The 61,315-nt window shown below is 40.5% G+C and overlaps 4 protein-coding genes across 5 annotated transcripts; 3 read left to right on the plus strand and 1 right to left on the minus strand.

Moving 5' to 3' along the window:
• Positions 1–22,314: 22,314 nt before the first annotated feature.
• LOC146361832 (granzyme K-like) lies at positions 22,315–24,724 on the minus strand. Its single transcript, XM_084921724.1, has 5 exons — positions 24,639–24,724; positions 24,355–24,496; positions 23,601–23,739; positions 23,054–23,323; positions 22,315–22,940 (listed from the first exon to the last, which is right to left on the minus strand). Exons 1-5 carry the CDS (start codon positions 24,700–24,702, stop codon positions 22,791–22,793), a joined length of 765 nt encoding a protein of 254 aa, XP_084777850.1. The 5' UTR covers positions 24,703–24,724; the 3' UTR covers positions 22,315–22,790.
• Positions 24,725–27,174: 2,450 nt separating this feature from the next.
• LOC146361833 (granzyme B(G,H)-like) lies at positions 27,175–28,574 on the plus strand. The gene is made up of 4 exons (XM_084921919.1): positions 27,175–27,315; positions 27,415–27,547; positions 27,834–28,088; positions 28,195–28,574. Exons 1-4 carry the CDS (start codon positions 27,212–27,214, stop codon positions 28,351–28,353), a joined length of 651 nt encoding a protein of 216 aa, XP_084778045.1. The 5' UTR covers positions 27,175–27,211; the 3' UTR covers positions 28,354–28,574.
• Positions 28,575–37,160: 8,586 nt separating this feature from the next.
• On the plus strand, positions 37,161–38,827 carry LOC146361834 (granzyme B(G,H)-like). Of its 2 annotated transcripts, none has more exons than XM_084922318.1 (5): positions 37,161–37,255; positions 37,344–37,494; positions 37,592–37,724; positions 37,819–38,073; positions 38,570–38,827. In XM_084922318.1, exons 1-5 carry the CDS (start codon positions 37,198–37,200, stop codon positions 38,735–38,737), a joined length of 765 nt encoding a protein of 254 aa, XP_084778444.1. In that variant the 5' UTR covers positions 37,161–37,197; the 3' UTR covers positions 38,738–38,827. The 2 variants fall into 2 exon arrangements, with proteins under 2 accessions (XP_084778444.1, XP_084778443.1); XM_084922317.1 differs by having other exon boundaries at positions 38,180–38,667.
• Positions 38,828–47,585: 8,758 nt separating this feature from the next.
• On the plus strand, positions 47,586–59,906 carry LOC146361835 (uncharacterized). Its single transcript, XM_084922319.1, has 6 exons — positions 47,586–47,672; positions 51,911–52,071; positions 55,145–55,261; positions 55,815–55,839; positions 56,002–56,040; positions 56,932–59,906. The coding sequence occupies exons 1-6, from the start codon at positions 47,654–47,656 to the stop codon at positions 57,096–57,098; spliced, it is 528 nt and encodes a 175-aa protein (XP_084778445.1). The 5' UTR covers positions 47,586–47,653; the 3' UTR covers positions 57,099–59,906.
• The last annotated feature ends 1,409 nt before the right edge of the window (positions 59,907–61,315 follow it).

Below are 61,315 nucleotides of genomic sequence, written 5' to 3' on the forward strand. Positions count from 1 at the left end.
AAATGTGTTTTTATTTATATATTTTTATTATATAAATATTCTTTTATTTATTCACTCCACATAAAATGTAAAAAAAAAATTATAAAATACAAAAAACAACTATTTACAATTCAACTTTTAACTATTTAAATTTTCAGATTTTTCCTTTTAAACAAATTTAAAAGGAAACAACACAAGATACTGCAAACCACAACACAAAAAAATTTTGATTAAAATATGCAAAAGAAAAAGAAAAAAAATGAATGCCCAGATCTTTAATTAAGGCATTTAGAAATATTAATATCACACTCAACTGACTGTGTTTTATCTTCCCATTCCACTGATGGGTGGACAGTTCTCAGGTGCCTGTGCAGCTTGTGTGTGGAGCAGGCTCTATATGATAGTCTTTTCTTGCAGACTCTACACTCTGCCTTTGCATTGTTAATAAAATTGAAATGGTTCCAGATTTTGCTTCTTTTCTTGGTGTTACTCATTTTCTTTACCATACCTTTCTAATGTGACGATGTTGTCTCTTGTTGTTGCTCCAGGCTCTCTTTCTCTCTCTCTCCCTCTTGCTCTTTTCGTGTGCTACTGCTGTTGCGAGTGTAACAAGAGGGCAAGAGAAAGAAAAAAAAAAACCCATGGCTCCCAATAAGGAGCCGGCTCGCATCGTTCACTTCAAAGGGCCGGCTCTAAGAGCCATTTCGTTCGCGAACGACCCATCGCTAGAGAGTAGCAGTGGCCACAGTCCCTGTCAGAATAAGTCACTATAAAATATTATTATTGAATAATAATAATTCACCAATTAATGAACAATATAAAATTCTATTATATTTGAAATCGTTTTTTCTCTTATACAAAGACTACCTGATTCATGCAGACAAATACCACACCAAAATATATACTAACAGAAAATATCACTTAAGCAAGAATAGTCTCATCACAGAGATAACATACATCATATTCAACAACATCTGGAACCTGTTTCTGACTTTTCTGAAAACATTTAAAAAGGGTTTTTTTTAGTTTATTTTTTCTTTTATGTATTTTTTTTTTTTTTAACAAATTATTTATGCATAATAGGTACTGAGCTTTAAATTACTGGACCTCAATAACTTCAGATAATTATTTAATACTGATGTGAAAAGCAAAACCTCTCCGTGAATCTCTACCTTATCGTGGTGGAGGGGTTTGTGTGTCCCAGGGATCCCAGGGGCTATGTTGTCTGGGGGCTTTTGCCCCCTGGTAGGGTCTCCCATGGCAAATTGGTCCTGGGTGAAGGACCACACAAAGAGCGATTCAGAAGACCCTTATGAGAAAAACATCGGGGGAACAGTTTACCCTGCCCGGGATAGGGTTACCGGGGCCCCGCCCTGGAGCCAGGCCCGAGCATCTGGTGGCCGGGCCTTAGTCCATGGGGCCCGACCGGGCACGGCCCGAAAAGGGGACATGGGCCCATCCTCCCGCAGGCCCACCACCCGCAGGAGGCGCCATAGGGGTCGGGTGCATTGTGTGCCAAGCGGCGGCGAGGAGCGGAGGCCCTGGCGGACTGATCCCCGGCTACCAAGACTGGCAATTGGGACATGGAATGTCACCTCTCTGGTGCTGAAGGAGCCTGAGTTAGTGTGTGAGGTTGAGAGGTACCGGCTAGATATAGTCGAGCTCACCTCTACGCATGACTTGGGCTCTGGAACCAGTCTCCTGGAGAGGGGCTGGACTCTGTCTCAGTCTGGAGTTGCCCCTGGTGAGAGGTGGCGGGCTGGGGTGGGTATTATAATATCCCCTCGGCTTGCTGCCGGTAAGTTGGGGTTCTTCTCGGTGGATGAGAGGGTTTGTTCCCTGCACCTTAGGGTCGGGGAACGGGTCCTGACTATCATCTGCGCTTATGCGCCAAGTGACAGTTCAGAGTACCCAGCCTTCTTAGAGTCCCTGGGTGGGATGCTGGAAGGTGCTCCACCTGGAGACTCTGTTGTCCTACTGGGAGACTTCAATGCTCACGTGGGTAATGACAGCGAGACCTGGAGGGGCGTGATTGGGAGGAACGGCCTCCCTGATCTGAACTCGAGCGGTGTGTTGTTATTGGACTTCTTTGCAAATCACAGTTTGGCCATAACAAACACCTTGTTCGAACATAAGAGTGTCCATAAGTGCACGTGGCACCAGGATGATCTAGGCCGCAGGTCGATGATCGATTTTATAATCGTATCACCAGACCTGCGACCATATGTTCTGGACACTCGGGTAAAGAGAGGGGCTGAACTGTCAACTGATCACCACCTGGTGGTGAGTTGGATCAGGTGGTGGGGGAGGACGCTGGACAGACCCGGTGCACCTAAACGAGTAGTGAGGGTGTGCTGGGAATGCCTAGCAGAGGCCCCGGTCCGCGAGATCTTCAACGCACACCTCTGGCAGAGCTTCAATAGCATTCCGAGTGAGACTGGGAAGCCTTGGATGAACCGGGATGTTCGTCTCCTCCTGAAGGCCCGCAACACCGCCTTTAGGTCAGGAGATGCACACGCCTACAGCACAGCCAGGGCTAATCTAAAGAAGGGCATCAAAAAAGCCAAACACCATTACAAAAAGAAGGTAGAAGAACACTTCTCCAACTCCAACCCCCGACGCATGTGGCAAGGACTCCAGACCATCACAGACTACAGGACCACCAAACCCTCCCCCGCATCCTCTGATGTCTCCTTCCTCAATGAGCTCAACAACTTTTATGCTCGTTTTGAGCGAGGGAACCCCACAACCAAAACCAAAGCAGACGTGACGCCAGACCACCAACCTCTGACTCTCTCCCCCACCGATGTAGGAGCGGTGCTGAGCAGGATCAATGTCCACAAGGCTGCAGGCCCTGATGGCATACCCGGGCGTGTTCTCAGAGCGTGTTCTGGGGAGCTTGCAGGAGTGCTGACAGACATATTCAACCTGTCCTTGGCCCACGCTGTGGTACCGGCCTGCTTCAAATCCACCTCCATCGTCCCGATACCCAAAAACTCCAACCCATCTTGCCTCAATGACTACCGCCCAGTAGCACTCACCCCCATCATCACTAAGTGCTTAGAGCAGCTGGTCCTAGCACACTTCAAATCCTGTCTCCCCCCCACCCTGGACCCCCACCAATTCGCATACTGCCAGAACAGGAGCACAGAGGATGCAGTCTCCATCGCACTGCACTCTGTCCTCTCACACCTGGACAACAACAACACCTACGCCAGAATGCTGTTTATAGACTTCAGTTCAGCGTTCAATACAATCCACCCCTCACAACTCATCAGGAAACTGACAGACCTGGGCATCAGTTCCCTCATCTGCAAATGGTTACTGGACTTCCTGACCAACCGCCCCCAACATGTCCGGCTGGATAACCACTGCTCATCTACCATCACAATGAACACCGGTGTACCACAAGGCTGTGTGATGAGCCCCTTCCTCTACTCCCTCTTCACCCACGACTGCAGACCTGCTGATGGTTCCAACACCATCATTAAGTTTGCAGATGACACCACGGTGATTGGCCTCATCAGTGACAACGATGAGGCCGCCTACAGGGAGGAGGTGGATCGTCTGGCTGAGTGGTGCGACACAAACAACCTGCTGCTTAACACCGAGAAGACCAAGGAGCTCATCGTGGACTACAGGAGGAATGCTGACCCACATCCACCCATCCACATTAAGGGGACGGCTGTGGAGCGTGTGAGCAGCTTCAAGTTCCTGGGAGTCCACATCTCCGAGGATCTCACCTGGACGACCAACTGCTCCAAGCTGGTCAAGAAGGCTCACCAGCGCCTCTTCTTCTTGAGGACTCTGAGGAAGAACCACCTGTCCTCAGACATCCTGGTGAACTTCTATTGTTGCACCATCGAGAGCATCCTGACCACCTGTATAACAGTCTGGCACGGGAACTGCTCTGCCTCGGACCGGAAGGCGTTGCAGAGGGTCGTGAAAACTGCCCAGCGCATCGCCGGAGCACCACTTCCTGCCATAAAAGACATCTACAGGAAGCGGTGTCTGAAAAGGGCTGGGAAAATCATCAGAGACCCCAGTCACCCATCACATGGACTCTTCACCCTCCTGCCCTCTGGGAGGCGCTACAGGAGCCTCCGGACTAAGACCACCAGGTACCGGAACAGCTTCTTCCCCACAGCTGTCAGACTCCTGAACTCTGCCTCCTGACGTCTGACCCATGTTAACACATGGACTGAACATACACACACCCACAATGGACAACTGTACCCTCAAACACACAATAATAACATGGACTGAACCACCACTCACAACCACTAGCACTTTATATAGATACTGTAGAAATTATCCACATATCTAATTTATCTTAACTGCACTACTGTATAGCTCTGTAAATAATCATTCTGTACATACGATAATTTTTAACCCTACAACTGTTTACAACTTGCATAGTTCCCATTTCTGTATAACTGTATATCTCAGATTTCTGTAAAGTTATTTATTTCATATTCTGTATAGTTTTTCATATTTATATCCTGTTCATAGCCTGTACATAGCTTGTACTCACTACAGCCTGTACATACCTATAGTTATAGAATATTCACAACATACTTCATACCGTGTACATTATAACATACCATAATAGACCCATTTCTGTAATATACTTACATATCTATATTATTGCTAATATATATTGTAATATATCTATATCACTAAAGCACTTCTGGATGGATGCAAACTGCATTTCGTTGCCCTGTACCTGTGCATGTGCAATGACAATAAAGTTGAATTCTATTCTATTCTATTCTATTGAGTCCGAATGGACCATGTTCAGCATCTCCATTGCCGAAGCTGCTGCATTGAGCTGTGGCCGCAAGGTGGTTGGTGCCTGTCATGGTGGTAATCCCCGAACCAAATGGTGGACACCAGAGGTGAAGGGAGCCACCAGGCTGAAGAAGGAGTCCTATCGGGCTTGGTTAGCCTGTGGGAGGCAGCTGACAGGTACCGACAGGCCAAGCGGAATGCGGCTCGGGCAGTGGCTGAAGCAAAAACTCGGGTGTGTGAGGAGTTCGGAGAAGCCATGGAAAAAGACTTCTGGCAAACTGTCAGGCGTCTCAGGAGGGGAAAGCGGTGCTCTACCTGCACTGTGTATAGTGCTGGCGGAGCGCTGCTGACTTCAACTGAGAAAATTGTCGGGCAGTGGAAGGAATACTTCGAGGACCTCCTTAATCCCACTGACGCGTCTTCTGAGGAGGAAGCAGAGTCTGGGGATGAGGGTGATGACCCGCCAATTTCCGGGGGCGAGGTCACTGAGGCAGTTAAACAACTCCTTTGTGGCAGAGCCCCTGGTGTTGATGAGGTCCGTCCCGAGTTCCTGAAGGCTCTGGACATTGTAGGGCTGTCCTGGTTGACACACCTCTACAATGTTGCGCTGAGATCAGGGGCAGTACCCTTGGACTGGCAGACCAGGGTGGTGGTCCCCATCTTTAAGAAGGGGGACCGGAGGCTGTGTTCCAACTACAGGGGGATCACACTCCTCAGCCTCCCTGGGAAAGTCTATGCCAGGGTGCTGGAAAGGAGAGTTCGTCCGCTAGTCGAACCTCAGATACAGGAGGAACAATGCGGTTTTCGTCCTGGTCGCGGAACACTGGACCAGCTCTTTATCCTCTCAAGGATACTTGAGGGCGCATGGGAGTTTGCCCAAGCAGTCTACATGTGTTTTGTGGACTTGGAGAAGGCATTCGACTACGCTACGGGCCATTCGATCCGTATACAACCGTTGCAAGAGCTTGGTTCGCATTGCCGGCAATAAGTCGGACTTGTTCCCGGTGGGTGATGGGCTCCGCCAGGGCTGCCCTTTCTCACCGATTCTGTTCAGAATTTTTATGGACAGGATTTCTAGGCGCAGCCAAGTGGCGGAGGGCTTTCACTTCGGTGGCCTCAGAATCTCATCTCTGCTTTTCGCAGATGATGTGGTCCTGTTGGCTTCATTGGGTGATGGCCTCCAGCTCGCACTGGAACGGTTCGCAGCCGAGTGTGAAGCAGCGGGAATGAGGATCAGCACCTCCAAATCTGAGGCCATGGTTCTCAGCCGGAAAAGGGTGGAATGCCCACTCCGGGTCAGGGATGAGTTCCTGCCCCAAGTGGAGGAGTTCAAGTATCTTGGGGTCTTGTTCGCAAGTGATGGGAGAAGGAAGCCAGAGATCAACAGACAGATTGGGGCTGCGGCTGCAGTGATGCGGACGCTGCACCGGTCCGTCGTGGTGAAGAGGGAGCTGAGTGTAAAAGCGAAGCTCTCAATTTACCGGTCGATCTACGTCCCTACCCTCACCTATGGCCACAAGCTGTGGGTAGTGAACGAAAGAACGAGATCGCGTTTACAAGCGGCGGAAATGAGCTTCCCCCGAAGGGTGGCTAGCCTCTCCCTTAAAGATAGGGTGAAAAGTTCAGCCATCCGGGAGGGGCTCAGAGTAGAGCCGCTGCTCCTCCACATCGAAAGGAGCCAGCTGAGGTGGTTCGGGCATCTGAAAAGGATTCCTCCTGGGCGCCTCCTGGGTGAGGTGTTCCGGGCATGTCCCACCGGGAGGAGGCCCCGGGGCAGACCCAGGACACGCTGGAGAGATTATATCTCTCGTCTGGCCTGGGAACGCCTTTGTGTTCCCCCGGATAAGCTGGAGGAGGTGGCTGGGGAGAGGGAGGTCTGGGCTTCTCTGCTTAGGCTGCTGCCCCCGTGACCCGGCCCCGGATAAAGCAGAAGAAGATGCATTGGATGGTGAAAAGCAAAAGTGAGGTTAGAGGTCAAATGTAATAGCCCATACACCAGTATCTTCTCCTAAACGTTTCCAGTACAAACAAAGGGAGCAGAATTATAAGCAGAGTTTTAAAGATAAAAGTCATTTTATAAAAGTTTGACCTTTTTTGACCTTAAAGAAGAGGCCAGCATTCCCAGGAATTTCTATATATCATTCCGTATATGCCTATATGTTCTCAATACAAACAGTGACAGTAATGATCATATATAACATTATTGTTACTTCAACCTTCAGAGAGTTTCTATTAACCTTGAAGGAGAGGTTAGAAGTCACCAAGATGACGGCTCAGATGCAGGTTTCATTACTGAGATGATTCACGAGTGTATGTGAAAGCTGCTTCATCTTCTTTGTTAAGAAACTCATTTTAGTTCATTACACATTATCCAAAAGTGTCAGTACAAGTTAGCATTTTTCTGTTTTGGGGGTTTTTCTTTTTCTTTGCCTGTCCTGTTCGACACTGTGGCAATCAGAATTATTGTGTGAAGGCCAAGAGAAATGCCCAACGGATTTATTTTTCCAAGTGGATCATTATGGCTTATCCATACCGGTTCACTTGATTGATCTTTATTATTATTATTATTTATGTATTTATTTATATTTATTTATTTGTTTATTTTAAATTTTAAGTTATTACAAATGGAAAAGACATGACTGGGGGACTGGAAAGGGAAAAACGCAGAGAAAAGAATTTCAAGAAAAGGAGAGGGAAAGAAAAATAGAGGCCAGGAGGGACAGTGAGAAAGGAGACTAAAAATCCGCTGGATCACCTGCAGGAAGAAAAAGAAGAAACCAAGAAAAAAGAGAACAACACAGTAGGGAGACCACCGCATCAACCTGGATAAGTGAATGTGCTTGTATTCAAAAGGTTCCTGTGAGAGTGATAACTTAAGATTATCATTTGTACTTAGAAAAATATGATCATTTATGCTTAGAGATATATAATCGTTTGTATGTTGATAAAATATGTCATCCTTATTTAGGTCTGCTAAGGTTCTGTGTGCACTGTGTGCATCATGAGAGGGGAGGACGTTCCCCTCCCTTCTGCTGTTTCGGCATACCTCATACACATGTTAAGTTCATGGGAAGGTCGCATCTTGTTTGGTGATATATGGTATGGCAGAACACATACTCTATATCTTTTGAGTTACAACAGTCTTTTGTCTTAGTTGGGCTGCTGCAAGGAGGACTCCCACTATTCTCCCGGGAGGCTCCTGGCACCGGTCATCTTGGGAGTTTCATCTCTTTGCAGATAGCATAGTAAAACATTGTTAGGCCTGGCTGAGCAGTTTTCACAGGCTCATATTTTGACACACACACACACAAACTATGCATATTCATGTAATCACTGTTGTCAGTAAAAGTAGCTGTACGGGGAGTCCGTCCGAGGTTGACGTGGAAGGAACAGCGCTTGACCTTGGTCGGCTTTCCTCGCGAGTGAACTCACAAAGAGCTCTGTCTTGTGTCTTGTTTTGCTGCTGCGGTTGGTTGTCTTACGTTCTAGCAGGGTTTGTGCTTAGATAAACCCAACAGTTCCTCCATCTAATTATCTAATAGTGGGTGTGGGGAGCCATAGCCCTGCCCCCAAAGACATGAAGCAGGCATGGATGACATCCAGCCCCCAAACATCTAGAGGCCCCCAGAGCACGAGAGCCCTGGGAGGACCAGGAGGGGCAGCTGTGCCACCCACCTAGAAAAGAGCTGAGGAGAGCCCCCACCGTTCTCGCAGGCTCTGCCGGCAGCCAGCTGTGCTAGAGTGGACTGAGCTGCGAGCCTAATTTTCAAATATTAATATTCATGTAAACTCTGAAGTGATATTAAGGTGTTTTACAATCACAGTTTAAGGTATATTTGGTGTTTGAACTATTTAAATAGGCAGCTATAAGCGTTTGTAGAGGGAGTATTGTGGTTCCTAACCACCGTGAACAAGTTTAACAGATGGTTTCTCCTAAAAGCTTGGGTATTAATTAATGAATTAACTAATAGGCACAGACGTTTATTCTGCTGTGTGAAAATAATAACATTTTTAAGTTATCTAAGTGGCTTATACATCACGTTTAACCTGAGTAGCGAAAGACCACGGGGGGTTTGAAAACGATGTGCCAGGAGTTCGCTGTTCTCGCCGGCTCTAGTGAGCCTTGACCTCCCGGTCGCCGAGCTGGTGAGTAACAGACATCTCCAAAAACGTCGCAGCACTTTTGCAAATATGTAATGTTTTGATAAATCGAGCAGATATTTGAAGTTTACACAGCTACATCCTACATCCTCGCCTGAGAAAATCTTAAAAGTTTATTTTGTGACACAGAAAGAGTTACAGGAGTCATATATAACTCCAGTTTCCATTGTTGGAAACTGGAATTGGCTGCGTCGCGCTATGAATTCTGGGATAGGTTGGGCCATGAAGAATACACCCGACCCATCCTTCAAATCTGGGGAAACGGAGGACGCATTTGTCGGCCGCATTTGTCGGCCGCATTTGTCAGAGTCTTCAAATTTGAACGGTCTTTGTTGCGTCACTGTAACGTAATCGGCCTACAAATGCGGCCTCCGAAGGATGCATCCCCTGAATTTGGACACAGCTACGATACCGGAGACTGCTTCTTCTTCTTCTGCGTTTAACGGCAGCTGGCATCCTTGTAGATGCATTGCTGCCATCTTCTGTTTCAATCCATTGTTACTCTTTTAAATTCTACTACTTATCCCTGCGTCTTTCAGGATTTTACAAAGCTTCAAACGACACGTCGACTATTAAAAAAGTCGTCGACTATCCCAGCTGTCTTAGGGTGAGAAGCAGGGTACACCCTGGACAAGTCACCAGTCTGTCGCAGGTCTCTCTCTATTCTCTATTTCTGCTATCCATTGATGACAATCAGCGAGGCTATACTGAAGACCAGTGTTGTCATCTATTCTCCTCCAGTTGATCATCTACCTGATGGTGGTAACCAGGCCTCACTGTTTCATGTTTCCATGTCTATGCTTCGTACTTACCTTTTCCTCTTTGTTTCTTTGTGCCTCCAGTAACCTTGTCAAGTCACTGTTCAACTCACCTGCAGCTCAGTAATCTGGACGCCGGCCTCCACGGCAAGATTCACTTTATTCACTTTATGTCTCAATTGTGGAAACCTAAACAACCCACTGTTCTCACTTGCCTGTCCTCTTGCCCGCCATCTTCTCAGGATCATTCACTCATTCATTCACTCACCAAAAGTTGATCATATAAAACCCAGATTTAATTTCATTTTTTATAAAATGTAAAATGATGAAATGAAGGACGAAACGTAGATTAATGTGACAGACTGTGTTGCAATGCAGTCAGTGAAAAGGTTCCAGAGCAACCAAAGATAGCGTGATTCACTAAGCTGCATCTTTGCTCCAATTAAGGATGTGGTAAAAGAAGTCAAGATAAGTGTTGACATGTTTAGCATGTAGTGATAAGACTGCCCACTGCTGTTATTATCTTCCTTTAACATTAACTAGTAATGACTTTCTGAACCTCTTCACAAATAAAATTTTAACCATTGGAGAAAAAATTACTCATAATCATCTCACAGACAAAACATTATGCACAGCTACTTTCAGTACAATTGATATTCATTTAGAGTATTTTTCTACAATTGATCTTTCTGAGTTAACTTTAGTAATTACTTTCTCCAAACCATCATCATGCCTTTTAGACCCCATTCCTACAAGGCTGCTCAAAGAAGTCCTACCATTAATTAATGCTTCAGTCTTTTTTAATTTAAAAAAAATGTTACGGATAAGTCTAAAAATTAAAAAAAAACACAAAAAAAAAACAAACAAAAAACCCCACAATGGTGGTCTAGTACTACCAAGTATTCTTACTCTTGATGGCATTACCTTGGCCTCCAGTAACACTGTGAGGAACCTTGGAGTCATTTTTGACCAGGATATTACATATATTAAACACATACATTGGACTGCTTTCTTCCATTTGTGCAATATCTCTAAAATTAGAAATATCCTGTCTCAGTGGGATGCTGAAAAACTAGTTCATGCATTTATTACCTCTAGGCTAGAATACTGTAATTCATTATTATCAGGAAGTCCTAAAAACTCCCTGAATAGCCTTTAGCTAATCCAGAAGTTTTGAAAGTTTTTCCTTCCCACTGTTGCCAAAGCGCTTGCTCATAGGGAGTTATATTTTTATACATATATTATCTTTACCTTACATTATAAAGCACCTTGATACAACTGCTGTTCTGATTTGGTGCAATATAAATAAAACTGAAGCTAACTGAGTTACATAAAGCTGGTGGTCACCAAACACTGACTTTATTTAACTGTTAAAAAATCTTAATGCTCTCACCCATTCATGTTATCTGAGTGTATCGGGTTGCATTGCAGCTGATTTAAACAAAAGTTTAAATAACAAACTATTTTTAATTTTCTATTAAACCCCAGTTTCATTTTGTTGCTTCAAGGTACGAGCTAAACAAGCTGTCATTTTTGTCCACCCAGAGAAAACAGAAATAAGGACTCTCAGTAAGCAGAAGAGTAGAAGTAGCTCACTTATCTTCTAAATTCAAGTCTTTTGGTAAGAAAGGGGCATATATAATATTCCGTGTTTATTCTAAAACTTGAAGTCTGTGTTTTGGAAAGTTGCAAAACCACATTCATCAAAGGATGTTACTGCAAGCTGTGATAAAAATCATGTTCTTGTGAGGCGCATACTCTGCCTTAGTTTGTACTTATTTGTGTTCTGATATGCCTCAGATGATAATAAGTAGCAGCACATCAGCACTTTTTTTCTGGCCCACCAATGTGTAAATATGAATGTTTTAACTTGAGCTTTTCTCTAATTACATTTGCACTTGGAACACCGCTCTATATGACCCAAGTGCAGAACTGAAGCTACATTTGTGTTAAGTTGTCAGATATAAAAATCACTTTTCACTGTTCCACACTGAAAATAATTAGAGTTATATATTTCTCCTTTTTTCACTTTTTAAAACTTTCAAATTACATGCATATTTATTATTTTGGTTTTATTGTTGATACCACGTCATATAATCTACTGATGATCTTGGATTTTAACGTATTCAGCTATCTTACACGAGCAGGTCTTGGTACCCATAACATAAAGAAGTTTGAGCTGTGAAGAAGAAATGCAGAGAGAGAGAGCAAGAGCAAGAGATGCAGCATGGCTGATGCAAAGTGCTGTACATGTTCCAGTGTACAGCACTTTGCGTCAGCTGTGGTTGTTTTAAAGTGCTTTATAAAGAAAATGACGATGATGATGATGGCCCGTCGTGGTAGATTTGAACCCAAGCTTCTGCAGCTATCAGGGTTCCTGGCCCAGCATTTTCAGTTTACACTCTCTCACAGTTTAGTTTTCCACGTGTTTCCGGTTTGTTTAGTTCTACTTCCTGTGTTATTAGTCAGTTTTAGTTCAGCTGTGTACTTACCTGTTTCTAATCATCATCATCCTATACAGGGAGTGCAGAATTATTAGGCAAATGAGTATTTTGTCCACATCATCCTCTTCATGCATGTTGTCTTACTCCAAGCTGTATAGGCTCGAAAGCCTACTACCAATTAAGCATATTAGGTGATGTGCATCTCTGTAATGAGAAGGGGTGTGGTCTAATGACATCAACACCCTATATCAAGTGTGCATAATTATTAGGCAACGTCCTTTCCTTTGGCAAAATGGGTCAAAAGAAGGACTTGACAGGCTCAGAAAAGTCAAAAATAGTGAGATATCTTGCAGAGGGATGCAGCAGTCTCAAAATTGCAAAGCTTCTGAAGCGTGATCATCGAACAATCAAGCGTTTCATTCAAAATAGTCAACAGGGTCGCAAGAAGTGTGTGGAAAAACCAAGGCGCAAAATAACTGCCCATGAACTGAGAAAAGTCAAGCGTGCAGCTGCCAACATGCCACTTGCCACCAGTTTGGCCATATTTCAGAGCTGCAACATCACTGGAGTGCCCAAGAGCACAAGGTGTGCAATACTCAGAGACATGGCCAAGGTAAGAAAGGCTGAAAGACGACCACCACTGAACAAGACACACAAGCTGAAACATCAAGACTGGGCCAAGAAATATCTCAAGACTGATTTTTCTAAGGTTTTATGGACGGATGAAATGAGAGTGAGTCTTGATGGGCCAGATGGATGGGCCCGTGGCTGGATTGGTAAAGGGCAGAGAGCTCCAGTCCGACTCAGACGCCAGCAAGGTGGAGGTGGAGTACTGGTTTGGGCTGGTATCATCAAAGATGAGCTTGTGGGGCCTTTTCGGGTTGAGGATGGAGTCAAGCTCAACTCCCAGTCCTACTGCCAGTTTCTGGAAGACACCTTCTTCAAGCAGTGGTACAGGAAGAAGTCTGCATCCTTCAAGAAAAACATGATTTTCATGCAGGACAATGCTCCATCACACGCGTCCAAGTACTCCACAGCGTGGCTGGCAAGAAAGGGTATAAAAGAAGAAAAACTAATGACATGGCCACCTTGTTCACCTGATCTGAACCCCATTGAGAACCTGTGGTCCATCATCAAATGTGAGATTTACAAGGAGGGAAAACAGTACACCTCTCTGAACAGTGTCTGGGAGGCTGTGGTTGCTGCTGCACGCAATGTTGATGGTGAACAGATCAAAACACTGACAGAATCCATGGATGGCAGGCTTTTGAGTGTCCTTGCAAAGAAAGGTGGCTATATTGGTCGCTGATTTGTTTTTGTTTTGTTTTTGAATGTCAGAAATGTATATTTGTGAATGTGGAGATGTTATATTGGTTTCACTGGTAAAAATAAATCATTGAAATGGGTATATATTTGTTTTTTGTTAAGTTGCCTAATAATTATGCACAGTAATAGTCACCTGCACACACAGATATCCCCCTAAAATAGCTAAAACGAAAAACAAACTAAAAACTACTTCCAAAAACATTCAGCTTTGATATTAATGAGTTTTTTGGGTTCATTGAGAACATGGTTGTTGTTCAATAATAAAATTATTCCTCAAAAATACAACTTGCCTAATAATTCTGCACTCCCTGTATATTTAAGTCCTTAGTTTCCTCCAGTTTGTTGTCTTGTCATCCTCAATCCCACATGTGATTCCAGTTCAGCCATTCATTAGTCTCATGTTCTGTTCATCCTGTCATCACAATAAACACCATCCAAGTGCTTCACCAGCCTGCGGGTCCTGCGTTTGGGTCCTCTCTTCTCCACATCCACACACCAACGTGACACCTGCTGAACTCAGTGAGCTACGCTACCTCATGTCTTCTACTTTGTGTGCTATTTGCATTTACACTTAGCTAAATAACAGTAGTTTAGGCCATTTAAAACAACAAAGTGTTATTTCTGGTGCTGGTACACAGTACTTACTATTTACTTAAAACACCTAGTCAACAAACTCTATATACATGAATTTAAATGATTCATGTGTCTGGAGAGATTTAATTGTTTTGTTTTTGTTTGTTTGTTTTTTGTTCATTTGAGCTCTGTCTGTCTACAAATCTCTAAGGAAGTCCAGGCAAACAAAATCATACAAATGCTTCGCATTTTCTGAAAAAAAATATTAAAATTAAGTGTCATGTGGCTTATTGGCTGAAGACTAGAATTGATGACAGAAGTGTTGACCAACTGAGGGCGGCTGAAATGTCTGTAAGATGAAATTGCCTGGTCTCCTATTATAAGTATTACTTGTACTTTTGGATAAACAAATAAAGGAAACCTTTAAATATACATATTTTTAGTTATCAGTTAACTTGTTTGTACTTGAAAGATTGTAGTAACACCTTATATAAATTATTGGCCTACAGCCTTCGAGTGTTCCTAATTTTTTGCTGCCTGGTTCCATACAAGACTTACAATTTGATTTTTGTCTGATGACCTTTGAAAGCACCTTGAGGCAACTGTTGTTGTGATTTGGTGCTGTATAAATAAAATTGAATTAAATTGAATTGAAATAACAATAATAAATAATAATAATAATGACCTATGTTCATATCCATAATGGGATGATTCTTTTCCTGGATTAAAACAAGAGACCTGTACAGTAAGAAGACTCAATAAGCAGCTCTCCTCAGACCGATGCACACCTGGCTCCCTCTGATGGTCAAAGAACAAAACAAATACTTCTGTGACAAGGCATAAAAGAAGAAAAATGCATGATAGTCTAAATGACTGAAAGCAGCAAAAACTCAAAAATCTAACAGAAACAAAAATATGAATACTGGAAAAAATGGAAACATATGAAGCTCATGTGTAAGTATTTGTACTTTGTTACTTCCCACCTCTGTTGTCAGCACATAGAAAGTAGCGTAGGGAGCGGCAGAGAGAGGGCGACACAGTCTTTAATCCTTAAATAAAGATTTAAAATATCATCTCATATTTGACCTCTGACCTCTCTTTCAAGGTAAATAGACATTTAAATGTTGAAGTGATAATAATGCTGTACAGAGCCATTTAAAACTATGGGAATTCTAAATGTCACATTATAGTTTACATCCAAATGTCACATTTGACCTCTGACCTCACTTTTACTTTTCATATTTGCCTTTCTTTCAAGTCGACCCTAAAATGTGTTAGATAGTTAAAGGAAATAGTTTTCTAAAGATCAGTACCTGTTATCCATTATCCGTTCCTACATAATGTCTGTGTAATCACATTGAACATCTGTCATGCTACATGACACATCAATAAATAACAATAATAATACAATAATCAGTAATAATACCAACATCACCTCTACTGTTGTACTACTATGAATAGTAACAATAATACTGATAACATATGTTTCAAGAAGGCTGCTAAAAGATTTGTGAAAAAGAATGACCCTGGGAAATGGACTGGTTCTTATATGGTGCTTTACACAGTTAGCCTCACCCATTCACAAATTTTTAATATGCTTTTTCTATGTAAATGTCTATCCAACATTTACAACAATCATACTCTATGCTCTTCGTCGGAGAGCAACTTGGAGTTAGTATCTTGCCCAACGATATTTGGCATGTGGACTGGAGCACCCAGGGATTGAACCACCAACCTTCGCAGATGACTTGCTCTAACCCCTGAGCTTCAGCCACCAAGGAGGCGTCATTATTGGGCAGGTCAACAGTGCTTTTGTTCTTTATTACACCTCAGCTGTAAAAGACTGGTCATACACAGACAGAGAGCTGGAAGAAATGTGTATGGAGGTGTGGACCCGCTCCTGAAATTCTGATATATAAGCTCCAGTTTCATCTTTTATATGATTTTTTATATGGTGTGAAATTATCTAGACTATTCAGAACCCCTTTAGACCCCCACTGTATATTCATAGAAATATATAATATGTGCATAGAAAAATGTGCCCTGGATTAAGTCACAGTGATGGGAAACATCAGTGATAATTGTAACAGCACCAGCTGTTTTATAATTGCTTTGTTTGAGAACCAATTTGGACTGAATTGCAGATGTTCACTTACTGTAACTGAACTGCTATTTGCCTATCGAGGTTTTGCATCTGATGTCATGCACACAACACTTGGCTGCCCGCTATTGGACGTGATAACCATTAGCATTCACGTCCAATAACTAGTTATCACTTCCTTCTTGTTAGTTATCTTCTGCTGTGTTGGCTGCAGCAATCATCAAGGACACAAAGTGAATCCTTTTTTTTTTAAATTGCTTTTCTGCTGATGTAGATAAACAAAGATGAACAAAAAAAAAAAATTGATATACCAGCATTAGATAAGTAATTATCAGTTATTTGAATTTTGAAAATCATCAAAATCAATTTCAAACAATTTTTGAACATTTACATTTTTTACATTTTAATTTTCTCTCTCTAATTTTTTCTTTCTCATCTTCTTCATCCGCCTCCTCAACCACTACTCTCCTCCTCATCACCATCTCACTCCTAAACCAAAGTTAGGGTTCTGACATGAGAAAACCAAGAGGAAGAGGTTTATTTAATTTTGATTAGTTATCAGACATATGCCCCCCCCGCCTTCCAAAAGGCTAACAAGAAATAGGTAAAAGTAAACTTTATTTATTAAGCGCTTTTCACAGACAGACAATCACAAAGCGCTGTACACAAATATTAAAATATTAAAATAAACAATAAAATCAATAGACATTATATACAATGTAAAAGATCAAATGTAAATAATGTAAAAAATATGAAATATGTAGATCAACAAAAGGCTTGTTTGAACAGAAGAGTTTTTAACTGTTTTTTAAAAGAATCCACAGAGTCAAGAAAACGTAAATGTAGTGGTAAACTGTTCCACAGCCTTGGTGCAACAGACTGAAAGGCTCTGTCCCCTTTTGTCTTCAGTCGTGTACGGGGAACAACTAAGAGACTCTGAGTCTGTGAGCGGAGATGACGAGCAGCAGTGTATTTTATAAGAAGCTTGGATAAGTAATCTGGAGCCTGGCCATTTAGTGCTCTGTATGTTAAAACAAGAATTTTAAAGCGAATTCTAAACTCTATTGGGAGCCAATGTAAAGAATATAAGATGGGAGTGATGTGAACACGCTTGGTAGAGCGAGTTAGTAGTCTGGCTGCTGCGTTTTGTATTGTCTGGAGGCGAGAGAGAGATGATTTATCCAAGCTAGTAAACAGAGAATTACAGTAATCTAAGCGTGATGACACAAATGCATGAATGAGTTTTTCCAGTTCAGCTGAGGAAACCATATGTCGCAGTTTAGATATGTTTCTTAAATGATAGAAACAGGAACGAGACAAAGATTTTACATGAGAGTCAAGGCCCAGAGAAGAGTCAAATATTACTCCAAGATTTCGAATATTTGACTTGACAGATGGACAGAAAGAGGCAAGAACCTGACTGAACATCAGACTCTAGCATCCGAACACTTTTAAAATAATTTCCCTCTGATCAACAGAGCACATGGCACTAGTGACTCTTTGCTTGTGCCATTTAATGACTGTAGAAAATATAGACGACTAGCGCCCCAAAAATGAAGCCAAAACATCTATATCGCCCCCTGGTGTCTGGCTGCAGTATAGGTCATAAACCCTGCCTCCTCTATGTTAGGGCAGTAACAGCAGAACAAAGTGTCAGAAAACAAGTAGAAATGAACCAGAGTGAAAAGGAGTTCTATGACTATAAGGGCTGGCAATGTGTGACAAAGTTATAATATATTTTATATTTTATATATTTTTAGGATGTCAGGAGGTCTTACTGTTTGGCTTAGATGTCCTGTGTGGATAAAAAAATGCCATGCTGATGGAGTTATCGAACAGCTTAATGACTGAAACAGGAGATACAGCACCTTGTAATGGCTGTAAACCAGACGCTATGAAACATCACCTCTGGTTTTCTTGGCAGAGTAATTAGGCCCCATCTACACAGCAACAGACTGCATTTCATTAATTTAGACATTGAAAAAACTGCAAAAATGTATTTTCTTTTAAATAATAAAGTTTCACAACTGTGAGTTCAGAGAAGTGCACTGAAGTTTGATTCTTATCTGGAAATTGTGGTTTCTGCCGTTCATCTAGTTTGCTGTAAAAAGATAGTGACAAATGACCATGTCGAGCAGTTCCAAGAAACAGTATCATGGACTTGCATCTGACTTCTTCAATTTTAGATGAACAAAAACACTCTTTATGTGTTTGAAATGTGTTCACAAATGTGAGACAAGATGGTGTCTCACCATCCAAATGAAAATGGTCCAAAAATAATTAAAAAGGGAGAGAAGTCAACAGCTTTTGTTTTTATACAGTACACATGCTGTACCACTAGAGCTACAAGATTTTTGCTTATTATTACACATTTAAACTTTTCTAAATCAAGTCATTTATTTACAAAAGTTTAAATGTGTAAATGTGCTGGAAATGAGTGAGAACTCAAATGACACCAACAGTGTTAATTGGATTAAAAACTGTGTTTTTGTCATTAGCTTAGCAGTTTATTTAAAAAAATAAATAAATGTATTTAATTAATTCATTATGTCAGTCCTGGTGTTCCATAAATAATGAATGGAAATAAAATTATTTAATATATCTAAACTAACCTCTGACTTATTAAAGCAGGAATTACATGTGCCAATTAAAGATTCATTTTCTATTTTCTCAAGATTCAGTCACCAATTTTCATATCGGCCATCAACCACCGCCTGCAAAGTAAAGACCAGGTGATGGCCAGTGGTACACCAAGAGCAAGCAAGACATCGACTTGTCACTGATCCACCTCACCACGATCTACAGTGAGGATATCAGGATGTAATTCAAGTGTGGCCAAATGATAGCAATGAGAGGGGAGGTGATCCAGACTGTAGGAGTGGAGCTACCAGAATGCAGATCAGCAGATATACAGGACAGGTGCAAGTACCTGGATACTTATATCTGGTTCCTGTTGGCCTGTGGGAACCATGACAAAGATGCTCGAAGGTCCATCACAGCCAAACACAGTAGGTAAGGCAAGTGCTTTGATGCCAGTTAAACAGTAGAAGTAAGATCCAAGCCACTAATGCATGCATCACCACAGCTGTCATATACCCAACTGGAATAATAATCCACAGTAGGAGATAGATGATCATGATGTCACGACATGAAAACCATGATCCAAAGTCCAGCACCTACAAGTCTATTAACAAAGGAAAGAGACATGGCGAGGATAAGAGAGTTTCAAAGCCCAGTCTAAGATGCAAATGCATCAGGAAGACATGCACCTGAGATGAGCTGCTCCAAGAATTCCTCAGGTAGTTAAAGAGGAAAAGGAACTGTCTTGGACAATAAAGCCTCTACATGTGGAGTCTACCACAGCCGACAGATTCCAAGTTACACACTGTACAAAGGTGCGCCAGAGACTATTCAACATACAATAGCAGGATGTCAGAGCAACCTGGGACAGCGTCCCTGATAAGGATGGATGAATGGATATGTAATAATTATTTACAATCACAAAGTAAATAATTGATCTTCAGTAATAAATAACTGATTAGTTAATAATGTATTACTTCTGTACTTGCTAAATCCTCAATATTAGCAGCGACTTAAAGCCTAAAAAATGTAAAAGCTCTACATGATCACATTTTATTCATGCACCTACAGACACAAGTGAGAACGGTGTTTATTCATTGCTTTAATATTTAAATAGAAACTGTAATACATTTTCAATGAATTGATTTGGTCAAGCTGCTGTCACAGTGTGGTGCTGTGGACTCAAAAGCAGGACTCAAGCACGAGGGAATAAATTCAAAAAGGCAGCTTTTACTACTGGGAATACTCTTACACTAATACAGAAAATAAAACCAAAAACAAGAAACTAAGGACTCAAACCAAAAAACTAAGAAACTAGGGAACTAAACTGGGAACAGAGAAGTAGGAAATACAGGGAGCACTGAGGAAATACACAGAACATTGGGGTGGAGATGGTACAATGCAGATATTTCAAAACAACTTTACTGGATCCACATGATTCTCAGGAAAAAAGACTTGTTAACTCTTACTTAAAGATTTGCTTTGACACCTTGGGATTGTACTTGTGCTGTTAAATCGCTGTCAATACATTTTTTTTTTAAAATATTGCTTTCTTTGGTAAAACACAAGTGCAGTTCTATAATGACTGAAATATACTTACGACTGAAGGGACAATGTTTTTACACACATAATCAGAACCTAGCAAAAACCTTTTAACTATTCCATCTATTAGCGTCGTACTCCACCATTATGCTATCAAACGGAGAATATGAAGTCAATATTAAGCAATGTGTTAATTATTGGACCAGTGGGGCAATAAATAAATATCTGACAAGGTTTTACAATTAACAGCTATTCAGTTTTCATCTTGTCTACAGTTTCATGAGCCTTATTAATATGGATGACATTTCATTTTTAATCAGGTTTAATCAATAAACTTCTGAGGATGGTGAAATGGGGTAACTGTCTAAATACAGCTAAGTTTCATAACCGTGAGTCTGGAGAAGTGCTCTGAAGTTTAAATCTTATCTGGAAATTGTGGTTTCTGTGGTTCATTCAATTTGCTATAGGATCTGAAGATAGTGACAACTGGCCATGTCAAACAGTTCCTAGGAACAGTATCATGGACTTGCATCTGACTTCTTCAATTGTAGATAATTAAATAATCAAAAACTCTCATTTCTAATTTCTGAAATGTATTCATTAAGTGTGAGACAAGAAAAATGGTTCAAATAAAGAAATGAAGGAGAGAAGGAAACATATTTAGTGCACGTGCTGTTGCACCAGATCTAAAAATCAATATTTTTTTACATTACTTACTGATAAAAAAGCGTAAACCAGCCAGATCCAATCTACCAACTTCTCACCAACAAGTGAGAAGTCAAATGAGCATTTATTAGATAAAATAAATTGTTGCTGCTAATAGACTTAAATTAGTTTATGTATTATTTTATGACAACGCACAGACGTCCAAGCTCCATATATCGGTTGTTAAGCTTAACGCAGGGATGCTTTACAAACATTCAGAGATCAACTTACACACTTGCTTTACTTCTCTGGGACTGCTTGCTCAGAGATGAAATGCCGGTTTGGCAGCACGTCCAGATGAACAACTTTTTGGGTTTGACAGTAATCTAGTTACTGTAATTCTCTGATTAAAATGAGGAGACAATAGTTCACAATTTAGAAATTTTCCTTAAATGAAGAGAGGAGTCAGATCTTATGCTGAGATAATGAGCAGTGGATGGACAAAAAAAAGTAATCACTTGACTGATTCTTGAATGTATATCGGGAGCAGCTATTATCACGGCCTTGGTGTTACAGGAGTTTAAAGCAAAGCAATTATTGGAGAGCCAGCCACAAATCTCGAATAAACAATCAACTAAGGTCTATCCAGCTGACAAGGCTTAAAAGACATAAACAGTGGAATATCATCAGCATAGAAATAAGAAACACTGGAAAAGAATGGAATAATGCTGAAGGTAGCATGTAAAAAACAAAAACAAAAACAATAGACCAAGGACTGAACTTTGTGGAACCCCACAGGTTAGAGAAGCAGTGCTAGAGAACTTGTTCACCCTAACAGAGAATCTTCTTTCAGAAAATAGGAGGAAAACCAGGCTAGCGCTTAACCAGTGATGCCAGACAAAACCTTGAGGCTATAAAGAAAAATATTTTGGTGTAACGGTAATAATGGTAACATTATATCATTGATGCACCTGTTAATTCTGTGAAATGTTCAATCAAAATAATTATGTGGGGGTTTTTTATGATCGCAATTTAAAAACACACACAATCACACAAATTACCTATGAGACAGTGTGATAAAAAAAAAACACTGCTATATTTTATTTGAAAATGTAAGAGAAGCAAAATGATTTTTACCTCATCAAATATGCAAATAAATAAGCCACAAAGGGCTCGTTTGACAAAGAACAAATCAAGAATGTGGCCTTACTGCCTTTTTAGGCTTAAAAGACGTTTAATTTGGTTAAAAATGAAGGACTAAATTACCAATTTTTGATAAAGATTTCTTAAATTAAGATTAAGATTTAGTGATGTGAGATTTAGAAGTTACTGTAAAAACATGACACTTTGAGAGAATTGCAGTACAAACAATAAGAGACAGACAGAAGGAAAGATATCTTTACTTCAGCTTTATTAGAAAGTAGGAAAAGTAGAAAGTAAAAGTACAGCAAAAATATTGTTTTGTATCAATTTAGTTTTTTGTGGGGTCTTTTGGCAGGGAGGGGATGTGTCAAGTAAAAATACTGAACAAAACTAAACAAGAAAACATATTTAAAAATTTATCTTTGTCAAAAAATCTGTTCAAAATCCTCATATTCATTTACTGGACAATGTGAATGTCTCTGGGCGACAGACTGGACAGTCTCACTGTTGTTTTACTTTTGTGTGTGCATAAACAGACTAACCACAGGCTGCTATGTGCACAGTCTGTAACAATTAGAGCAAGCCAGCAGTGACAAAAATTCAATAAAATATAACATAATCAATGAGATAATAAAATGATGCTGGTCAAATAAAAGGTATGAAGTGATAGCTCAGCCGATTAAATAGCATAAAAGCATAAAACATTGTCATCTTGATTAGCTTATGTGGACTGATGCCTGATGACTTTTAAGACTTCATAGTTTCTTTGATCCACTTGAGTTGCCTCTTTGAGAGAAACGAGTAGACTCCAGGCTTGTAAATGTCCCCACAATCGGCTCCAAAAGAAGTAACTCCAACCAGCTGAAAGCCGCACAGCAGTGGGCCTCCGGAATCCCCCTGCAGCAAGTACATATGCACTGTAGACCTTTTTTTCTCACTTACAGGTGTCAAAACATCAAAAGGGTGCTGAGCTCAATGATTACGTGCTCATATACATTCTTCATACTTACTTGACAGGTATCCTTTGCTTTTTTGCCATTTGAACCAGCACATACCATGTCACTGGTGATTAAAGGTGCGTAGTTGTAATATTCACAAGAGTTACACTTATGTCTGCCGATCACAGTCACGCGGACAGACTTGAGAACATCCGAGATGTGGTTCTCTTCAGTTATTCCCCATCCAGCAACCAGACACGTGGTGCCATCTGCAGGGTCTTTGACAATTTTGCCCAATTGGAGCCATTTTACTGACTTGGTTGCATATACTGGTTCCTTAAGCTAAGAAAGAGTTGAAAAGAAATGTTACATTTTGACAGTGACTATCTATATGTTACAGATTTGGCTTTAAAGTAAGTATATCTGTGATACTGTGATAAAGTCTGGGTCACTACTTAATAATTCATATATTTTGTTTGGAAAATGGGAAATAGGTGCAGCGAATTATTGAAACATGTCTAAACATACCCAGAAATGCACTTTATCAGGTAGAAACAAACTTATTTTCATTGTTGCATCTTTGCTTGACCGGCTACTGGACACTGAATTTTCAGCTTACCTTGAGCAGCATGAGGTCATTGCCCACAATATGATTGAAATAGTTAGGATGAGCAAAATGTTTCTCAACCTCTCGGACCTGCCTCCACTCTTCTTCCTCTTTGGCGATGGAGTGCGCTCCCAGGATCGCCTTGCTCATTCTGCAAAAGAAAAACTCAGTGTAGTGATGACACTTCACTTACATGAAAAGGTCAAGAGTGTATTTTTCTCTACTTGAAGGAGGGCAGGATGTAATCGGTTCTTTGTGTTTGTTTGTCTGTTTGCTAGTTTTCAAGCGTTGTGTGATGTCAGACACAAATAACAACTAAAGTTGATTTCATGTTGGTGAAAATCAGGTCAAAGCCACATCAAACTTTAAATTGCCCACAACTGTTTATGGATCATCTTCAAACATCTTAGGGGACATGAGTACCTAGTTTGGCTATGCATTTGACCTTGACCTTCACTGTTAGCACCCAAGGTCAAAGCATGGAGAGAGAGCTGTACAACACACTTATTATTTTTTCACTACAAGGCCTTTTGACATCACAATGAGTAAAGACAACTGTAGTATGTAATTTTCAAGGTGAAAGGTTTAAAGGTCGTGTTCTTATAAAAGCATGAAACATTTTAGTGCAACCCCTGCCTGTCAGGAGGATTTACACTCTGGGTAAGAAAAAATATCAGTTAGCATTACACTTCACATCTTCTGTTAAAAATAAATACTGCAATATTTTGATTTGGAAATTTAGGAAAAGTGAACCTCAGGTTCTTACCCAGTGCAGTGAGCAGCTGTCAGGACCCATTGTGGGTGGATTAATGTCCCCCCACACATATATTTCTTACTTGTCAAATAAGCCATGAAGGGCAGTGAGTGTGGCTTAACTTCCTTCCCTCCAATAATCTCAGAACCATGACCTAAAACAACAAAAAATATCCAGTCACATAAGAAAATCAGCAGATTTTTAAGTCAAGAACAGATGAGTGAGCACAAATCCTACACCAACTGCTTTACTGAGAGATATCAGTAATGTAAATTAAAGTACAAAACATCATTCACCTGACTGGATGATGGAAAGAAGCATGAACAAGATGAAAACACTGAAATTCCTCCGGCAGAACATGTTGTCTCAACTCTCGCTGAGCGGATGTTGAATTCACTGAAGTCCACTGTGATGCACAGCTTTATACACTGTGCAGACACCACACACACACACACACACACACACACACACACACACACACACACAGCCAGAAGTGCTCTTAATGTGTTATAACAATCATCAGTAGTTTTGAAAATAAAAAATATAATTTGCGAATTTGCTCACATGTTAACCATATGTGCTTTTTAATAATCATCATTAATTTTCTAGTTTTACCAGTATTACTGTGAACTGGGTTGAAGCCACACAGTGCCCACAAAATATATCAGAGATCATCACCTAGTGGTTTAATGTGAATATTGAGTGTCAGTGACACGGTGAGGCTAGGATCATAAAAGCAAAGATATTTGATTGATTATTAGCTCTAAAATATCTGTGACGGCTGTGTCTGATTTACAGTGATTTTGAGATGTTAAGATTTTGAGATGCTTATTGTGCTTCTCTGGGCAATAATTTCTTTAATGTTGTAACACATTTTGTGGTCAACTTGAAAGAGAACTGCTGAAGACTTAGGAAAAGAAAGGAGCCGTGCGCTGAGAATTGTAATGACATTACACTCGTCTATCCTTAATAAAATGACGCTGAATGTCTACTGTGCAGGAACTACAATGTGAAGGAGTCTGCAGCAGCACAAAGTCTTCTTTTGACATTAAAAAGCTGTTGGATTCACTGAAAAGGCTGAAGAGTCGGTGACTGAAAGCTGCGAGCAGAAGTATTTATAAGAGTTTTACTTTCAGGTGGAGAATATTTAAATGAGTCAGGCAAATGTGAATTGAAAAGTCTATGACACAAAGTTTCTTGCAAGCTGCACAAAATTTAACATGGAAAAAACAATCCTGTATTCAGCCTGCGGTGGCTGTAATAGCTGCTAATAGAAGAGTTTAGGAGGCGAGATGTTATCAGAACGAGAGAGAATTCTGAGAGAATGAGGCAGGACACAAAGGTGCAGCAGGTCAGACAGATAACATGGGGCACAGCCATTAATAGGAGATTTTTCTGTCCTCCCTTGTGTGGTTTCCAGAAAAATCCTTAAATCTTTATGCGGTCCTTTCAATATGTTGACAATACAAACCACACTTTTAAGCACTTTTAATCTTAAAAGGCTTTGTTTCAGTTTTCCACCAATAAATCTTGAAGTTGACCTTGAAGACCTCGGTGGATGTGAGCCAAATTTTAATGGCTTGTTAACATGACCCCACTCTACACCCCAACAACGTTTTAACAGAATTAATTTGACACTTATTGAGCTATCATGTTTACAGATGGTATGGCATGTTTCCCTTAGCACTTCAGCTAGACTTTTCCAGTCATCTGTTAACTTTGCCCTGGCACAAGGAGCCTGTCTCAGTAATCTTCTATCTCTTGTTTCTTCTGCAAAGATGCACTCCACATGTTTACACTTTGCTCCACTCTTATACAAGTTCCTTGTTTTTCATGAGGTTCACCACACAGTCATTTCCATCCTTTTGTCAAAATCCAGCACCATTAGCATTTCTCTCCTTAACACCATACCTAATCAACACCTGATCAACACTTCCTCATTGCCTCTGCTCCCTTCACCTGCATGTCTACTGCTTCATCCAACTGACTTCAGCATCACATCTTCAATTTCCAGCTTCAAACTCATGATTCTTTCTGACACTCTCTTTACCGCCACAGCACTATTCACATATTCTTCCTTCAAGAGACCATGCTCCATAATAATGCCTCCTACAGAAGAGTCGTAGTGCCCTCCTACAAGACAAATCCTGCAACCCTCGCTCCATAAACAGTTCACACAGTGGAAGAAATGGCCCCAAGGAGGCGCTAAATGAAAAGGCATCTCCTTCCTGTTTTCACATTGCTGGTGGACAGATTATGAGCCAAGTACCATAATGTTATTAGTCTTGGTCCAAATAGGAAATCAGTAACCCAGTGAGATATTGTTGTTTTAACAACCCAGCTTTTCAGAATCAGAATCAGAATCAGAATACTTTATTAATCCCTGGGGGAAATTATTTTGAAGGTTTAGGCAGGTTTCTGTGCATGTGCTGATGGTGTACAAAAGTTGTGGTGTGAGAGACTGTGAGAAACTCATAACCATTAAACAGCCCATGTGTTTCAGGATGATGAGGTAGTGTAATAATGATGAACAAGATAATGTAAAGATAATACAGGTGCCAAAAAAACAGGATGCGGTTAGAAGTCAAAATGTGATCATCAGACTTGACAGAGCAACTGCTGTATAAAAGATCCATTTCACAGTCCTGCAAACACAACTTCACCTTTTTGCTGGCATCATGCTCAGTCTGCAAAAAATCCTGCTCCTCCATGTTCTGGCATGTCTCGGACGACTCGGTAAGATCTGCAAAACTTTGTTATTGTCCTCTGATCGTTTAATGGAACGTTAACTTCATTTTGGTTTGCTTTATTTTACTTTTTCAGCACATGGAAGTCACATCATAGATGGTAAAAAGCCCCAGAGAACTCGATGCAGTACATGGCCTCTGTGCAGGACTACAACGGTCACCATGTTTGTGGAGGATTTCTCATCACTGAGGACTTTGTAGTCTCAGCTGCACACTGTGATGACTCGTGAGTAATCAAACATCTTCTGCTTCTGCTTCTCTGACTCATGTCATTAAAACACATTTAGAAAATGTATTGATGTCCTCTCATTGATTACTCTTTCAGGAGCCTCACATACGTTGTTCTCGGGAACCACAATCTCAAGAACGGCAATCATCAAAAAATAAAGATTGAAAACAAAACCATCCATGAAAATTATCAACACGTTGGACTGGGTAATGACATCATGCTGATTAAAGTAAGTACATGCTCATGTTCACAACAGTTTCATCACATGATGTATTTGTGGTTTTATTATTCAAATTATATATATACATTAGCAAGTTCACGCGGATTGCCCCGTGCATGGGACTGGACTGCGCTAACGCATTAATGAGCTAACCGCGCTGACGTGTTGACGCTGTGCAGCCCCACACACGGGGCGATCCGCGTTAACTCGCTAACACAGATTTGCTGCATTAATGCGGTTATGGCGTTAACGTCACTTTAACGAGATTAATTTTTACTTCATGTTGTGTCTCCAGCTGTCTGAGAAAGTTAAACTGGGCCACGGAGTACAAATAATTCTGCTTCCACATGCTGAAATAAACCTAAAAGAAAACCAAGTGTGTCAGGTGGCTGGATGGGGAAAAACTAAAACTGATGGTGAACTTGTTGATGAGCTGATGGTGGTGAACGTGTCTGTCATTACATCAAAGAACTGTGAGGACCAATGGCCTGGTCTTCCTGCCAATGTAATCTGTGCAGGTGGATATGAAACAACCAAAGGATTCCGTCAGGTATGTTTTCTGTCCTTTCAGTTTAAAATGGTTTCATGTTCACAAATCTTAAAAACATAAACATAATGAACATAAACTGATAAATTAAAATTCTTCCTCCTCACAGGGAGATTCTGGTGGTCCTCTGGTGTGCCATGGGTTTGCTGTTGGGGTTGTTTCTTTCAACTACTATAACAACTGCAATTACCCCAGTAAACCCAACGTCTATACGGACATCTCAAAATACCGTAAATGGATCGACGAGGTTCTGAAAACATTTTTTTGAGTAAAAAACTTAAAGTTAAAGTTTACTTCAGGTTTTTCTTTTCACTATTGAAATGTGAGAATTTCTGATTCTTTCATCTCTTTAACCAAAAACAAAAATACAAACGTTATCCCACACTCGATCTGTCATTTCTTTCTGTAACAGCCAAAAGGCTGAATTTTTTATATTATTTCTGCTTTTGTAGTGGACCACGCTTCAGTTTGCCTGTGACGAAAGACATATTTGCATCCTTGTATGTTTTTTGCTTCTCAAAATTTTAATTCAGTTTTTTCCAATTAAACTGAAGTTCAGTGTCAAATGAAGTAATCAAATTCAGACTTGAACAGCTCTTCTGGTACAGCTTTATCATTTTTACTTTTTTTTTTTAATTGGTAAATTATATTCATAATATAATTTTAAGTCTGCAGGTGTTACCATGGATACAGGTCAATGACTGTAGAGCCACATTCTTCTACCAGAAAAGGAGAAAATATGTTTCATAACATTTCATTTTTTATATTCCTTGTTTATTCCTCTATGAATGATGAACAGAAGCGTACTACAGTAAAGCTCAAAAACATGTTGGTTTCAGGAATGACTACTTTTTGGTATTTAAGTAATATGAGGATTTTGTCGGCTTACTGTCGGCTCCAACATGTGCTCGGTGGAGATTCTGTTTGTTTTTACCTTAAATGCATTACACAATACTTGTCCTCACTCTCACAAGTCACCACCTGATGTTTGTGGAGAGGGGTGATTATTGGCAAAAAGACGTAAGATTTGAGGGTAATAGTAGAATGACCTGGTTTGCAGTGGCTTGGATTTTTTAATACTGCACACACCTGTGCTGGCAGATTTTATCAAACATTTTAACAACTTCATCTACTGAAACAGCATGCTCTAGTGGTTCAACAGAGACCCATACAAATCTTCCTCTGAGCTTCAGTGCAGGGCAGCTGGAGTACAGATTTATGAGGATGAAGATAATGAATAATAAATTCACATTAATGCTGCAAACGCTGAATGAATGATAATTCAACAGATAAAAAGCTCTGTGAGTGTATGTGCAGTTTTACTAACAGCAGTAATAGTTTCATAACTGCGAGTGTAGAGCATCAACTCTTAATCTCAACACAAAGGCAAATAAGTATATAATATTACACAGTATACGTATACAAAAGAGTCCAAACCTCCAAATTCTACCAACTACATTATAATTAAATTGTGTTGATATGAGAAGCTCTATTCAACCCAAAAGAGTCATAAATTGTCTGTGAAGCCGGTAGGAGTCAACCCAAATGCAGATTTACAGGCAGGACTTTAACCCAAAAAACACAGCTCTTATTGCTGGATATGAACAGAGGTTGAAAGAGAACTAAAATATTCTACTGAAGTAAAAGTAATATTACTTTGATGAAATTTTACTAAAGTACAAGTAAAATTACCTGTCTAAAAATTTACTCAAGTAAAAGTAAAAAGTAGCTAATTTAAAATGTACTTGGAGCAAAGGTTAAATAGGTTTTTTTTTTACAGCAGGAGGACAATGGGATACAAATCTCAAAGTAGTTGTTTTTTAATTAAAAGAAAAACAAATTAAAGTGCAATGGCAGTTAAACTGGGTAATGGTCACAAGTGCTGTGACTTTCCCTGAATGACCCAAATAAAACCAAACTCTTAGGTATCACAATGTTTTCAAGACAAAACTATGTAATTCTTTCATATGAGATTGTGTTCTAACCTGCAAATCATAGAACAAGTCAAATGAATTTAAAACTTTTCAAATGAACTATACAGCAGTTGTTATAAAAAAAATGATTTTCTTTTATTGACCCTGCCCTACTGTACCTTTAGATTAGAGTTCCTTTGTGTTCGTCCTGCACTGTTATTCTTTGGATTTCTTGTTAATTTTGAGAAGCAGTTGATTTTCAAAGTTAGTAGTTTATCCTTGCTCGCTTTGCAATGAACAGTAGTCCAGTACAGCTAAAGAGACGCTCACAGGCAGCTGAGGCAGGCAGGCCAGTGTTGTGATGTGGTTTGTTTGATGTGGAGGGAGGCTGGTACTCAAGACTGCCATCTTGCCCCAGGATGGTGAATGTGTCCAGGTTGTCAGCTTTGGTCTCTTCAGAAGAGCCTTGATCTGACTCTGACTCCCCTTCCTCAGGTTCACTTTGTTCACCAAACACACTGAATGCTTTAATAAAGTTTCAGCCACTGTCTGTTGTAGTTCTTACCACTTTCCCCCTTATTCTGTATTGACAATGAATGTCATCAAGGACCAGTAATAAAATAATTTTGGAGAAATAAAAAAAACAAAAACAGAAAGCACCAGCTAGGACATGAAAGGTGTGGGACCCTTTTAACCTCTAGCAAGCAAGGGCAGCAGATCTCCTCATCTATCCAATGAGTCATGCCCCGTATTAAACTTTGCTGGTGTGCTGTCCAACAATCTGTAGTGGTGGCAACATAGCTAACCTTACTGAGGTGCACCTCAGTAAAGATAGCTTTACTGATTGGCAGCTTCCTCTATTCTGGTCCTGGTTCCAAAATGAACCTAAAGGAAGACAAACCTGCAGTGTAGCTACATGAGTGCCATAAATAGTACAGGTGAACATGCTGACAAACTGCAAGTGGTGGATGCCTCCATCATTAACAAGGACACATGTCAGAGTGTGTGGAGTAATATGCTTCCTGTTAATGTTATTTGTGCAGGTGGACACTGTGTCAGATAACGTTTTAATGATTTCATATAAAATATGGGATAAACTCCATAATTACTGAACAAAATCAAATATAATATTTCCTCCTCGCAGAATTTATGAGTATCTGGATGTGCCCAACATCTATAGAGACATATCAAAACTCCTTTCATGGGTCAAACCCATTCTCAACAAAAAGAAATGCAAAGTTTAGAGAATATTATTGGACTGGATTGTGATCTATGTTGTTAGACTTGATTGTTATCCTTAATATCTAAAACTAAAAGACTCTTAAAAACAGCTGGTTACTCTTTTTCCATGTCAATCTAAACACTTTGTTTACAACAACAACAACAACAAAATTGATGTGTAGTTGTGTTTGACCACAAAGGGTAGGAACTAAGCCAGGGATGGGTCAGGGGGTCAAATGTTCAGTTCCTGCATTAGATGAGCTTTTACCCACAATTATTCATTATTTTATTATATAAATGATTTTATTTATGAAAGAGAAAACATACTTCAAATAAAACAGAAAGCAATAAATCTCTATATCATTGTGCACTGCTTTTAAATATGTATTTGTAAATATGTATAATATATTGCAACAGCATCAGTGTTTGTTCCGTAAAGGTTCTTCTTGTAATCAGATTTAGCTAAATTTAATAAAGATCTTCACCATTAGGGGGCAGTGTTTGGTGATAATGTTTTTGTGTAGTTGCTGCTGTAGTGAGGAACAAGTAGATTTAGTGTTTTGTCGGAGAAAGTGGTAGTCCTATGGTGAGAACTTTCTCTTTAATAAAGAAGGTTTTGGATGGCGGGGGTCCTTCTCTGTGGTCTCTGTTTTCTCCCTCAGTTCAAAGACGTGTTTGTTTGGTTACCAGTTAAAAAATGTGGTATATATTTGTGGTTGAAGTATTTACAGTACAACACGAGTGATGATATGAGAGTTGACATGTCTGTGCATCTCCAGCCGTTTGAGAAGGTTCAGCCAGGCTAAATGACTCACCTTAAATAAAGCAATTATTATTTTATCATCACTAGTACTTACAGAAAAATCTTGTCCAAAGCAACAACATTTGAAGTTCCATATCAGCTAATAATACTTATTACGTTCAGCCGTCTTGGATTTTCTACTTCCTCAATTTTTCTTTTTCCAAAGTAATCAAAGCAATATTACAAAGCAGTCACTAGAGGGAGCTCTAGGGCAGTTTACAAAACTATATAATCCATTTTAATTTATAAAAGTCTGGCGTGGGCCAGCCAAAAATGATCTCTTGCCACCCCTAGTTTTTAAAAATATATACAAGCGATGCTTTCTTCCTAAATACTATCGTCACGTTTAGTGCGGAAGAAACAGTTGAAAAAAAAACATTTTCTAAGGATAGGACGAAAACAGTAAAGAAAGGGAAAAGAAGCTACCTCTTTCCTATTGGTGGAAAAATGTGCCATGTCAAAAAACATTTTAAAAAAAGGCAACACGTTGGATTTGGTTGTTTAGGAAGAGGGGAAAGTTTTGGGAATGGTTAACCAAGAAATCATGAAAAATTAGGTTGAAATTTTTGTCCATGACACTGCAGATTTCTGACATTTTGTGTAAATTTAACTAACAATTTGATTTGTTCTAACAAAAAAGTGTGAAACTTAAGTTAGACTTGTGTTTGTAAATGAACTGTCCTGTTTTGTGTAGCTTTCTGGTTTTTATATTTATTTGGCAACATATTTATTTATTATACAGGCTATACAGTATATAAAATAAAATTTACATGTCTTATGTGAAATGAAATGTTTAATTTTCTGGGCTACAGAAAATAAACAAGTTATAGACTATATTTATATGAAGCATGTATACTTACTGCATTTGAATCATTTTAAGTATATGTAACGCCGGCGTGTGTGTGTGTGTGTGTGTGTGTGTGTGTGTGTGTGTGTGTGTGTGTGTGTTGGGGGGTATAAAAAAAGATTTGATTTCCATGCAACCCTAAGAAAATTTCTCCTCTGAAAAGTCTGAAAAATAAAATTCATGCCCATTTATTCTCACCGGGTAAAAACACAAACACAAGTAACTTTAACTACTTTTCTTTTTTGCTTTAATGTTCAGGAAGATAAACTGGATAAAAATAGCGTAGCTCTGAGTAATGTGTAACTGATCTTTAAGTACCTCCTCCTGGCAGATCTGCAGAGATACAGAGTGGCACAAACAAACTATGAACAAGTAAACTGTTACATGCTGATCAGGCTGAACCTGAAACACACAGGCTGATTGTCTGAGACGCACTTTTGAATCTCAGTGCTGCCGCAAATACTGCTGAATTACATTGTGCATGTATTGTAAAACTTGATCTGTGATCACAATATCTAAAATTATAAAACTGTCCAAAAACAGCTGGTTGCTCTTTTTCACCTGGCTTACAAAAATAAAAAAGCAAAAATAAAGAAGCTTTTTTGTGCAGTCTGAATGTAAACATTCCTGAGCATTAGCGTGTTCATAAAATCTGACATTGTGAATAATTCTCATGGCTCTCTTTTGCAGTAAACACAGGGATTGTAATGAGATTTTATAAGTACGTCTCCACACCTCTACTCAGGAATTTAAATTTGGTAACACCAAAAACCACCAACCGACAATCATCATTGTTTTAACATTTAGCTCAAAAAATGTCCATAAATGGTAAATGGACCGATTCTTATATAGCACTTATATAGCGAGTACTCAAAGTGCTCTATACATCATGCCAAGACTGAAACAGCATGGTTGTCAGCATTATTCGATCTGGAAAATGTGGTTTCTGTGGTTCAGCTTGTGTCATTTTGGCTGTGTCGAGTATTTCCACAGTAAAGAATCTTTCCGTGCAAACACTTTAGAAGGTACTGCCTTTCTCTATCCGATACATACACTACTGTGCAAAAGTCTTGAGCGACCCACTAATTGAAATATTTAAAGAAGAGGAGTGGCTCAACACTTCTGCACAGTACTGTGGTCTGTTCAGCAACTACAGTAGAATGAAGCAGGATGGTTGAATAAAGCTTTCTGTAGCGTAATCAGGCTCAAACTACACGGCACAGAATGCATTTATGCATGCGATATCTCTAAAGCACATCTCCTGAAGATCAGTGTGTGTACGTGATCTTCTGTTAACCACAGCAACAGTTACATAACTGAAATAGAACAGGTTTCATCTCCGCTGACTCCTTTTAATGTGGAGGAGTGTAGCAGTGTTCTGGGCCCCTCTTGTGCAGTATCGTAGCTGTTCCATCTCTAAGTCACTGGAGGAGTTAGTCGGAGGCTGCAGGAACATGATCTGCAGGATACGGAGAAAAAAAAGGAGGGCTGTGAATATTGCCTGTGTGCTCAGGTATCCACAAAACCAGCCATGCTGGTGAGTATCACAGCTGAGTAGCAATGAAGATGAGATGGCTGCAAACCGAAGGCACGGCTGAGCATAAATACTCACTGATGAATAGGTAGCTCTCAGGTGTACAAGGCAGGCCTGGTAGACACGACCTGCCCACACATCCACCTGGGAGACAACATCAAATAACCTTTATTCGTCACATACACAATCACACAGCGTACATCATGTAGCGAAATGCTTTTGTGTCTGAGCTGCGGACAGGCTGCAGACGTAGCCGCACCATTTCAGGGCTTGGTTTTAGTAGGGGGGATCTAACCAGGACAGCTCCTGGATACTGGGTGGGAATCGAACTTGCAACTCCTGCAACTCCTCCAAAGATGTGTAAGGAGGAAGAACAAAACAAAAGCCCCACCCAGCCCACACCCCGACACACCAGCTCCGGCCTCTTCAATGAACTCAATAAACTTTTTTTCATGGCTCTGAAGTCTAAAAACATACAAATAACAATTATTTTACTTATCACAAAAGTTTAGAAAGTCCTGTGTTACAGCAGCCAAGGTATTAAACACTCCCTCCAACCGAATAGCTTCTATAAAGTAGAGCTCAATTAAATAAAAGCTAACTAAATCAAAGAGTTCATCAGGCTGAAAATCACCCTAAAGAGCTCAATAGGAAAAAAAACTGAGTTCATCAAAGGAGCTCAAAGTATATTAAAGTCTTTATCCAAATAAAACTAAAGTGGGGGTGTGACCCGGCATGGATGGTTCAGAAATATAAGGCTGTCAGACACAAAGCTGTGTGTTTCAGAAAACACGCTGCAGCTCCTTTCTGTCAGCTGTGAGGAACGTAGGTTTAGCAGGTGAGTGGTGCAATTGTGCAGACACATGATGTCAAGACCGCTCGCTCTGCCTGCAACGACCCACGTGATAAATAAATCAGCGAAACCATTGAACTTCCTGTGTGTTGGGTCTGCTTCCTGGTCCTGGTCCATATGGTCTGGCTGGCAGATCACTGACACACACAGCTCATCCTGGCCTGTTTATCTGGAACGTTTTTGTCCACACGTATATTATCATATAATATATCATAATATAACATTTTTATTAGAATCTTTTTTTTGTTATTCACATTGTGGGAGCTGTCAGGACTTTCTAAATATCTGCACAAAACATGAACAGAAATTCTGGTTTTATTTGTGTGGTTTCATTTATTTATTTTTTACTGTTTTTTATTATATTTTAATGTTTGAGTGTTTGATCAACAATGAAATATTTAAGGTCTTTCATATGGGTGTTGTCTGTTGAAGTTTGAGGTGGTGTGAACGAGGACGGTGTCTGAGCCTGATGACTGTCAGACTGTCTGCACAAGTTTCATGCCTCAATCTGGGCGTCAGCGGAGCTGTGTGGAATTTTTTTGGTCCACGTGTTTGATTAGGCAAACATTTTATGCTGCATGTCCTTCCTGATGTAACCTTCCTCATTCTTCTAAGCCCCCGTAACCTGTGGGCCCAACAGGCCACCTTTAACACCTTTAACATGGACAAGCAGGAAGGGGAACAGATGGGTCTACCTATACCCACGTTTCCTGATTTTTACTGCATTTTCTCAAATGTTTTGATTGTGATTTTTAAAAATAAAATTGAATCAAATCTCAGCAGCATCTTGAAAACCGGGTGAGGGTGAAAGGTGAAGTGCATGATGGACAGGCCGGCAGTCTGTGACAGTGTTAGTAAAAATGTATTCATTTGTTGAAATGATCAGGAGTGAACAGAGTGAATGTCACGGTTCTGGGTCAGTTTGACCCAGTATTTTGAGTTTTCATGTCTTGGTTTGATTTTGTATTTTTGGTTATCTTCTTGGTCTAGATGATGATGATGATGATGATATAGGTCCCAGCTTATTCTGGTTTAGGTTTAGTTCTGCCTGTGTAAGGTCCGTGTTTCTTAGTCTGTGTCCTTGTGTATTGTTTCCTGTTTTATTTTGAAGGATTGTGTCTTATGTCAGTGTGTCCAGCTTCGCTCCCCCTGTCTCGTTAGCCCTGATCTCTCCCAGCTGTGTCTCCCTCCTGTCTTCCATTCCCTGATTACTTCCCTGTGTATATTAGCCCTGTGTTTGCCCTTGCTCAGTGTCACGTCGTATCCTCACGTTATCTGTGTGTCCCGCCCGCCCGCCCGCCCGCCGCAGTTAGTTTAGTTTCTGGTCCGTTTCTCCAGCAATAAAGCTGTGTATTCTGAGTTCATGTCTGCCTCAGGACCCAAAATGCAGGACTCTATCTCCCTGCCTGCCTCCACACAGACATGACAGAGAAGATGAGTGAACTGACTACAAGGGGAAGGTTTTAGTTTTCAGATTTACCTTATTTATTGTCACAGTGAGGAGAAGCAGGTCCTCATAACGAGACAATGAGGAAAGGAGAAAATCAGAAATGAGCGTGAACTATAAAAACAACCACTCGTTCAATCTGACCAAGTGTGATTTCCACAGAGAAGAATCTCAGTGTTACAGACGAGGTTTCACCCATTAAAAGTGATTTATAACCACAGATGATCTGGAGGCCCAAAGGCTCTTAAATACATGAATAAAAGTGAGCAGCAAATGGAGTTAAAATAATGATGACTAAACATGATGAGTGTGTTTCACACCGATAAGCTGATGAACATGATGATAATGCCAGTTTCAATCTTACACTGAGTAAAGGATGTGGCTGAAAGGATGTGGCTGATGGAATATAATCGTATTTGGCAATGAAGCAAACTGACGTATAAAAGGTTCACCTCGACACTCCTACAAACACAACTTCACCTTTGTGCTGGCATCATGCTGGGTCTGCAGAAATTTCTGCTCGTCCATGTTCTGGCATGCCTCGGACAACTTGGTAAGAACTGAAAGTTTTTGTCATTATCGTTCAATTGTTTAATGGAACATTAACTTCATTTTGATTTCCTTTATTCTACTTTTTTCAGCACATGGACATGACATCATACATGGTGAAAAAGCCCCAGAGAACTCGATGCAGTACATGGCCTCTGTGCAGGACTACAACGGTCACCATGTTTGTGGAGGATTTCTCATCACTGAGGACTTTGTAGTCTCGGCTGCACACTGTGATGACTTGTGAGTAATCAAATATCTTCTGCTGTAATCTCTGAGTCATGTCATTAAAACACATTTAGACAATGTATTGATGTCCTCTCATTGATTACTCTTTCAGGAGCCTCACATACGTTGTTCTCGGCAACCACAATCTCAAGAACGGCAATCATCAAAAAATAAAGATTGAAAACAAAACCATCCATGAAAATTATCAACAGGTTGGACTGGGTAATGACATCATGCTGATTAAAGTAAGTACATGTTCTTGTGATTTTATTATTCAAATTATAACTACAGAACTATCGTATGAACATAGATTTTTTTTACTTCATGTCATGTCTCTAGCTGCCTGAGAAAGTTCCGCTAAATGACAGGGTACAAACAATTCAGCTTCCACCTGCTGAAATAAACCTAACAGAAAACCAAGTGTGTCAGGTGGCTGGATGGGGAAAAACTAAAACTGATGGTAAATCTGTTGATGAGTTGAGGGTGGTGGACGTGTCTGTCATTAAGCCAAGGGTCTGTGAGGAACTATGGTCTGGTCTTCCTGCCAATGTTATCTGTGCAGGTGGATATGGAACAACCAAAGGATTCTGTCAGGTATGTTTTCTGTCCTTTCAGTTTAAAATGGTTTCATGTTCACAAATCTTAAGAACATAAACATAATGAACATAAACTGATAAATTAAAATTCTTCCTCCTCACAGGGAGATTCTGGTGGTCCTCTGGTGTGCCATGGGTTTGCTGTTGGTGTTGTTTCTTTCAACTACGAAAATAACTGCAATTACCCCAATAAACCCAACGTCTATACGGACATTTCAAAATACCGTAAATGGATCGACGAGAAAAAAAATTTCTTTGAGTAAAACACTTAAAGTTAAAGTTTACTTCAGTTTTTTCTTTTCACTATTGAAATGTGAGAATTTCTGATTCTTTCATCAGTTTAACCAAAAACAAAAATACAAACGTATCCCACACTCAATCTGTCATTTCTTTCAGGTATGTTTTCTGTCCTTTTAGTGTAAACTGGCTCCTTGATCACAAATATATAAAAACTAAAATAAAAGCTGGTAAATTAAAATTCTTCCTCCTCACAGGGAGATTCTGGTGGTCCTCTGGTATGCGACACGTTTGCTGTTGGTGTTGTTTCTTTCAACTATAATGGAAACTGCAGTTGCCCCAATAAATCAAATGTCTATACGGACATCTCAAAATACCTTCAGTGGGTCTACGGGATTGTGAAATCCAGAAAATATGATGAATAAACCTTCACTGAAAGTTTTGCTTGTATATTATTGAAATCTCAGCATTTCTGATTCTCTGCCAGTGTAACCAAAAATTAAAATAAAAATATACCCAGCATTAAACATGCGATTTCCTCATTTATTTTGACACGTACACGTTTATCATAACATGTACATTAAATAAATGCTGTTTAATCTTTTATTCATCAGCCTTCATTGATATAATATGTATAACTATATAAGAATACAAATATAACAATGTATACTTCACCAACCAAAGGTCACTTTGCAGATGCAATGGAAATTAATTTAAATATAGCTCAAATTAATGAAACTTATTTATTTCTCCACCCAATATAAAAATTACACACTCTATTACACTATTTTATTGTCATCTTCAGAAAACAACAGATGATTATCACCAGACAGTCTTCTCAGAGTTTGCAGAGTAGTGTACACTTAAATAATATAAATTAAACATGCATAAATATACATCTGTAATGTTCTGTGCACAGTTACGCACGTTATTTTAAAGTGAGTGGGGAGTGTATCTTGTAAATGGTGCAAACAGATATCAAGAGAATTCGTGAGGCAGTAGATTGATAAGGAAGGCGACGTGATGCTAGAGGTGAAGCAGGAAACTAGTACATGTGACTCGTCACTGAATTCAAGGAAATGTTTGATGATAGCCGATTCACCCAGATGGAAACATGCTGATGGCTGCAAATCGTTACACATCTGTAAAAGTGTTTTCACGGCATAAACCATAGCACACATAAATGATATCACACATGATTAAATAACCCAGCTGTTATGGAAGCAGGTAAAAAGGACCCATATGCACCAACAGACAGCCTGATATATACAAAAAAAACACACTTTAAATTTGATTCAAGGCAAAGTCCCGAAATTGAGAAACTAATTTCTTTAACTATCAGAGAGCAAAGAGGGAGAGCAAGAGAAAACAAGACAAGGGAAACAATAGATCCAAGAGACCAAACACAGAGGTTTCCAGAATAAAACAGGAAAATCAGTTAAAATGATCTGAAACTGAAGAGCAAACATGCAGTAAACAATTTTTTTCATCAAACAGTATACCGAAAATCACTTGGGAAAAAATTAGAAGAAATACTCGACATCATCACTCCACCTATTCCAATTAAGTTTACATATCAATACAGAGTGGGAAGTGGTGCACATGTATTTAATACCACCTCTTTGCCATAAGTTATCCGTTTTTATTCATCCTTATTGTTATAAACCTCAAGAACAACAATAAACATACCGCTAATTATACATTAGCAAACATACATAAAATACAAAATATTGTCACATTGTCTTGTTTTCAGAGCTTCATGATTACATTCACACAACAAAGCAAGTGCCTCCAGTTTTGGAAATTTGTTCATTTAAAAATCTGAATAAGTACGATGTAGTAACAAACTGAAGACATCCATTCATCCATTCATCAGTTCATCCATCTTTCCATTTCCTTCCCCTTATCCGGAAGCCCAGACTTCCCTCTTTCCAGCCATCTCCTTCAACTCACGTCGGTGTTCCCAGGCCGGTCGGGGGTTGTAAGCTCGCCATCATGTCCAGCGTCTGCACCGGGGACTCCTCCCAGTGGGACATGTCTAAGACACCTCACCTAAGAGAAGGCATCCTAGGAAGATGCCAGAACCACCTCATCCGGCTCTTTTTTCTGTGGAGGAGAAGCAGCTCTGCTTTGAGCTCCTCTTGAGAGAGAGGCCAGCCCTGCCTTGGAGAAAACTCCATCGCTTGTATCCAAGATCTCATTCTTGCAGCCACTACTCAGGGCTTGTGACTGTAAGTGAGGCTGAGGATGCAGATCAGCTGGTACACTGAAAGTTTTGCTTTTATACTCAGCTCTCTCTTCATCTTTGCCATTGATCTCTTTCTTTTCTTTATATCTCATTAAAACTATATAGTTGTACCTTGTCTTGAAGAGCTTTACACTCAGACTGTTCCTTTAACTCCAAGCACAGAAACACAAAAACATTTCCTGGTTGTAGTCTATCTGTCAAAGTATGATTTTCTTCTCTCTCAACAAAAAGTTACATCCAATAAACTGTCCAATAAAAGTCCATGAAAATCCCAAACACACTGTTTTTGTTGTCTGTGAAGTTTCTGATTCTATTTCATATTCTACTGATTTTACTAATCCCAGAGACATTGATCTGCTTGATCTGAACCCGTACTGATTATCAATGACTAATTAATATTTTTTTGTAAATTAAATCTCTTAACAACTAGTGTATCATATTTGATATAAATCAAGTCAGTTAAATTCAGAGAGATGTATAAACACACAGTGAAGAAGAAACACACAATGCATCATGGGAATTCCCCAGCAAGCGGAGGATTCAGGGTCACCTGATCCAAAACTAACTAGATGCTTTAGCAAAAAGGAAAGTTTGAAGCCTGATCTTAAAAGTAGAGATACTGTTTGTCTCCCGAATCCAAACTGGAATCTGGTTCCCCAGAGGAGAGCCCTGAAAACTGAAGGCTCTCCCTCCCATTCTACTTTTAAATACTCTAGGAACAACAAGTAAGCCTGCAGTGTGACAGTGAAGTGCTCTAATGGGGTGATATGGTACTATAAGATGATTAAGATATCAAAAAAAAACTCTGATCACAGCTGTTTTTTATGTTATACAATTCTATACAAGTGTTTCCTTATTTTCACCTCCACCTTACATGTTGTGTAGTGATGCGCCACCTACTGGAATGGAAAGTAAATTACATTGGAGTGTGGCTCCTGAGCAAACCAGTCCTGTGGTCTTGTGTCTTTGACCTACAGTGATCCGTTTGCTGTATTTAAGGTTGACTGTTTGCTGATGCACCACGTGGATGCTACCGTTATTCTACTGAGGTGGTGTAAAGGAAATATTAGCCACTGCTGTTAGCTTCCTTTGACAGTGTTCCCTCATTGAGTGTTGTTATAGCATAATTCACCATGATTACACACAAACCAGCAGGTGGAAACTTGTGAACAGTTATTGATAGGCCTGAACTAAGATGAATGCTTAAGGTGAAGTAAGTTACTGTTTGTGTGTGCGTGTGTAATTATATCTTTGTAAGGACCAAAAATTGGAAGTTTTACTATACTTTTGGGACCAACAGCCCTTATGACGAACAAAATCCTGGTCCCCATAAGTTTAAAGGGCATTTTTTTTAGATTCAAAATGTGGTTTTAGCATCAGGGTTACAATTCATTCATTTTTAATGGTTAGGGTTAGAGTAAGGGGTGAGGGAAAGCATTATGTCAATTCCCACAAGATATGAATACCCAATGTGTGTGTGTGTAATAATAAAAATTAATAATGTATACTTTATTGATCCCCGTGGGAAAATTATTCTCTCTGCATTTAATCCATTCACTCAGTGAAGCAGTGGGCAGCCACCAATCCAGCGCCCAGGAAGCAGTGTTTAGGGACGCTACCTTGCTCAGGGGTACCTCAGGGTAGCCATTCAGTGGATTCGACCTCACGATCACGGGGCGACCAGGCTACCGACTGAGCTATCCCTACCCTTTTTTCTTTTCTTTTTTTTAATAATAATGTATACTTTATTGATCCCTGTGTGTGTTTGTGTGTGTGTTTGTGTGTGTGTGTGTGTGTGTGTGTGTGTGTGTGTGTGTGTGTGTGTGTAGTGCAACGTGTACCTGTTGCTGCTGAGAGTCACCGGTTTATTTCTGAATGGCTTAAATAATTAATAATTCTCAGTCCCATGACCTCCTTTACTGAATAAACATTTTTTAATTTTTAAAATAAACATAAACAAAAGTGTTTGCATATTCAAATAACACATGGGATTGATTATTTAATATAATGATAAAAAAACATGATTTAGTATTGGAATGCTTCTCGATATTTTGGGATGAATACCTCATTAACAAGTGTTTTTCAGCTAAGTCTCTCATCTGTTATTACCCCAAGAAAGCTCATCAATCAAGCTAAAGCGTCATGTTATTGTCACGGTACTGGGTCTGTGAGCCAGTGTTTTTTGGTTTAAGTTATACTCTTTGAATTATTGTTTTCTGTATTATATTTATAGTTCCTGGTTGAGGTTTCTGTTCTGTTTCTGTGCCTCCCCTGTGTTCCTGGTGTCATGACTCTAGTGAAGGTTTAGTTCCATTCTCCTTATTTGTCTCCGTATGTTGTATGTTTAGTCTTAGTTCTGTGTCACTCTGTCAATGTCTGTGCATGCATTTCTACTGCATGTCTCCTGTTGTATTTCTCCACGTTCCAGGTTCCATGTTTCTCCTCACTGGTCTTCATGTTCCGTGTTTCCCTGTCTTAGGTTTCTAGTCACAGGCTTTTTGTTCCTTTGTATTATTCTTTTGTAGCTCCTCCCAGTTTAGGTTTTGTTAGTTTAAGTCACTGCCATGCTCTGCTTTTATTTGCATTTCTCTTTCCAGTAAAAATAAAACTCACTCACAGTTAATCATTAGTGCCTGCATTTGGGTCCACACTCCTCACCGCTCCACAGTTATGACAGTTATTCATTTTAGTATTCATCTCATCCAATAAATTTGGGAACAAAAAATATTAGCATAATGGAAAAAGTATAATTTGTTACTACTTTGGGCACAATACGCATCATTGATATATATGTTAAATAATTTAGGGTCCAACAGTGACCAATATAATCAGTGAGTTTCATTAAATCCATTTATTTTTGATCACAACATTGTTTTGTAATGTTGTTTGTCTCATCTGCAGCTCAGTTTAAAGACACTGATCAGCTCTGAGTGCATTAAACTTACCCCAACACATGTGTTTCAGACTGAAAGAAACAGGAGCAACACTCAGTTTATTCCAGCCTGGTTCACTAATAGGTCTGTTTCTATCATGTCCTCCACTCCCTTCTCTTAAATTCTGTTTATTAATTTTAGGTCATATAAGTCACTCTGAGAGTAAACACAAGCATCCAGTAGTCAAGCTTTCTGAGCTGATCAAAGATGAGACAGGTTTGCATATTTAGGACAAAACAACACAATGATGTTTGGTTACTGAGCAGCACCTTTTAAACAGGTAATGTGGGCGTGCAGACACAGCAAAGATCAGAAGGATCCTTCCTGTTCAAGCATGTTTATAGTCCTGTCAGTTCTGTTAAATGCATATCAGTTCATATCAATACTATTTAGAATGTCCACTATAAATTTAAGTTTTGGAAAACACACAAAGCTTCTGTGAAATGGGTGTAAATCTATTTTTTTTAAATTACCCACACAGTTATGGTTTTTCTTCCCTACCTGCAAATTTGCTCACCTGGTCTTACCACTTTTGTATGATCTCTGCATCCTCCTCACTCATTCTTTGCTCTAACAATCACACAAAAATGATAATAACAAAAATAATCTGAGTTATTATTAGAGCAGGTTGGAAATCCACATTTGATAACAGTGCAAATCGCTGCTTTGTTATGTGAAATGATCACCATCAGTGAATGTGGGCAAAGCACAAAGTACCTTGGCATTATAACTGTGCTTCTGACTACATGTCCACTCTTACCTCTCAAGCTCTGTGCTGTCACACAAATGGTAAATGTAATAGTGAAGCAGAAATTATTGCAACATTGTAATTGACTGGGAGCTGCTGCTGATAGGTAACGGTTTTAAATTCATGTAGAAAGAAAACCCTGGTTCTGTCACTACCTATAAATGTGCTGTAAACAGACCATAAAACTATAACCATAATGCTCATCAGCTCCTGGGCTGATAACTCGTGATATTCCAGCATGAGAATTTGCTCTAGTCTATATTAACGAGTGCACTGTGACATTCTGACATGAAGAACTCTGCGTGTTTAAGCCTGTTTTCATTCATTTACCATCTCCAAAAGACAAGTTGGCTAAATTTGACATTAGGATAGTATTATTATTATTATTATTATTATTATTAGGATTACTGGAGATATTTAAGGGATGCTATGATGGAATTTAGAGGTCCCCCAGAAAAGGTTTAAACTCGCAATTTATTATTATTATTATTATTATTATTATTATGTTTGTGAGACGTTAAAGTAGTGTAATGATAGCGACCACTACGGTGGCCCTGAGAGGCCAAATGGACTGCAACTTCAGAAAACACTTGCAAAAAGAAAAATGCTGCAAAAAGAAAAACACTTGCAAAAAGAAAAATGCTGCAAAAAGAAAAACGCTGCAAAAAGAAAAATTCTGCAAAAAGAAAAACGCTGCAAAAAGAAAAATGCTGCAAAAAGAAAAACGCTGCAAAAGCACACAAAGCACAACGGAAATAGGAAAAAAGACAACGGAAATGTTTCTGGGGAGACAATAACCGGACGGACCAGTTGCATGAACCAAAACATGCTAACAAGTGCACTGGGACTGGGAGACACTTCAAAGAAGTGGAGCGGCCAAAGAGTAAACTTTCAAAAGTAAGTTCTGAATATTATGTCACTTATTTATGTGCAAATGTTTAATAATGAGGAACATTAAAACATTACTGTTGGCCACATGTCGGCAAAGTTATGTGACATTAGCGATGTTTGTACTTTCAGCATTTACTTTGTTTTAAAGCCTTTACTTTATACGCCGTTAGATAGTCAACCTTAATCTTACAGAGAATCTGATGATTTTATGGATAATTAAAGTCAGTCATATATCCACAAACACAACAGGCTGAAAGTCAGTGATGCTGCTCGGTTTGCAGTCCTGAATATCACGGCACAAGCAGGATCCACTGCACTGTTAATGTTAGCTATGTTATATTGCTGCCTCTGTTCGGTGGTGTCGAGCCAAACGGACTTTAACGTGTGTTTGAACGAGCTGACGGTTCACTCGTTAAGCTGAAAGAAAGATGCTTTAATCACAGCAGTCACACATGTGTCCACTGGACCATCTGGGAACTCTTCTTGTTTAGCACTCGTAATAACACAAACACTAAATCCTCCTTCTCTGGTGCTGTTGTGTAGCAGTGTGTACACCTGAGACTGTCACCTGTCTGTCTGTCCTGCACTCTCTCTCTGTTTCTTTCTCTCTGATTGTGTAATAAAAGTATGAACATGTGTTTATAAGTTACACTTGTGTTTGAATCCTGCAGCTTATCACACATTTGATTTCCATGTGTGACGACTGCAAGTGTCCAGAGTGAGGACAGACTGAGGGACCCACTGCTGCACATCATCTGTGAGGCTTTGCACCCCTGATGATCCACCAGGACAAACTCAGCAGTGTGTGAGGAAGAGGAGGAGGAGGAAGAGCCAGCAGCAGCTGACAGATGGAGAGAATAGACAGACTGTTCCCTGTTTGTGAAGGACTGCTAGGAAAGTTTAACATAATTGTCTGTCCTGAATCAGTCTTATTAGGTAATGTTCAAATAATGTGATCATCCCAGTGTTTTCAGTGTGGGAGAAAGTACTCAGGGCCTTCAAGTTACACACTATGAAAGGCAGCAACAAGTTTAATATTCAGAAACCTAAAGTATGTATCAGCAGCAGAATGGAGCTAAAAATAAATGTTTGTTTCAGTTCTATGAAGCTTTGCGTATTTTGGATTAGTAGCACTGCTGTGTTTGTTGCATCATATTGCTGTAATTTTTTTGTATGCTTTATATATTCTGAGGTAAGTTGATCTATAGTGTTACATCATATTCTATAAGGATGTTATGCGTTTGGATGCTTTCTGCCCAGTTTGACCCATTTAACAGAAGTCAGCCTGTTTAAGGCTCTGATATCTATTCTGTGTGACTTAAAGCAGTTATGACATGGTCTGATTTTCTCACCCAATAAAGGAATATTTAATATATCAGTCTACTCTTCCTTCTATCAGACACAGTTATCACAGCTCGTACATTTGCTTTTTCCACACATATTGAGCCAAATTTAGTAATGCCAACATATTAAAAGAACAATATTTGTCTCTTATATATAATACATCTATATATACACTGTCACAGATACTTGTCTTTAAGTGAAGATTTAAGGTGATAGGAAATATAAATAAATGCAACTTGAATCTTTACTGAAGCTCAGTGTTTGGCACAGAGTTCATGTTCAGTGCTGTAATAACTAATAATGATTAATATAATATTGGCCATATTATATTTACATTACCAAAGTGAGATGACTTTAGTCTCATGAACAACATTAGCTAATTGTTATTTACTAGCTAATCTTAAATGACTGTTTAGTACAGAAATGAAGCCCAAAAATCATGTTTTACAGTCCTGTGGTCTCAGCCTCAGATACTTATCAAATCACACAGAGCTCATGTAGAAACAAATGAACAAAATATGTTCTACTCCATTTCTGTCAAACAAAGCTGTATGAAACGTTTCCAGCTGTTAGTATCATGGTTGCTAGGCAACCTGGGCAGCACAACGGAGGCTAGACCGTCCCATCTCACAAGCCTACAAGCCTCACACTTCCGGCCTCAGCGGTCTTTGAGTGCGGCCCTTGAGGACCGTTAAGGCTGCGTACTTTAACGCTGCAGACCCTGAATTGGGAAACAGTCCCTGAATTGGGATACAGCCATACATACATGTTTTGGTTCGTGCAACTGGTCCGTCCGGTTATTGTCTCCCCAGAAACATTTCCGTTGTCTTTTTTCCTATTTCCGTTGTGCTTTGTGTGCTTTTGCAGCATTTTTCGTTTTGCAGCGTTTTTCTTTTTGCAGCGTTTTTCTTTTTGCAAGTGTTTTTCTTTTTGCAAGTGTTTTTCTTTTTGCAGCATTTTTCTTTTTGCAAGTGTTTTCTGAAGTTGCAGTCCGTTTGGCCTCTCAGGGCCACCGTAGACCACCGACAGATGACGTCAAAAAGGGAGGGTGGGGAGAAGCAATGGAGGGCGGGGCTTTTCTACGTAAAAGCAAACAGACACGCCCCGTGGCTCACTGCTCGGTACGTTTAGACGCCAAGAAGCTGCCAACAAGACGATTTCTCCCAGCATAAACATCATGATTGTCTCCGTGTACGGTGAGTTGTCTGTCCTTCTGACGGTGTCTGTGTGTGATCTTTGTTTCAAATTTTCCTCCTTCGCTTTCTTTCTTCTGTGAACTATCCGCGGGCCACAGTCAGGGTTTCTGTCTCACCTGCAACAGGTGAACACAGCAGACACACTTTGACGCACTCCTTTAGCCGGTGCTGTGCCAAAAAGGCAAAAAGGGATTTCCGGTATTTACCAAAAAATGACTGCTGGAATTGAATCCATCATAAATAACTTGTTGCTTTATACTGTGCCAAAAAGATCACGAGTAATAATGACGTCACTCTTGTAGTTACAGCATATTACAGTGCCAGCTGCGCTCAGTAAATAAAAACAGAGTAACAGACATCATATTTTTAATGATGGCTTCAGTGTTTTCAGTCCTTCTGCACACGCAGCTGTGATTTAGTTAATGTGAAGTGATTTCCTGGAAAGTCCGGCGCTCAGAGGAGGTGTTTCTTGCTTCTCCTCAAACAATCCTGTTTGTTGGCTTCCTGTGGGGGAAGGCAGACGGTCTCCATCCTTCAAATAAATACGCAAACTGATCAATCAGCCTGAATAATGAGACAATTTGACAGTCCTCTTATCTTAACCCGCTAAATTATTATGAACAGCACATTCCTTTGGTTACCGTTTTATATTCCTGAGCCCTGTGTCTGTTTGCCTGAAGGGTGAATGTGATTGAAACAGGCGAATGACCAAGAAGAACCTGTGACAACTTTCTTTAAATCTGTGACATTGACATATTTAAAGAACTCTGCAGTGCTCATTTCCCTTTCATGGAGTCTCACCTGCAAGTAAGAACAGGTGGAGCGTGGAAACAGCAGCCTGCCCTTTGACCTACAGATCATCGGTCTGTACAAAAACAGTGAACGTGAGGGGAAAGTCAGAGATCCGGCTGGGCTGTTGGGGGACTTTTTGTTGGGTGGAGTTTCAAATCCACGCTGCAGTAATGAAACTAGCTCAGCTCAAACGAAGGGGGAAAAAAAAGACAAACAAACAGCCATCAGAGCAGCTGACGTAACTCCGAACACAGGGCACGAGTGTCAGAGAGAGCAGATCCAAACACGCTGGGGTGTTGTTGTGTGTCTGTTTGTGAACTGGGTTAACTGACCCTTGAATTTTCTCAATTTACCACAATGAAATAAGATTTCTGTTTTTTGCAAAGCCACTTTTTAATCAGGTGGTTACAGCTTCCTATCAGCAAGAGTTCTGAAAGGTCACACAAGATTCTGCTTCGCTCGCTCTTTCAGATTGTTATCAGGTTGCTAATAACGAGGCCCTCTCCGTGTATAGCACTGGGAGGAAGTGAGAATGATTCATCTGCCTTTGTTACTCTCAAAGGTTTCATGGTTCAGTACAGTCCTCCTTTAGGTCTCTCTGTTTTGTGTGTTGATGGTTGGAGGCACTTGTCTTCATGTTGGTTGCTGATAGCTGATGTTTGATGTGGTTTCATTTGGGACTGATCGCGTGAATCTGCCGTTTGTGAGCCTTGTTTCCTGTCACATGTTGACCTTTGCAAATTACAGCCAATCAGAACGTAGCCTAAACATTTAGATGAGAATTGGTCTCATCTTTGTCGTTTCAGAGTATTTTCTTCATGTTTAAGGGTAGTTTGTACACATCATGATGGTTGAGTCTTAAGTGTGTTTTGAAACTTCCTCTTTCCACTGCTTCATGCTGGATGAGCTTATCGGATGTTCTCTTTCTAACTGCGTAACCTGCGAGATTCACACGTTGACCTTTGTAAATTACATCTGAAGAAACGTTTCATTCAGCTGAGACTGAAGAAGTCACCTGGATGAGTGATGAAATGTTTCTCTCACTGAAAACATCACGTCCAGATGAAAACAATCAACCTTTTGGGAATCCCAAATAGAGTGAAACACAAGGTCACCTGAACTGTGATGTATTAATGTGTCATTGGTGAGTTTAGCTGCTTCAGATTCACCTGTTTGCTTTCCTGAGTGTTTCTGTTGGTAAAGAGGATAACAGGTGGAGGTTTGTGGTGTATTCACAGGATCAGCTGAGTTTCTGAAGCTGAAAGCAGACGAGTTTTCCTTTAGCTGAACCTCGTTTGAGTTTGTTAGTCCCATCCTGGCTCTGAGGTTGTTTCTGTGTCACTAAATCCATTGTGTTTGTGTCATTACGTCAGACTGTCAGACTGGAGCTGGTCAGGAAACATCAGATTCAGATAAGAGTCTCTTGGACTTGTTTTCCCATTGCTGAGAGGAACCAGCAACGGGAATCTGTTTTTTAACAGATGTAAGTGAAGTGAGATCCTGCAGTGGTTTGAGATTCCTGTGAAACCCACAAACAAGTCATCGGGAATGTTTTCAGGATGAGGACTGACTAACAGGCTGAAGTCGGAGGTTTCACTGACGAAGGAAGGAAGTTTGATGGTTGTATTGCGTCATAAAAACATGAGAGTGACTTTCACAGCCTGAAAAACTTTGAACCACAGACTGTTCAGTCAGCTGAACATCCATCAGAGCTGGATGTTTCCATGGAAACGTGTTTGTTGTGAGCTGTTGTTTGGGGATTTTCACTCTGTACATTTCCTTCTGTCAGGACACACTGTGATAAAAAGCCGAAGGCTTGCCGAGGCTGGCACACTTTAAACTCTGACACAGTTTTAACGTGAGGCAGCGTGCTGGAGTGTGTTTCATAGCAACACACGAACACGTCAGGAAGAGGAGGAGGAACTCTTCCAAAGGCATTCGCCTTCATGGTTAGAATCTAACAGTGGCAAGGCGGCGGGGCTTGCAGTGTACAGGTGAAAGTATGTCAGTGGGAGTGTCCTCACACTCACAGCAGAGAAACAGCTGAATGAATGAAGGCTCATGTTTGTTGCAACAGCAGCACAAGGACTTTGTAGGCATTTCTCACTGGACTTTCCCAGTGATGAAAAAATCTTTGAAACTCGTCCGGAGGAACAGCAGAGATGGTGTTTTGGCCGCCACCCTGTTGGCTTGTCAGTGACCAGAAGTGACCATATTTGGGTGAGAGGGTGGAACGCTAAGTTATCTTTTAATACTACCTAGGCCGGTTATCAGTCTGCACTTGCAGACGTTATGGGAGCATCACACAAACACAGATACCTGCTGATTAAAGTTCAGTCACATCCTGGATAAATCCCAGAATTTCACTCAGCAAAGCTGGAGCTCAGAGTAACCTCACTCCAGACATATTAATGGACAGATAATGTCATTAAAATGCTCCAACAGCACAAACATGGTCGGGAGGTCCAGTTCAGGTGAAGCTAGCAGACAGCTAGCAGTCAGTTACTTACTGAGTTGAAACGTCGCCGAGACAAAGCACTGAATCGGTAAAGTAAAAATGACAAATACAGGCGTCACAGTGGTTAGCACTGTCGCCTCACAGCTGTGCAGCATTTACGTGTTCTCCCTGTGTCTGTGGATTCTCTCCGACTCGGGCCAAAGATGGGTTAATAAGGTAATTGATGATTTTTAAATTGGCTGCAGGCGTGAATGGTTGCCTTTAGCCTTGCAATCGAATGCCAACCTGTCCAGGTGTACCCTGCCTCTCGTCCTGTAACAACTAAGCGGCAGCACTTCTCTTCAGTTTTTAGATCTTCTGTTTTATCATGCTCAGATAAATATTCCTAACTCTCAAATACAGCTGCGATGTCAAGAAACCTCACATGAGGTTAAACCTCTGTAAACCACCCCTCTGAAGTAATGCATCATAAACAGCATTTTTTCTTTGGGCCTCAGCTATCAGACCTTTTAGAACCTTTATGATCTTTATAACTTACAGAGCAAATGTAGGGAGTTTTTCCTTCCCACTGTTACTAAGTGTTTGCTCATAGGGGGTGTTTCTCTGTGTTATTGTAGGGTCTTTACCTATATTAAACACTTTGAGGCGACTGAGGTTGTGATTTGGTGCTATAGAACTAAAATTTAATTGAAGCTCAGCTTTTAGAAATGTTCTGGCAATCAAATCGAAGACCTTAAACACAGTATGGAGTCCCACAGGGCTCTATTACTGTGCCCCTACAGTTTAAAATGTAGTATCAGAGCACTGCTATAAATTTGACAGCTGGCTTTAGATGTAAACATCTGGAACAGATCCAGTCGTTCCACTTTTGTTGCTGCTTTATACAACAACAAACTGCCGTCGTAGCTCTGAGACCATCTTTAGGTGTTAGACTGGTCCAGTGTCAGAGTTTTGAAGTTGTGTGACCGTGCTGTTTGTTTACTTTCAGTTTTCGCCCTCGTGCTGCTGCCTGGTCTTCAGCTTTCTGCAGCAGAGTCTCCATCAAGTCTAACCTGTAACTCCACACGGCTTTCTAATGGGTCGGTCCTGTTCCAGCTGCCACACAGGCCCAGTTCATCCAGCTGCAGCACCTGCTGGGAGGATCAGAACGTGAGTCCACCACACTCAGCATGATGCCATTGCTGTAACTGCTGCACACATGCTCTCAGAGTTAGATCAGCAAATCACAAGCAATTACACATTTCACTTTCACAACCTGCTCCTATTGATCAACACCACGATTACATCATAGATTTTGTTCTTTTAACTTCCTTGTTTGGAGACCTCTGAGCTTTCCTGGTCCTTTGGTGTGTCAGCAGAGAAAAGGCATAAACACACTTTTATGACAGAACTATGTCACTGGCTTTTACACTTCAAACATTGGGCGGGTCATTGGACTGGCTGTGCACCTCAGAGAAATCCATAAACAGACAGGGAAGGTAAACCCGAGTGATCACAGGCGCTCAAGGTGACTCGGCTGCTAGGTGACTAGCAGCAGTGAGGGGCGGGGCTCACATAGCACAGGTGAAAAACAAATGAATTGATAAAGGCTAAGAGAAGAACAGCATGTTTGCTCCTAGAGGACACATCTTCAGGTACATTCAGGCTCGATGTTATGTCTGTAGCTCGTTTTCAGAATGCTCACTGAGTTTGAGGTGCTTCTGAGGCTTGAGCAGGACGATCTCTGAATATATTCAAGCATTCAGGCTCTTCTGCTGTGCTTAAAACTGTATGGCAGACACATTGAATAGCGTCGATTCCTGACGATGATTGGGAGGAAGTCTCAAAGAGATGCGGTCCAGTGCAATGTCAGATCCTGCCATACATAAATACCTGAATGGGTATCAAATCTAGTCCTTCCAGTTATACTTCCTAATGCCTCGGCTGCCATGTTTTGGGTGTGGCCTTCCTCAATTGCTTAAGTGTTTCTTTTGATTCTCACTTTTGATCATCAAACAGATCTTCACATCAGGGGAGAAACAGTAGCTGCTGCCAGTGATGCTGTGAGCCAGCAGGAAGCTCTGAGGTGGAGGTTTGTGGTGTTTTCACAGAATCAGGTGTCTTTGAAACTGAAACCAGTTTTCTTTGATCTGAACCTGGTTAAATGAGTCAGCCTATGCTGTGAGGTTGTATCTGTGGCAGTAAATCCGTCACGTTTGTGTCATTTAAGTCAGACTGAAGCTGATCAGGAAACCAGATTCTGTGTTTGTGTGATGCAGACAAGTAAGAGATACTCTGCAGGCAGAAGGACTGAAGTCAGACTCTGGGACTTTCTCCAATTGCTGATCGAATGCCAAACGCCTGTTTGTGAACACACTGAAACATGACAGCAGTGGGTCTGATCTCAGGCAGATTATCAGGAATGGTTGAGAATTTCTGACAGAGGCTGAGGGTGAGGTAATCAGACAGGAAGCAGGTTTGACTGCTGTATTACATCATAAATCATCAAAGCGACTTTCACAAGCTGTGGCGCAATCCGCTGTGGGGAAAAAGGAGTCGCCCGGTTCAGTCAAAAGACGGGTTAATGGATTAGTTTAACTGCCGATTATAAATTGGCTGTAGGTGTGAACCCATTCAACCTCACTGAATGCTTGTGGGATCAGCTGTTTGTGCCAGAGTGGCCAACACAACCACACTGGCTGACAAACGCTAGTTGATGAATGGGATCCATCCCACAGCATTGTGTGACCAGGCCACTGACCTGCATGAGGAAGAGGTGCCAGGTGCCAACAAGCATTGTTACAGCAAAAATAATCAACCAAACACAAACCTCTTTACTTTTGGTGCCCTTATATACAGAGAGTTGTAGCTTTTTTTTATTTTTATTTCTCATCTATTGCTTATTTTCTCTATTGTTGCATCTATTTTGTGTTTCATCCACAAATCTATTCTGTATTTTTTTTGACCTTCCCCTTGGATGCTAGGACTCGGTGAATCTACGTATAAAGTCAGTGAACAGAGTTTTAAAAAGGGAACAATAGCAGAAGGACTTTCCCCAGATTTCCACTGGACTTTCCCCGTGAGGTGAAGCGGAAGAAGCAGAGCAGAAGAATTTGTTTGTTTTCTTGATCTGCAGCTTTGATGTAACTCAGTCACAAAGTTATTAACATTCTTTGCTTTATTAACCTCTCAGTGAAAGCTTGTGTGGTTGTAAAGTTGTGGCTGACGGCATCGCATTGTGTGTGTGTGTGTGTGTGTGTGTGTGTGTGTGTGTGTGTGTGTGTGTGTGTGTGTGTCTTTGCTCTTTTGTTTTTCGTTTCATTTCTTGTCGTTCTGTGAAACCTGAAACTCGGAGGGTTCAGGCAAATGTTACACAGCAGTAAAGTAACGTTTTCACTTTTTAAACTCGATTATGGAAACAACACAGTTACAATAACAACATTTAGTGGCAACAGCGTGAAAAATGAAACAAAAAGTAAACCTCGCCGTGGAAGATGTGGAATCATTTGTCACCTCCAGTCAGTAATGTTTAATCTGTGAACTCTTCACTCAAAAACACAGAATGACCCACTGGACCATACTGGGGCGAACTAATAGTTTTGGGATGTTTAATAATCAGATTATCGATCTGCTGCATTCAGGTCCTAACACTGAGTGCTTACAGTCCAGCTGAAGATCTTCTTATTGCCTTTAACTGTGTTTGTAACATCAGCCTGTGTCTCTGTTCAAACCAAATGCACTTTCTAAATCCCGGAGCAACAAAATTTGACCTGTTGCTGGTGCTAGATGAAAGTTGAGAGACTCTACCTCTGTGTTCTGGTGATCAATCATTTCAGCCTTGATTAGCTGCTGAAGAATTACAATAACCCCCTCCGTGAATCGCCACCTTATCGTGGTGGAGGGGTTTGTGTGCCCGTGTGATCCCAGGAGCTATGTTGTCGGGGGCATTTAGCCCCTGTTAGGGTCTCCCAAGGCAAATTGGTCCTGGGTGAGGGGCCAGACAAAGAGCGATTCTGAGACAGTTATGAAAGGTCAGCAATAGGTGTTACCTGAGTCGGCCAGCTAGGGTGGTTTAGTGTCTGTCCAGGACATCTCCTGGCTGGGGATTATGTCTGCAGGATGGTGTGGGAATGCGTTGATGTTTTCAGAAGTTGCTGAGAAAGGGAGGTCTGAGAGTCTCTGTTAGACTGCTGCCTCCGTCACCTGCGTATGGATGGTAATTAGTATTTTGTTTCTTTTGCAGAAAACTGTCATGGCACGAGGCTCACGCTTTCATGAAGTCTTTGTCCACAGTCTGACGGACGATTCCATCATCCTGGCTGACTGTCGTCCCCTGCGCTACATCCTGGAGTGCTCTGGGGTAAAAACAAGCTTCTTGCTCAGATTCAGACCTTTTTTTCTGTGGTTTTATTACAAAAAGACTAAAACCTTCCACTGCTGAGCTCAGACCTGAACTATCAGTGTGCAAAGTTTAACGGTGATATTTTAATTTTACAGAAACAGAGTTCATCATTTCAAAACACAGATTTATATTTCAGTGCATGCAGCTGATTCCCCTGAACACTTCTGTGTCACTGACTGAAAAACAAACTGTCCATCTCTGTATCTGATCCGGGGTTTTTTTGTTTGTTTGTTTAACTTTATGACAGGAAATTTAAACATGTTATTTTTGAGATTATGGAGCTGTTAAAAGCAAAAAAGGAGCAGAAGAACGTGCGGAAATGGGGCGGGGTTACACATTGATTAACAGGTTGCAAATGTGAGCATACTGTTTCTTCAGTTACTCAGTCAGAGAAGATATTACCAGAAAAATCAGATCATCTCCACAGTTTGACAGAGTGACTGTTTCCTGTTCTTTGTATGCTCTCAGAAAACTATTTTTAGCTCTGACCTCAACTTTTTTTTTCCCTCAGATGCTGCAGGAGATCAACTGCGCAGGTGAGAGCTGTAAAGAATAATTAATAATTAATTTATACAGGTGTTCCCAGACTCAGCTTAAAAGTTTTTTTTTTTGTTTTTTGTTTGTTCGTTTTTCCGGCAGACAGGAAATGCTTTCCATCATCCGCTGTTTCATTCACAACATTTCTTTTTCTCTTCTAGTGAACTGCAGTTCTCACCTGGACCCTGCTTCACCTTCCCGTAAGTCACATGTTTCCTGAACAGGTTGGGGTGTTCAAGTCTCCTCACTCTGCTCTGACATGAACTGCAGCCTCACAGAGTGTCAGTAAACGCCACACCGCCTCAGCTCAGAGGAACACCTGGAGACTGTTTCTTTAAAGTAATGGATTACTTCACATATGTACTCCCTGTAGAATCTAACTGGTTATTTTGCATTAATAACAGTTTAGTGTCAGTTTAACATTGAAGACTAAACTGTTCATATCTGGGGAGAGCAGACAGGAGAAGCCACAGATATCAAACTTCTGCACGTTTCTTCACTCAGTTTAAATCGATGATCTTAAAAACTTTTTCCTGAAGGTTTGTGCCGCCCGTTCACCTTCAGCTGTGCCACATGACTTTGGTTTAGGAGCACGGGCACATGCACATACAGGACGTCTTTCCTGGGCAGGTTGTTTAAGTCTTAGTAAAAAGCTTACAGCAGAGCAGGCTGAGGGTTATATCTCAGCATCCCTGGGTCATTTCATACATAAGCTCCTCCCAGCAGAGCTGAATGAAAACCGGTCCAGACTGTTCTCTACGTTCTGTTTAATCGCTAATTCTTGACAGTCCACCTTCAATTAAATTTGCCTCATTAACAAACACTAAACAAATTCTTCTTGTCCTTCCTACTGCCCCATCAGATCGCTCTGCTTTCAGCACACGCTCATTTGAAATATTTTTTGCCTCTATCGACTCTGCGGCGCTCTGTAGAAACGGAAGTAAGACTTTAAAAAAAGTCTGTTTCTGTCAGGGAGTCAGATCAGCGCCTCATCATCTGGACCACACCATCACCATCCAGCAGGATGTTTCTGTTCGAGCTGTGAAAATAATAATGATACTGAGAATGCCCTCGTGTTTTTGTCTCCTCAGCAAACCCCACCCACCCAGACAAGCCGGAGTGGACAACCGGAGCCATCGTCGCTGTTAGCCTTCTGTCATCTGTCATCGTCATCATCGTCATTGTCATGCTTTGGCACTTCTATAAGAAAAAATGTTCTGTGACGACTGCTCTGTACACTCCAGCTCTAACTGTTTAAACACTGCAAACAAACCCATTGCACGGCTCCATCATCAATAATAATAATAATAATAATAATAATAATAATAATAATAATAATAATAATAATAATAATAATTATAATTGACTGTTAAATAAACATTCAGTGTATTATTAGATATTCTCTTTAAATATATATATGTTTAAAATGATGATGGAGCCAGATGTAAAGATAAATGTTTTGTTTTAGTCCAGGAGCCCCAAACAGATCCAGCTGTTTTAAAAAAACAAAAAAAACAAAACACTTTTTTTTGCTTTTTAGCAATAAGTTCGTAGATTTCGTAGATTCAGTCCGACCAGAGGTCAGGGCTACACAAGTACCCTCAGGATAGACAGAGCTTCTAAACAGGGAACGATCACAGATGAATCTGAGCGAGCAGCCAGCTGTGACTTCACTTCCTGTCCATCAAAGCAGCGTCGACATCCCGTGTTAATCAGAGAGAGGCTGTTAACCCTGTAAAGCCTGGATCATGAAATAATTACTCCAAACATTCATTTTTTAATCTTTAATTAAAACTGACAGACTTGTTTTTATTTAATATCAGTTTGTTTATGACTTTTACTTTATAAGCAACTGCACAAAAATGTTACAAACTTATTGTTCAGTTTATTACGGTTACACAGGAAAAAAATCACGCTGATAAATGTAGAGGCCTCCAAAGTCATGTTTCACGTGGTACATTTGGCATTACAGGGTTAACCGCTTCTTCAGTTCCTCACAGGTCATCCAAACCCCACCCCCACCTCAATCAGCCACCTGCTGCACCAGCAGACGTTCCCGCCTTGAGCAGTTCTTATAGAAACGTTACAGGAACTGGCCATGAATTCATTTTAATGCCGTCAGGATAGAAATTAATTTCTAGTTTTTCTCACTGAAAATTTCTGTATATCCTGCCGGCACCAGTTTTACTGCCGATCCAAACACACACGACAGTGGACTCTTCCTTTGTTTATCCAGTGTTTGGGGTTAAAGGTGACCTTCAGGTCCCGATAGTTTATGTTCATGTGTTAAAACGAGCCTGGAGATCCAGTCTGAGGTTCTGCACAGAGATGGTTTTCTTGGTGAAACAGATCCTGGAGCAGCTTCAGGTCTGGCTCTTCAGGTTACAACGTAAAGCTGCGTGTCTGTAAGCTCTGTAGCCCAGTGGGCCGTATGTGACGCGTTTACTCACCATGTGCAGCATCATGTTACTCATGATGAATTCATTTATACTTGGATGTTCACGCTGTCAGTCCCACTGTGTCCAAACCATCACCAACATCCCAACTTCACAGTATAATTGTGCTGATGCACACCACAGGTGCAGGTGCCCCGTGATTGTGTTCACGGCACAGCTCACACTTGATGATCCAGACTGACATCTCCTCATGAAGCTTCTAGTTCGGAGATGTCGTCTGAACGTTAAAAAAAAAAAGCTTCAAAAAAAGAAGCGGGTGTTATGACCGGCGTTTTTTCCGTCCAGTCTTACTCATCCTGGTATATGGACCTCCGTGTGTTATTCACCTGACGTTCGTAACCACATTCAGTGCCCCGACACACCAAGCTGACCTCAAACGACCCTGAAACCCACGCTGCCCACATCAGAGAAAAAAGCTTCATGGAGAATCTGGCCTCTGCTTAAATCCCACATGAATGTCGCAGGAGCTCTGCAATGTTTATGAAATCACTCTTTAGTTTCCTTTAAGATCCGATCCTCTGGACGTCCAGGTGGAACAGAGCTTGGCTTGGTGCATCGGGGCTTTTGGCTCCTGGAGCCAACAACAGGCTTCGAATACCGAATCCTACTAAACGTTATAAACCTGACAGTCTGTTACATATCGCCGCGTAGGACGCAGAGCCATGGTTTATAAACGAGGAAACGCGATGAAGCAGATACTTCAGAAAATAAATAGAAGTATCACATAAAGTTTTCAAGTCAGCAGCAGAGACACAAGCTGTGTTTCAGCTGCTCTGACTGGTCTTCCGCTGTGGAAGTTGGGAGATTTTAATCATATATATTACTATAATATAATAAATATATATGTATATATGAGCTGATGGTTTTCATATCGCACACACAGACATGCAGTTTGTCTGGTTTTCTGTGTCAGGGCTCCTGGACTTAGATTCTTATATTGTATAAACATTGATGTAAAAATCAGGCCAGCTGGTGTAAACATGGTTTGATTTCCTCTTTTAAATTCATCTGCTCTTTGCTTTTTCTGTGGTTTGGTGTCATAGGTCTATTATGTTGTCCCTTCTTTGACAGTAACTGCGAGAACCTGCAGGGTTTCTCTCGTTTAAAGCTGCAATGATTGCTTTAACCTCGAGGTGACGGTTGTTGTGATTTGGCGCTATATAAGTAGATTAGGATTGAATTTATCAGCCTCTGCGATGTGATTGGTGGATAAAGGTTTTTGTCTGGTCTGATGTTCATTTTCTCCCATGTTTAATAAAGAAAAGCATCAAAATTGGTCTTTAAATTTGAAGTCAGGCAGTGAATGTCTGCAGAACCGAAACTAGGAGCTAAAAGAGGCTGAAAGGCTCGAGTGATTAGTGCAGCTTTAAAGACTGAAGAGAAACTCGTCTGCTTTTCAAAAAAAATTTTTTTAATCAGGCTGTTTCTCTAATGCAGTGAATTATCACGTAAAGCTTAGAATCTAATCGTATTCTGATCATCTGAGCTACAAAAATTAATTTTTAATGAAAGATGATTGTATTGATCTGTAAATCGGTGAGGGGTTATTGATTATAGCATATTATAGCTTTATGGTTATCTCTGTGCTTTAATAAACTCTTTGAAAATGATTCCCCGGTGTCTGTCTGATGTTTACATTCTTCTCTGTGATGAAAGCTTTAGTGTTTTATGAGTTTCCTCTTCACATGTGTTTAAATGTCTTCAGTCAGGGAAAAAAAGGTGATCACGCTGAATATGAACAGGAAGTGATGACATCGGCATCACGATAGTCGAGTATGTGGCACGCACTTTAAATAATGAAAGTTAGAATAAAAAGGTCGAGTAAGGTCAGCAGTGAGAGGCTGGAGAGCCTGAGGAGCTGTACATGATTTTAAAAAAAATCAATAACAATGCAGCTCATTATCAAGCAGGTAAAGTTTGGAGTCAAAAATAAAGAGCTGAGCTTCAGACAGGTTTCTTTTTCTCTGTGCTGCAGCTGCTCTCACACAGACTGTTCAGTAAAACAAGTGAACTGGATACATTTATAGCGACAGACACTGTCTGACACATCTGCCATTGACTGAACCGCAACAAGAGCCAGTCTCTACTGCTCCTCCTAACTCTGTGTGTGTGTGTGTGTGTGTGTGTGTGCGTGCGTGTGTGTGTGAGTGAGAGAGTGATGCAGTGACAGGTGGAGTGCAGTGATTGGCCTCTGTCAGGCTCCTGTGTCTGGATTGGATCATTAGTTTGAGTCCTGGCTTCAGAGTTTTGGTGAGTTCTTGACAGTGACTCGTACACACTGGTCACGCACTGAAAAACTGAGAAGCAGTTTCTAGGTTAGGAGCTCATTGAGCTCTGTGCTCACTGTGCCTGTGCAATAACAGCAGTTCACTTGTGTGGTCTTAAAACCTGATTTGGACACTTCAAATATCTTTATCAAACAGCAATGTTATGTTTGTTGCAATTTCTGCTGCTCTGTTGGCTACATCCTTTATATGAAAAGACATAAAATGTATTTTTTTTTTTTTAATTCAAACGGTAAAAGTCACTTCTGCCAAAAACTGACAGGACAGGAATGTCCTTTCTGCCTCAAAGTGACTTTATATCCTTCATCACAGATATGTTTGACAAAGCTTTGGCAGATTATATGCCAACAAGTCATTTACAACACTTTTTGTCACAACACCGGCTCCCAGACACTGAGTGAATAAATTGAGTCACAGCGCCATCTACTGGATATACACTCTAAGCAAGGCTGAAATCACGGGAAAAGCTTTTGAATGAAATAAAGTTTCCATCAGGTACACTGTCAGGTTCTACAGTGGTTTCTCTGCAGGCATCAGGCAGGTGAGCATTTTCACCTGTTCTGTTTCAAATGTTGGATCATTGCAGATCCTTATAGTTTGTGTCATAATGTAAATGTTTAAAGAGCGCACAGATTCATATAAAGACTGAGGCAATGATGTGTAGAAGGAAACAAATGTGCTGAAAAATATAGTTTCTGCGAGGTGTGTGAGGTCAGTTTTGTGGGGTTCTGTGC

Source organism: Perissodus microlepis, chromosome 23, assembly GCF_051167445.1.
Source record: "Perissodus microlepis isolate ML-2025 ecotype Zambia chromosome 23, ASM5116744v1, whole genome shotgun sequence".
In the NCBI taxonomy this organism is placed as follows: Eukaryota; Metazoa; Chordata; class Actinopteri; order Cichliformes; family Cichlidae; genus Perissodus; species Perissodus microlepis.

Bases quoted from the DNA above. Each gene is read 5' to 3' on its own strand.
- LOC146361832 (XM_084921724.1), bottom strand. From the start codon at position 24,702: ATGTTCTGCCGGAGGAATTTCAGTGTTTTCATCTTGTTCATGCTTCTT. The intron at 23,740-24,354 runs GTAAGAACCTGA...TTTCTTTTGCAG, and splicing joins ACAGCTGCTCACTGCACTGG to AATGAGCAAGGCGATCCTGG. The intron at 23,324-23,600 runs GTAAGCTGAAAA...ACTCTTTCTTAG, and splicing joins ATGACCTCATGCTGCTCAAG to CTTAAGGAACCAGTATATGC.
- LOC146361833 (XM_084921919.1), top strand. From the start codon at position 27,212: ATGCAGTACATGGCCTCTGTGCAGGACTACAACGGTCACCATGTTTGT. The intron at 27,548-27,833 runs GTAAGTACATGC...TTGTGTCTCCAG, and splicing joins ATGACATCATGCTGATTAAA to CTGTCTGAGAAAGTTAAACT. The intron at 28,089-28,194 runs GTATGTTTTCTG...TCCTCCTCACAG, and splicing joins CAACCAAAGGATTCCGTCAG to GGAGATTCTGGTGGTCCTCT.
- LOC146361834 (XM_084922318.1), top strand. From the start codon at position 37,198: ATGCTGGGTCTGCAGAAATTTCTGCTCGTCCATGTTCTGGCATGCCTC. The intron at 37,495-37,591 runs GTGAGTAATCAA...TTACTCTTTCAG, and splicing joins GCTGCACACTGTGATGACTT to GAGCCTCACATACGTTGTTC. The intron at 38,074-38,569 runs GTATGTTTTCTG...TCCTCCTCACAG, and splicing joins CAACCAAAGGATTCTGTCAG to GGAGATTCTGGTGGTCCTCT.
- LOC146361835 (XM_084922319.1), top strand. The intron at 52,072-55,144 runs GTGAGTCCACCA...TTTCTTTTGCAG, and splicing joins CCTGCTGGGAGGATCAGAAC to AAAACTGTCATGGCACGAGG. The intron at 55,262-55,814 runs GTAAAAACAAGC...TTTTTCCCTCAG, and splicing joins ACATCCTGGAGTGCTCTGGG to ATGCTGCAGGAGATCAACTG.